The 67357-nt window shown below is 50.2% G+C and overlaps 5 protein-coding genes across 9 annotated transcripts in view; 2 read left to right on the forward strand and 3 right to left on the reverse strand.

Annotated features, from left to right (window-relative positions):
* Positions 1 to 19620, forward strand: part of LOC122175978 (myosin phosphatase Rho interacting protein) — a 57869-nt gene extending 38249 nt beyond the window's left edge. Inside the window, exons 14-24 of one of the 3 annotated variants that reach the window (XM_042864062.1) lie at positions 1773 to 2358; positions 3133 to 3249; positions 6162 to 10028; positions 11847 to 11994; positions 12537 to 12654; positions 13324 to 13483; positions 13769 to 13888; positions 14031 to 14117; positions 14681 to 14843; positions 15236 to 15321; positions 18620 to 19620. In XM_042864062.1, the coding sequence (XP_042719996.1) occupies positions 1773 to 2358; positions 3133 to 3249; positions 6162 to 10028; positions 11847 to 11994; positions 12537 to 12654; positions 13324 to 13483; positions 13769 to 13888; positions 14031 to 14117; positions 14681 to 14843; positions 15236 to 15321; positions 18620 to 18691 (5524 nt within the window). In that variant the 3' untranslated portion in view covers positions 18692 to 19620. Of the gene's footprint in view, positions 1 to 1772; positions 2359 to 3132; positions 3250 to 6161; positions 10029 to 11846; positions 11995 to 12536; positions 12655 to 13323; positions 13484 to 13768; positions 13889 to 14030; positions 14118 to 14680; positions 14844 to 15235; positions 15322 to 16431; positions 16494 to 18619 lie in introns of all 3 variants that reach the window. The other 2 variants (XM_042864060.1, XM_042864063.1) reach the window with 2 other exon arrangements.
* A 3773-nt stretch (positions 19621 to 23393) lies between these two features.
* On the reverse strand, positions 23394 to 25540 carry PLD6 (phospholipase D family member 6). The gene is made up of 2 exons (XM_042864065.1): positions 25147 to 25540; positions 23394 to 24749 (listed from the first exon to the last, which is right to left on the reverse strand). The coding sequence occupies exons 1-2, from the start codon at positions 25538 to 25540 to the stop codon at positions 24511 to 24513; spliced, it is 633 nt and encodes a 210-aa protein (XP_042719999.1). The 3' UTR covers positions 23394 to 24510.
* Positions 25541 to 26575: 1035 nt separating this feature from the next.
* On the reverse strand, positions 26576 to 37840 carry FLCN (folliculin). The gene is made up of 12 exons (XM_042864064.1): positions 37590 to 37840; positions 36591 to 36870; positions 35619 to 35765; positions 34712 to 34933; positions 34085 to 34245; positions 33427 to 33518; positions 32510 to 32700; positions 31255 to 31368; positions 30784 to 30907; positions 30343 to 30474; positions 28772 to 28877; positions 26576 to 27997 (listed from the first exon to the last, which is right to left on the reverse strand). The coding sequence occupies exons 2-12, from the start codon at positions 36837 to 36839 to the stop codon at positions 27796 to 27798; spliced, it is 1740 nt and encodes a 579-aa protein (XP_042719998.1). The 5' UTR covers positions 36840 to 36870; positions 37590 to 37840; the 3' UTR covers positions 26576 to 27795.
* Positions 37841 to 41901: 4061 nt separating this feature from the next.
* Positions 41902 to 52435, reverse strand: COPS3 (COP9 signalosome subunit 3). 3 transcript variants are annotated; one of them, XM_042864470.1, is made up of 12 exons: positions 52347 to 52435; positions 49668 to 49797; positions 48710 to 48822; positions 48556 to 48605; positions 47728 to 47820; positions 46836 to 47015; positions 45495 to 45635; positions 44551 to 44724; positions 43483 to 43569; positions 43186 to 43299; positions 42502 to 42582; positions 41902 to 42247 (listed from the first exon to the last, which is right to left on the reverse strand). In XM_042864470.1, the coding sequence occupies exons 1-12, from the start codon at positions 52399 to 52401 to the stop codon at positions 42194 to 42196; spliced, it is 1272 nt and encodes a 423-aa protein (XP_042720404.1). In that variant the 5' UTR covers positions 52402 to 52435; the 3' UTR covers positions 41902 to 42193. The 3 variants fall into 3 exon arrangements, with proteins under 3 accessions (XP_042720404.1, XP_042720405.1, XP_042720406.1); XM_042864471.1 differs by lacking the exon at positions 52347 to 52435 and adding an exon at positions 52083 to 52174; XM_042864472.1 differs by lacking the exon at positions 46836 to 47015.
* Positions 52436 to 54168: 1733 nt separating this feature from the next.
* On the forward strand, positions 54169 to 60614 carry NT5M (5',3'-nucleotidase, mitochondrial). Its single transcript, XM_042864701.1, has 5 exons — positions 54169 to 54779; positions 56907 to 57007; positions 57394 to 57454; positions 57712 to 57826; positions 58005 to 60614. The coding sequence occupies exons 1-5, from the start codon at positions 54516 to 54518 to the stop codon at positions 58160 to 58162; spliced, it is 699 nt and encodes a 232-aa protein (XP_042720635.1). The 5' UTR covers positions 54169 to 54515; the 3' UTR covers positions 58163 to 60614.
* Positions 60615 to 67357: the final 6743 nt, after the last annotated feature.

Genomic DNA, 67357 nt, shown 5'->3' on the forward strand with positions numbered 1-67357 from the left:
ATGAGTGAGTAGCATCAGTAGCCATAGGGTGCTGCTGGGAAACAAAGTGCTAAATGTGGGGGCTGTCTGCTGAGTTTCCCAGCACTGTGCCCTTTGGGGATCTGTGCAGGAGGAATGGGCTGGCAGGAGGTGGCACCTGTAAGCATGCCGAGGTTCATAGAGTCCTTGGACATCCCGAGCAGGAGGGAACCCGGATCATGGAGTCCAACTCCTGGCTTCTTCCATGTGGTTTTCAGAGCAACGTCCTTTCTGTTCCACAGCAACATCCAAGGGACCTCAGGACTCCCCTTCTTCCTACTGCTCTTCTCCATTTTAAGACTTCATCTCCTTTCTGTTTCACTTATTTAAAATGCAGTTGTAGTCACTGACTGACCGCACGTTGAGCACTTGGCTGGGAGTGTGCTCTGGAGTCGTGCAGCAGCATCCTGTGGGTGTGGAGTGAGTTTTCCATGGTGCCTTCTGGGTTTGTTGAGGAAGGAGTTATCTCCAAGCTAGTCTCAGCCAGTGATTGCCAGAATATCTTGAAACCCAGCTCTGTTGAGCCTGTGGTTTGGTTGTGGATGGAGGTACCTTGGAAGATACTGGCTATGGACACATGCAGTTCTGCTCCAGTCATTGTTTTGAGGAGAGGGGTTTAATCTGTGTGCTGGAGGAGCCCTTCTGTGCTGCTGCCTTTGGGACCAGTGGTGCACATGGGTTTGTGGAGCACTGTGAGCACTGATCTGCCTGCAGTGAAGGGCCCAGACAGGTGCCCTCTGGCTCTGCTCCCTGTGCCCTTCTGGAAAATTCAGCTGGACTGTGCTGGAACCCTGTGGTTGTGCAGGACATGGGGCCCAAGGGTGGTGCTGCAGGAGGCATCTGGGGTTATCCTGGTAGCACAGGGATTGGCAAACACCTGCTGTTCTCTTGGGAGAGGATTCCTCTGCAAGGTTAACACACAGCTATTCTCTTTATTTTAATTTTGATCTGCATGTTCCAAGGCTGGCATGTCTGCCTCTAATGAGCTAGTATTGCATCATGAGCTGCCCGTAGGTTGGAGGTGGTATTGCCCTTCCCTGTTCTCTTTCCCTGCTTGATGAGTATGTCTCCCCTCTCATCCCTCTAACTCAGCACTGAAAGCCATTCCTTGCTTGAGAAACGGCGTTTTAGGGGATGGCCATGGTGTGTTGTGTAACTCTTGCTCTCCTCACTGCACCAACTGCGGCACCCATGGCAGATACGTGCCTTCAGTGTTCACAGTGGCACAGAGAAGTTTTGGGCCCTGTTCACAGGCTGACTCTGCTGAGCTTGAGGAAAACCCGACCCCAGATACCAAAGGCATCTTAGAGTGGCTCTGTGCTTCTCTGCAGTGCTGAAGCCAGGCTGACTTTGTTGGGACTGGTGGCATCCTCTCTGCTAGCCCACGGTGTGGCCATGCTGATTAGTCTGTGCACATGGGCAGGTGCTGGAAGAGCACCTGAAGCCTTTCCCCAGCCCATGAAGGTGGTTTGGGGCCACTGCTGGCCTTGGGGTGGCTGCCAAGGAGGAGTGTGGTTGGGATCGGCCACCCCCTAGGGCCGCTTGCACTGTGGCTTCGCACGCCGGCACAACCTGAAGAAGGGCTGCTGTGCCCGAGAAGTGATGGGAGATGGAGGGGTAGGGGGGCGCACACCTGGCTTTGGCTTGGGCTTTGGCAGCCCCTCTCCACCCAGCTCTTGAAGGCATGCGTGGAAGTGCCTGGCCACCTTGAGCACCCGGTGACGCTTTCTTTTGCTCTCTCTCTGTCCCTGCAGCTCCCTACCAGAGGAGAAAAGCAAAACAAGCTCATCCTTTGAGCCCAGCCCAAAGCCCAGCGAGAAGCAGGACGCGGAGCAAACAGAGCTGGACTCGGAGCAGAAGCGGAGCCGTGCACGGGAGCGCCGGCGAGAAGGAAGATCCAAGACCTTTGACTGGGCTGAGTTCCGCCCCATCCAGCAAGCCTTGGCTCAGGAGCGTGCCAACGCCGCCGACTCCTCCAAGAGTGGCACCGCTGCCTTCTCCAGGGACAGCAGCACCGCCGACACCGACCCAGGAGAGCTGGAGCGGGAGCGGGCCCGGCGGCGCGAGGAGCGGCGCAAACGCTTTGAGATGGTCGACACGGTGGATGGAGCAGGGCCAGAGGAGACACTGAGGATGGAGGTGGATCGGATCCTGCCTGTCCCCTCGGACATCAAACCGCAGAACGTCCACGTGGAGATTGAGCAGCGGTGGCACCAGGTGGAGACCACCCCGCTGCGGGAGGAGAAGCAGATCCCCATCGCTCCCCTGCACCTCGCTCACGCTGAGGACCGGGATGAGGGGCTGGCAAAGCAGCACCTGACCACACTGCTGGAGAAGGAGGTAAAGCAGGAAGCCTGAGCGAGGGTAAAAAAAAGCTGTGTTTATTCCTGCTTTGGGATAACAGTGAGCAGAGATGTGCTGTCAGGGTGCCTTGAGACCTAGATCCATGTTCATCCTCTGTTCCCAGTGCTGCTCTTGCAGGTAGCACCCCATTGCCCTGTCCAGCCTGCATCAAGCGGAGATGCTCCTGGTGTTTGTTACCCTGCCTTCCTCTAATGAGATGAGCACAACTGAGGCATATTAACCAGACTCTACATTTAAGCTCTTAATCCTGTTTGCCTCTACAACTGTAGAGATTTGTGTCTACAGTTATGCCTACAAAATCATAAATGGGCTGGAATTGCAGTGCGTGCCACAAAAGTTCCCTTCTTGTGAGCCTACATCAAACAATCTCAAGATTTTGGGAAAAGAATAGGTGGCTCAGCTCACTTGGAAGAGGTCCACATGTGGGATAACAAAGGTCATTGTTAGTCAGGATTGAGGTGTATTAACTGGAATGAAAGAGGTACAGGCACAGAGTAACCAGGAGCATCGCCAATCTGAACTGGGGTGGGATTTGCCTGGGCCATGCCTGGCACGAGCTGGTGCCGTTCCTCCTTTGCCACATTGAGCTTCATGAATTAAACTCAAACACAATGCAGTTCTTTCAGGGGGAGGGGCTTTGCCTGTTAAAATGAAATCCTGGTTGCAGAGCAGTGCTGTGGGAAGCCCCGTGCTCTGATGGCTGAGCCCGTGCCTGCTCACTGGACTCTGTCTCTGTTTGTGTCCCTCCAGCTGGAGCAGAAACAGAAAGAGGCCCTGGAGCTCCTGGAACAGAACCGACACCTGCAGGACCAGCTGAAAGTGGCACTGGGTCGGGAGCAGAGTGCCCGTGAGGGCTACGTGTTGCAGGTAGGAGAGCTGGGAGGAGAGGGGAACCCATCCTCCCCTGCATCAAAGGGACTCCACTGTGCTTCGGTGCGAGCACACCCCAGTTCGTGGCGATGCACAGCGCTGAACAGGCTCCAAGAGATTTGACCTGCTTGGAAAAGTTGCTGATTCTGTTGATTTAAAAGGTTTGCCTGCTTATGAAAACATCTGGTTTGGTTTGCAGCAGGCAGGAGATAATGCTGCCTGTTGTCTTCCCCAGGAGAAGCTGTAGATAGGATCCCAGCAAAGCCCATCTCTTGTCTACTCTGTACTGTTTGCCTTTGCAACAGCTCTGATCCCCCTTCCTGAGTCCCAGGTGTTCCTGTCACACAGTAGGACAGACATAAGGCTTTCTGAGCATCTCACGGCCCCGTGTTTCTCCTGGCCAGGGAATTTATGTGATTGTTCCATGGCAAGCCCAGCAAATGCAGAGGCATCAGTCATCCTGGACAGAGCGTCAGGATGTCACACCTACAGCCTGGCTGCTGTATTGGAGCACTTTGGTGGTTTCTTCTCTTGCAAGATGCCTTTCCTCAGGAAAGCCTGGAAGGGTTTTGGAATTTTTGGCAGAAGAGGTGGGAGAATCTTCTGGGAAGCCTTTCCTCCCCACCTCCAGACATTGGCTTTTGCCACCTCCTTCTCTGAGAGCATTTACGTTCCAGAGAAGGCATGAAGCCTGCAGGGCACCCCTGCCTCTGCTGATTGGTGATTTGATCTGCTTGCTCCTGGTGAGCCAAAGTGATGCTGTGCTCCCGTGGCAGCAAGCCTGACATCCTTGTTTGTTTCTCAAGGGAGAAATTTCCCCTGAGGAAACTTCAAAGTCAGAGAAGCCAGCCCAGGCATCTTGCCTTTCTGACTGGTGATCTCCATGGGGGAATTATTAATGCATTTGTTCATTTTGGAGCCCCCAAGCTATAGTGCTTGCAGGGAGCAGTGCTGTTTTTACTTGGCAATGTTGGAAGAGAATCTTTGGGGACCAGAAGGAGAAGAGAATGACACAGAGCTAGCAAATAAGTCAGGGCTTGGGAGACAGCCCCATCCTTTTTTGAACAGCAGATTCAGCATCCATAGGGCTGTTTAGTGAGATGGGTCAGAAGCAAGGTTTGTCTGAGGTGCATAGAGGAACTCCTGCAGGGACACATCTTGCAAAACTGAGTGCTGCATCCATCTGCTGTCGTGCTGCTGTGCTGAAGTTGACCCTAGCACGTAGGTACAGGGAGGGGAGGTCTGTAGGGGAGTTGACCCAACCTTTGCCGCACTAAGAAGCGTCCCCAGCTTTGACCTAGGAATTGGGCAGGATGTTTGGAAGGGTCAGGGGTCTCTTCCTTGGGATTTCCCTTTCATTGTGTGGGAGCAGCGGGGTTAAAACCCTGCTGTAGAAGGGAGTAACCCCACCAAACCCTACTGGGGGTGGAAAGACAGAAGCAGGTTATTATTTGAGCTTTTCTGCAGCTCCAAACTGCAGGCAAACATCACAGCCTTTTTTTTTTTGGATGCACTCTCTGAACTTGTTGCTCCCCCATACCTCCATCACCCCCAATTTCCAAGAGGTTCCTGTGCTGACCAGCTGGCTGCCAGCCTGTCCCTCCCGAGCCCCGTGGCAGCCCCACATGGACACAAAGGATGCTGTTCCGTAAGGCAGCCGCTGAGATAAGCACCCCATGCATGTGCTGTGCACTGCAGCCTCTCTGCCCTCCTGTAACAACCCTTCTCTCACTCACAGCATCCTTGGGACATGGTGCCCAAGCGGGGGGGCATGGCAGGGGCTCAGACTGCCCCGTGGTTTCCCCAGCTCTGGTCCCAGTGGGTGAGAGGGGTCACATACTAACCTGTCCCTGGGCGGATGTTCTTGCATGGTTTTTTTGGTGTAAAGCATGAAATTTAACTTAACATAACTGAGTGTCACATCTGTGGGCTTTCCTTACCAGCAACCAGAGTACAGCAGGGCAGGCCAAATTCCTAGGCTTAACGCTGTGCTTTTCTTGCCTCTTCCTGTCTGTGTATTTTTTTTTTAAAGATACATAATTTCTGTCGCCTATTGCATGACTCTCTGTGAGTTTTCTCTTTGCATGCTGCGTTGCTTTGATTTGAATCTCACAAAGGTTGGTTTCTTTTGTTTGACATTCTCATCATACCTGCCCCCCCACCCTCCCTTCACTTGTTGGGCTTTTTATTTTGTCCTTTTTTTGTTCTTTGTTTGGTTTTGTTTTTTTACAGGTAGAGAACTTAGATCCTTCCTAGCCTTAAGCTCTAGCATAACAGCATCTCTCTAATGCACTGAGCAGCCAATAAGTCCTGTCTGGCAGCCCCTGAAATGACATCGCCACGCCGGCTGTCCTGTCTCGCTGCGTTCTGCTGGGAAGTGATGTCATTTGCTGCCACCTCACTTTCTGTCGTTGCTTTTGTTCGGTAGGACTGTGGTACCTGAACTGTGCACTTTTTGTTTCATAGCAAAACGAACCAACACACTAAAAGCAGTTCCTTTCTTCTCGGCCTGTCCCCATCCCTTCCTTCTCACCCGTCCAGTTTTTCTCTTGTCTGTCTGTCTCTGTTTTACTGCTGGTGTTTCTTTTTCATCGTTCTTTTTTGTTCTCTGTCTTTTGGTTCCGTTTGATTTTGGTTGTTCTCCTTTTAGCCTGTGACTGTACAGCTGTTTTGACGTTATGGTCCATGTTTTCTGTTACTGGAAAGCAGTTGTTACTCATTTAAAAAAAAAAAAAAAAAAAAAAAGTTAGACAAAATTGTGCCAGGAACAAATCATCCCAATTGGAGCTTGTGGGGTAGCAGCCAAATGCTGCGAGGAGCTTTTCCATGGCCTGCCTGGCCAGAGGTGTGACACTCAGAAGGGAGAGCCAAGAGTGTTACTAATCTAGTATTTAATCAATTTTTTTAAGACCGAGGTGGCCGCCTCGCCGTCAGGTGCCTGGCAGAGGCTCCACAAAGTCAACCAAGACCTCCAAAACGAGCTGGAAGCGCAATGCCAGCGTCAAGAGCTGATCAATCAGCAGATCCAGTCGCTGAAGCGCAGCTATGCCGAGGCTAAGGACGTCATCCGGCACCACGAAGCTGAGATTCAGAGCCTGCAGGCGAGGCTCAGCAACGCGGCAGCCGAGCTCTCCATCAAGGAGCAGACCCTGGCCAAGCTCAGGAGCGACCTGAGGAGCGAGAAGGAGAAGGCCAAGGAGCAGCTGGAGGAGTGGCAGCATGGCGAGGCTGCGCTCAGCTCCCAGCTGAAGGCCAGTGAGCAGAAGCTAAAGAATGCTGAGGCTCTGCTCCTGGAGAAGACCCAGGAGCTGCGGGACCTGGAAATGCAGCAGGCTCTGCAGAGGGACCACCAGAAGGAGGTGCAGCGGCTGCAGGACAGGATCGCCGAGCTGAGCAGGCAGCTGAATGCCAGCGAGCAGACGCGCATCCTCATGGAGGAGAAGCTGCAGAAGAATTACGAGGCTTTGCTGGAGAGCTGTGAGAGGGAAAAGCAGGTTTTAATACAGAGTCTGAAGGAGGTGGAAGATAAGGCCAACGAGTACGAGAATCAGCTGCAAAATAGCGAGCAGCAAATGGAAATTCTGCAGAAGGAAAAGCTGAGTGCAAAGTTTGAGGGAAGCGAGCTTGTCCACCAGTTGGAGGAGCAGCTGCTGCTGAAGGAGGCCAGCATCCAGAAACTGGGCGAGCACATCAAGGAGCTCGAGAGGGAAAGAGATCAGATAAAATGTCGGTTCCATGAGCTCATGAATCAAGTTGCTGAGTCAGATAATGAGGTTGCAAAGCTGCAAGCCAAGTTGAAAATGGAAGAGACCAACTACCACAATCTGGAGCAGTCGTTTGAGGAGGTGTCAGATCAGTTCCAGGGTGTGCAGAAAGTGCTGAAAGAAAAAGAGGAGGAGCTGAGGCATGTTAAGGAAATGCACTTGAGAATTGTGGAGAAGAAAGATCAAGATCTCAGCGAGGCTTTGGTTAAAATGGTTGCTTTGGATAGCAGTTTAGAGGAGACTAAAGTAAGGCTAAAGGCCAAGGAGGAGGCTTTAAGGAAATTAACCAGCGTAGGTGCGGAGCCGTGTGCTGAGGAGGCAGAAGATGTTGGCTGCCATCTGGAGGCTGACGAAAGTCACCCATCTCAGCTGGGGCAGCCTCTGCCAACTCACAATGCCCTCCCGGTTCTGACCTATGCGCTGAAGGAGGAGGAGGAAGTCCTTGAGACCAGCCAAAGGCAAGCAGAGGAATTTGACTCCCTTTCCAAAGCTGCGGAGCTCCAGGACCAAGAGTTGGCTCAGAAGGCCTTAGCAAAGCCCGATGTAGGAATCATGGGGGCCAAGAGGCAGAGAATCCGTTTCTCAAGCATCCAGTGCCAAAAATATATCCACCCGGACGGATCGGAGAAGAACTGGACCAGCAGTACCTCTTCTGACACCAGCCAGGACAGGTCCTTGTCTGAGGAAAGCATGTCTTCGGAGCCAGCTCCTGGCTATCCATCATCAGCGGCAAGCGACTCCGAGACCTACCTCTCCATCATCCACTCTCTGGAAACCAAGCTGTATATTACAGAGGAAAAACTGAAAGATGTAACCATGAAGCTCGAGAGCCAGCACGGCCATAACCAGGAGACTCTTATTGCCCTGCACCACCAGTGGGCCAGCACAGAGTCTCAGCTGCGGGAGCAGCTCCAGAGCAGCTTATCCCAAGTCAGCGCTCTTGTCTCGCAGCTGGAGAGCGAGAGGCAGGAGAAGCTCAAACTCATAGAAAATCACGTTAGCGAGCTGGGAGGTTTCCAGGTGAAAAACGATCAAGCGCTGGCTTGCTTAGAGAAGTGCAGGGAGCAGCTAAGATCTCTCCCCAAGTCAGATAAGGAGCAAGAGAGCGATTTGTTCCTCGTTACTCTAGCCAGCATGGAAACAACCTTATCGGGTGCAATCCAGGCCTTGGGAGGGGCACCGGCCCCACCGGAGTGTCAGCAGAGTGAGGGCCTCATGGCAGGGTCCCCTGCGTCCAGGGGGGGGGTGCTGGGTGAAGGGGAGCCCGTCTCTGAGGAGCAGCCAGCAGGGACTTTTGGTGCGGGCCAGTTGAAGTGGCTGTCTGAGAGAGTGGCCTTTGAGGCCTCTCTTATCAGCCAGATAGCAGAGTCTCTGAAAAATGCAGGCTCTGAGATATCACAGCTTCTCAGGGAGATCCAGGGGACGGCGGAGGTGGTTCTGATAGAGCCGGCAAGTGCTTCTCACACAGCAGCTGACTTGGCCGGTGTCCTATCTAAGAAGCTGCTGCTGGAAGGGGAGTTCTGGAGCCAGGTGGAGGAGCTGAGAGTGCACCTGAGCAGCAGGCAGGGAGAAGCAGAGGGCCAAACAGAACCAGCAGGTTTGGGCTTTTCTCCGTGTTTTCTTAGTGCTGTAGCAGATGCTACATTGATCAAAGCAGAACTTGGGTTTGTGGCGCAGAAGATGAGGGACTCTTTTCACCAGAGATTAAAAATGATCGAAGAAGACCTCCATAACACCAAAACAGCTCTCCAGCAGCACAAGTGCATGTTGGAGGAAATTCTCAAAGCTTACAGGACTCCTGATTTTGACAGAGTTGTGCATCAGATTTCTGAAGCGCTTGAAATTCAGAAAGATGCTTCAGAAAGAGCCCAGATCTCCTGGGACGGGAGCTGCCTCCAAATGGGACCGTGCCAGGAGGGGGCCAAGGTGCAGGAGGTTCGTGGCCTACCAGGCCATGGCAGTGGTGAAGCTCTTGTTTCCATTCAGGAAGATCTTGCCCAACAACTAAAAGACAAATCCAATGTTCTTAAGGAAATCTCTGTTGCCTTACTTTCTCTGCCTCCTGAGGAGGCCATGAGAGATTGCCAGAAGCTCTTCAAGATATCTCAGAGCCTTTCATATCACTCGTGCATGGGAGACCTGGAGCGCTACTCCTCTTTGTTAGTTCAGGATGCAATAGTTCAGGCTCAGGTTTGTTACGCTGCTTGCAAGGTCCGCCTGGAGTATGAGAGAGAGCTGAAGTCGTACAAAGAGTCCTTGCAGAGCATGGATGCACTGTGCCAGGAGCGTGTGAAGACCGTCTCCCTGCTCCGGGATGAGTACGAAGAGCTGCTGAGGAAGCAGCAGGGTGAGTACAGTGAGGTGATCGCCATGCTGGAGCGGGAGAACGCTGATCTCAAAGCCAAGGTCTCCCAGCTCGAAGGTCAGCGGAGGCTTTTAGAAGAGGAGGAGCACAAACACAGCAAAACTTTGAGCGAGTTGCAGGGCCGCTACGAGGAGGAGATTCGGAATGTGATTGAGCAGCTGAACAGGACGGAGGATGCTCTGAAGGCTGAGAGGACGGAGGGCCTCAACCAGCTGGACGCCATCGTCCGCGACAAGCAGGACATGGAGCGCTACCACCTGGAGCAGATGCAGATGCTGGAGGACAAGTTCCAGGCCAAGATCAAGGAGCTGCAGGCCATTCACGGCGAGGAGCTGCAAGCTCTGCAGGAGCACTACAGCCAGAACCTGCAGCGCCTGCAGCACGCCCTTGACGAATACCAGCAGCAGCACCCAGATGCGGTCCCTGCGGTGGGGCCGGGCGGTGGGGATGGCTGGGGGGCCGGGGAGCCGGGTGGCACCAGGCAGGGACCCAGCAGGGACCTGGACTCCATGCACGGCCTGCGGGAACGCATCCAGGAGCTGGAGGCCCAGATGAACGTGATGAGGGATGAGCTGGAGAACAAGCACCTGGAGGGCAGCGCTTCCATGCTGAGGGAAAAGTACCAGAAAGACTTTGAGAACCTAAAGGTTTTACCGCGTTTCGTGCTTTATGGTATCTCCCTCTGAGCGTACTGGGAGGGTGCATTCAGTCCTAGTGTTTGCCTGGCCTAGGGGCATCCCCTGTGCAGGGCATCACTTCTAAGCAAGCCCCAGAATGCTAAAAAAAGGCCTCTGTAGAGCATGGTGTTTTATCCACGCTTCCTTTCATCTGTGCTGGGGTATTCTAAATGCATTGCTGAGCAGGAGGGGGGAAAGGTACTGGAGGGAGGCTCAGCATCACGGCTGCTGGAGGTGTAGATGGAAGGAGGGTTTCAAAATAGCTCCATGCTATCAGGCTCTCCTTCAGTTTGAGCACTGTAGTGTTTCTCCTCGTGCCCGAGGCACACTGTTTGTTTGTGTCTTCCCTTCAGAAGCATTCCTGAACTCTGTCCTTCCCAGTCTGATCAAATCTCCAGTCTGTCTCTGCTGCCCTCAGAAACATGAGGTGAGGTGGAAACCTGTGCTCTCCTGCTGTACCTTCCCACAGAAGGATGCCAAGTTCTGTAGCAAAGCAATCTCCTCTACAGAGGGAGGTCACTGGTGGTGTGTGCCAGCAATTCGTAACATAACAAACAGTGCACAGTTACTGGAACCCCAGATTTAGGTGCAGAAAGCCCAGAGTGCCTTCCTTTGGATTGGTCCAGCACTCGGGGTTGGTTGTGGAACCAGTCTTGTAGAGATGGTTCTTCTGAGCCAGATGGAGGGTGTAGTGTCAGTAACACTAGGTACTGGTTTGTACGTGTTCTCATGTGCTGGATTTATAGCAATGCATTTACAATACGTGAATTACGGAGTCTCCCACCCTGTGGAGGAGCACCCAACCTTTTCCTCCAGTGTTAAAGGAGTAATGAAGAATCTTGCAAGCCAAGTCCAGACAGCTTCTGGCACTGAGCTGTGAGTTTCAGAAAAGAGAGCTGAAGTGAAAAAGGAAAAACTCCTCCAGACTAAAACATAAAGGGGTGGAAAAAGGCACTCAGCTGAAAGCTGAGGAGGGGAGTGACACAGGTTACGTAGAACTACATAACAGAGTGGTGGTGCATAGAATGTTCATTAGTGTAGGTCAGTAGTTGTTATGTTTTTGTCACTTGGGGAGTGAATTTGTTCCCCCTTAAATCACCCATGGAGTCCCAGTGGCTCCCAGGGGGCAGTTCTACTGTCTTCAGAAATGAAAGAGAAGCCCACGTGGGGCTGGAACCCTCCCCCCCCCTGGGTCTGACATCTGCCCTGGGGAGTTCAGGGCCAGCAGTGTGGGTTTCTGCTGCCCCACTGCCATCATAGTGCCTGGGGTGTAATATTTGCCTCCTACAAGGCCATGAGCAGGATCTGGGCAGGAAATCCACGTGGGATTTGAGCATTCACAGCAGGCTATTCCCAAATCCCCTGAGTGCTGCTCCCTATTTCCTGGCCTAAACTCAATCCTAGTCATTGAATTAGGAAATCATTTCCCATGCAACATTTCAAATGATGCTCACTTGTGAATTAAGGTCCATTGCTGTTATGAGCCATCTGCTTTCCACCCAAAGGTGACCACATATGGAAGCATGGATTGCAGAGGAGAGCAGAAGGGGCGCAGCAAGCTTTTTTGCTGTTTCAGCATGTTTGCGTTCCCTGAATGCTTCTGACCCCAGGCCTATCCCTGCCCTTCCACTGTCAGGGGTTGAGGACAAACCCTGACCTTCTGAGCTCCATCCTCAGCTGGCTGCTGTGTGGATGGGGAGGGAGAAGACCCCAGGATGGCAGCCAGGCGCCCTCCACCCACTGTCATGCTGCTCCCAGTTCAACTCCATCCCCTCATCCCTCTTGCAGGCAACATGTGAGAGGGGCTTTGCAGCCATGGAGGAGACACACCAGAAGAAGATCGAGGACCTGCAGCGGCAGCACCAGCGGGAGCTGGAGAAGCTGCGGGAGGAGAAGGACCGCCTGCTGGCAGAGGAAACAGCTGCCACCATTTCAGGTATGGGGACAGCCGTGTGCTGATGGGGGAGGGTGTTTGCTCCAGGGTGGAGGAGCAGCACAGGGGTGGGACGAAGGCTGGACAGTGATCAGAGGGAGACAAGGAAGCGCTGGTGTTTTGGATGGAGTTCCATCTTCTGGTTCTTCTCCAGGCTTGGTATGCATCTCACTGCCTGTAACAGCGTGTGATCGCTTTTCTGTTCCATCTCAGAAAGGCATTAACCATTCATTGCTGCTCCCACAACAAATTCCTTGTTCGGTGCTGTTGGGAGTTTTAAAGCACTCAGGCTCAGCATCTCTGCATTAGGAGTCCTGCAATTCAGGAAACAATGTGTGAATTGGTCAATTTCTTGGACTTCACTGAACGGTGGAATTTGCAGAGCCCTTTGCCACACTGGGATGAAGGGACTGCAGAGCAGTGGGGTGGCTGGCTGGGCTGACTCTGTTTATTGTTCCTGTAAGAAAACAAACCAAAGAGGCCCTCTCCAACTGTGCTCTTTGGGCACTGCAATGCCAGGCATTAATGCTGTGCCACCCCTGCAGCCATTGAAGCCATGAAGAACGCGCACCGGGAGGAGTTGGAGCGAGAGCTGGAGAAGTCGCAGCGCTCACAGATCAGCAGCGTTAACGCCGACATCGAGGCCCTCCGGAGGCAGTATCTGTAAGGCTGGCTGGGGTGGCTGTCTTTCATGGTGGGGTCAGGCATCTGGGAGGCCCCTGGCTCCTCTGTGATTTTTGGCAATGAGTTGGAGTCAAGTTGGCCTTCACAGGGGCTTCTTCCGTCAGTCCCAGCTGCAACCATAGGTTCTGGGTGCACCCAGGTGCACCATAGGTTCGTGTGTGCAAATGGTTGCCTTTAATTTGGGTGTTTCAGGGGCTCAGTGTCTCCACACGACCCAGTGGCAGCAGCTTTATGGTCACCAAATGTGCAGAGGTGATGCTGCTTTTCTTGCTGCTGTTACATGAGGACAGCTGGGCCACATCTGACCAGGCAGGGCCAAAGTACTGAAGCCAACCAAAATGGTCAAGTAGCTTTGTGAACTCTGATGCATCTACGTTAGGTGTGTGGGGGTGTGCAGGCTTGATAGGTCTCAGCCCCAGTTTTGTAAACTTGCTCACCATTTAACCTCCAGGAAGAAGACCTCCTCTGAGTTGGTGGCCAGGTACCAGTGTGCCAGGGAGGGAAGGGTTGGCTTGCTCTGCACTCCAGGTTTTTCCCGAAGGGAGCACACAGATCCCTGTCCTCAGTCCTTAGGTTGTGCTGGACGGCGGTGGGGTGCTAGAGGAAGAGCAGGAACGCGTGTGCAAATGGTCAACGTCTCTTTGGCAGGGAGGAGCTGCAGTCGGTGCAGCGGGAGCTGGAGGTGCTGTCAGAGCAGTATTCACAGAAGTGCTTGGAGAACGCCCACCTGGCGCAGGCGCTGGAGGCTGAGAGGCAGGCCCTCCGCCAGTGCCAGCGGGAGAACCAGGAGCTCAACGCCCACAACCAGGTGAGGGCAGGGGGAGCCGGGAGGGTGGGGATCGGCATGGTTTGGTTGGACGTGGTGATATTAGAGGCTTTCTCTAGTGTTAATGATTCTATGGTTCCATGTCATCATGGCATCATGTCTTTGCTGCCCCAAGCTGGCTTCCTTGTGTCCAGTTGGGGTTTGTGATAAAAGATGCCCGTGAATGGCTCCATAAGGCAACAGAGAAGGCCCTAAGTGGGGCCAAGGAGATGTCACCATCTCTCTGCTGAGCCCTGGCTCATCCTGCAACATCTCCCCCTCTTCCAGGAGCTGAATAACCGCCTGGCTGCGGAGATCACGCGGTTGCGGACCTTGCTGACCGGGGAGGGCGGAGGAGAGGCTGCTGGGTCGCCTCTCACCCGGGGCAAAGATGCCTACGAGCTGGAGGTGAGCACCTTGCGTTGGGTTACAGCGGGGCTTGGGGTCCCAGTTTCCCCATTTTGTACCAGGCAGTTTGGTTTTGTTGTCTGTGAAGGTCTTGGTGTTGTGGTGTGTGCAGGGTGCTATCACGCTGCTTCTGTCCTTCCAGGTCCTGCTGAGGGTCAAAGAGTCAGAAATCCAGTACCTGAAGCAGGAGATCAGCTCTCTCAAAGACGAGCTGCAGACGGCACTGAGGGTAATGTCGGCTGCAGGACTGCTGCTGCATATCCTAAGGGCTGTGCTTGTCTCCCCTCTGTGTGCTTAGATTCCAGCTTGCTTCCCCCCGGATTTAAAACAGCATTTCATTTTTGCCCTTAATTAAACTGAATACCTGTGTTGGTGTTGTCAACAAAGCCTCCCACAACTGTCAGCCCAGGACTTTTCCTTTCTTCCTTCTTGTGGGAAAACATTTCCCTCGAGTGTTTTTTCCCTGTGCCTGTCATATCAGAGATCTGAAATGGCAAAAATAATCAGTGTTAGAGACCTCCCAACATTGGATCTGGTCCGCTTTGGACCAGATGCTGGACTCTGAGCTTTCTGTGCATCTGGATTCCCGCATATCTGCTTGGTGCAGCTCTGAGCACGTGGCTGGCATCGCTGCCCGAGGCTCTGAAGTGCAGAGCAGGGGACAGAGCTCCTCGCTGGGTGAGCAGGGCTCTGCTCCTCCTCTGGCTGCTGGTGCTGAGCTGCTCCTCATGCATTCCCCTCAGTTCTGGCTGTCTGTCTTACACTCTCGGGTTGTTTTTGTTCCCTTGCCAGGATAAGAAATACGCCAGCGACAAGTACAAAGACATCTACACAGAGCTGAGCATTGTGAAGGCCAAGGCAGACTGTGATATCAGCAGGTTGAAAGAGCAGCTGAAAGCAGCCACAGAAGCTCAGGGAGAGAAATCCCCTGTGAACACCACTGTATCGGGATATGGTCAGTGCTCTTCCAGCCGCTCTGAGCCATCTTTGGGTTCCTGGTTTAGCGCGTGCATCCTGGTGTCTGAACCCTTGTGCAGTACTTGGTCTGAGCACAGGGCTTTGCGTGGTGCTTTTTTTGCCATTTCACGTTGGATCCCACCTCTGCTCCTTGTGGAAACCTCACTGGGGCAGCAAGAAGTGGGCAGCCCAAGCACCCCCTCTCCCCAACCCCCATCCTTCCAGCCTCAGGAGAGGAAGCTAGTGGATCTGAAAGCCCTTCTGCTACCTCCCACCAGGAGAGCCTTGTGTTGAGAGCCTCTTGCCCAGGCCTGGCTTGTTGGGATGCAGAGAAGCCCCCGTTCCTTGTAGGGGACACTGCACTAATGCTGTCATTTTGCTTCTCCCCAGATATTATGAAATCAAAAAGCAACCCTGATTTCTTGAAGAAAGACAGATCCAGTGTTAGCCGGCAACTAAGGAATATCAGGTCAAAGGTGAGCTCACAGCTCTTCCCCTGCAATGCAGGTGGCCAGCGTCACTCTCCGGTGGGGATTTAAGATGAGAAGAAATGGGAAGGAGAAGAAAATGGAGAATTTCCCAGTCACCAGTGCTAACCTGGATGGCAGCTGGGAGAGCACTGAGCTGGCGGATGGGATGTGGTTTGCAGAGCCCACTGCCCTGGAGTGCCCTGATGTGTAGGGATGGAGCTGCTCCTCGCCTGAAACAAAGACAAAGTTCACCTGTTCTTTGATCTTTCACAGGTGGACTGTCCCAGAATTTGCTCCCCATTGTCAGTTGAAGTTTAGGTGGTAGAAAAGCACACAGCATTCCGGGTTTTGCAGGGTTCATCACTGTAAGATTGTGGGTCTTTATGTGGAACAGTGATGTCTGGAAGCTGGGCATATTTAACACACGCTTTCCTTGTGTGTTAACACAGCACAGATGGCCCTGTGTTTTTCTGGCCCTTCTGTATTGCTGTTGGTCCCAGATGCCAATAATTCTGCCTGGTGCTCCTGCTTGGCATGCTGGCTGCCAGCATTGCACGCTGCCTGGTGCTGTGGGACCACAGAGATACGAAGGGCACACAGAGCTGCTCACAAAGCATCCTCACACGTGGGTCAGTCAGCAGGACGATCGACATGGGCACATTGCTTTGCCTCTCTCCCCCCAGGCAGTGGGGGTCTGATGCTGATGTTGGAAGTGGTTGGGACTTGGGGCAGAGTGAGAAGCCAGCAAGCAGAGGCTTCTAGCTTGGGAAGCAGCTGGCATGCAGCTCTGCAAGCAGCAGGTGTCAGCGTGGGGTGTCTGTGCTGCCTCGAGTCAGCAGGGAGCAGCTCGGGGCGCACCCAAACCTGCAAGCTTGCTGTCCCAAGTCCAAGGGTTGGTTCCCCATCACCACTTCAGCTCAGAGTACTTATCTTGCTGTGCTCCCATGTGCTGTTGGTAGGACCCCCGGGGAAGGAGGGCTGTGCCAGGGCACTCTGCCTGCTCGCATCGCTGCGTGGGGGGGGAGGGGGAGGCGGCTGGGCTGCGCGGACGCCAATGCCTGTAGGATTTATGAGCTTTTTGTTTTGTTTTCTTTATTTTGCTTTCTCCTCCAACAGTCCGTTATTGAGCAGGTCTCATGGGATAACTGAAATGAACCCGAGTCCAGGTTCCCTGCCACGTAGGTAATCACACCGGCACCCACCGAGCGGCACAGCTGCCCACTGGAGCGGCCCTCGTTGCATGCACTGCTCACACCTCCATGGCAAATGAGAGCCCTTCTCTTAATGACCCGTTGGTTCATCTGTGGTGAATGATAGTATGGGAGGAGGGGAGGAGCATTTTCTCTGCTCTTCCTGGGGAATATGGCTTTCTCACCTTTCTTTTCCTCCCACCCTCCCCAACACAGCAAACAGCACGGAGTGGATTTGGATGCAGTGGGGCACATTTTCCTGTTGGCTTTGTTGGGAGTGTGGGATGCTGAGTGTGCATGCTTGAGTTGACTGTGCACGCCTCAGACTAAACTTCAACACCACGGGGGTCCCATGGGAGAACCTTTTTGCTGTTAGCCAGGTGGAGGAGTGGATCAGTGCTGCCTGTAGATGCATTTCCCACTGAGGTCTGTAGTATGCAGTAGTGCTCCTGGGCTCAGCTGCAGAGGGGATTTTCAGGCTGCCCCCAGTTTTCTCTGTAGCTGCTGCTGTAGGTTGTTTGGGTGTTTCCTTGTCCAGTGACCTCGCGCTGCTCCCCAGTGTCCACCCACTGTTCATCACCACTTGGCACCACACATCCTACAGGATTCCAGGACCATCTAGCAGAATGGTAGGAAATGAGCATGATCCTAATGGCACAGACACTGAGGAACTGGAGCAGTAGTTAATTTTCCTGGCCCACGGTAAAGACTCAGGTTAGGGAATGATGAAGGGATAGTTGGGGAGCCTCAGGGGCTCTGGTGGAAGATCCCCTATCGCAGGCTTCACCCTGCATTACTCTCCCCTCATCAGTAGCTCACATTTCATTGTGAAATCCCTAAGGGCTGAATTTGCTGGAATCTGTACCGTGAGGCGGAACAGCCTAATGGCTTCTGGTGTCTGGTTCCATATAATTAGAAATCGAATGTGCAAACTGGAATGCATGGGTTGCTGCTCATTTAAACAGCCCAAAGCTGACTTTCTGCAGGAAGGGCATGCTCAGACTTGGGTCCTGAGAGGCTCTGCTGTCAACTGGAAACAAAGAATGCACTGTGTGAATGCAAAGTATTGCGATGCTTCGTTTCCATGCTGCTCCCCGATGCTGTTCTGTATTTGGAGCATGGGGGAGGAATGTTAAAAACAGTGATTATGAGAATGAGCACAGCTTCTTAGCACTGTGTCCTGCCTTGATAAACCCATGTTGGGCAAAACATGGCTCAGAAGTGCAAACTCTGTGATGACCAGGCAGTGCGGTCGAGGAAGTAGAGCAAGAGCCCCCTCTTCGTGGTTACCCATTAGTAGAAGGGTTTCCATGTGGGTCTGTGCCTGCTGGAGCTGCCATGTGCTGCAGAGTGGGTTGGTTGCAAGATGAGTGGTAAGGCTGCTGCAATTCTTGTGTTGTATCACCAGGAAATGGCAGCAGGATGGAGGGAGGGCTGACTGCCAGCCCTGCGTGGCTCCCTGGAGTGACTGCAGGTTAAATCTGTCCTATCAGGGCCAGATTTGTTTGCTGATAGGACTGCACCCCTCATATAACTCCTCTGTATTTCCAAGCTCAAGCAACAGCAGATTGTATTAACAGTGTTGCTGAAAGCTGGCAAGGCAGGGTTTGGTTGAATAGCTGCATTGAATCTGGATGCTGAATCTGCCATCACATCCTGCTGGACCCAAAGAAGTGAGCCCTGCGTCACCCCCTGTGGCAGGAAGGTTAGGGCTGGGGGATGAGAGGTGGCATTGGCACTGGTGACAAAATGCAGTTCTCGGGGCTGCTTGAGCAAAGTGCACAGGTGGAGCAGAGCCTGCCCCGTGCTGCAGCCCTGCAGGTATATGGCAGTGAGTCCTGGTCCCTGCGGGCTGTGGGATCGCGTCCCACCCGGAGCTCACCCCATTTCCAGCAGCATTAACCTCACTCATCTGCTTTGGTCCGTACCCGGTTAACCTGCACTCTCAGCTCTCTCCAGGCACCGTAACCACACCCCACGGCTGCTGTCTCCTCCAGCATGCCCCACTAATCTCTCTGGGATGGCCTCCCCCCCTGCTGCCCACATCCCCCCATCCGCGTGCCCCTTGCCGCCCGCCCCATCCCACCTCTTGTCTGTCTTTTTCTCCCTCCCAGAGCCTGAAGGAAGGCCTGACCGTGCAAGAACGCCTGAAGCTTTTTGAATCCAGGGACTTGAAGAACGACTAGCTCTCCCCGCTCCGCTTCACCACGCGCACCTCTCGGCTTGAGGCAGCACAGCACCAGCACCGTTCGTCCCACGCCGCTCACCGCCGTCCTCGCTGACGTTTGGCCCCACAGCTCCCTCACCACCCCCCTTTTCCCCACTTGTGAGACGCTTCTGAGACTCTTGAGAGGCAGAGGAAGGGATTGGGCTGTGGGTTTTGTGGGTTATTATTATTATTATTATTTTTTTTTTTTTCCCCTCTTCAGCGCTTTGTAGGAGAACCCTTCCTTTACTGTAAACCATTACACTAAGTGTCAGTATTAAGGCTCAGTAGCCTGTGAATAAGCTAGCTCCGTCGTACCAACGGCTTGGTATGCACGCAGGGCTGGGTGGCGGGGGCCATCCCTCTTACTACTGTCACGAGCCCCCAGTGCTCAGAGCACACCGGGAGCTTCATTTGCCGTTGATTGCGTCGACTGCATCACTTGCACCTGCAATAGGGGAAAGCCTGTGGGATGCTGCCGGGGTGCCTGGAGGAGCCACACCTGGCTGGCAGAGGACACAGTGCCCGGGCACCAGCATTGGGTAGGGGCTGCTGTGGGCACCTGGTGCGCAGGGGAGGGGGGGAAGCGTTCCTGGGGCCGAGCTGTGAGGTCACTTCTTGCCTCTCCTAGATCCAGCCCAGCACTGGTTTGTTGTTTTTTTTTTGCTGTTACTCCCTTCCTCTCATTGAGTCCCGTGTACGTTAGGGTCTGTGCGCATGTGAAACTCCCTTTTCCTAGTCCAAGGAAAGTAGAGTAGAAAGTAGAGCCAATATTGACTGAAAATGCACAGTGCTCAATGCATATAATGCTCCTTTTTTATCAGCTTCTTGAACTCAACTCTTCCTGTCAGCAGGGCAGCTCCTATTTTAATTCGTTTATCTTTTCCTGAAATAAAAGTCTGAAAACCAGCCTGTGTTTCAGACCTGCTCAGTCACAGCAGCTTCTGTATGCGGAGCAGGCGGTGCCACGAGGTCCATAGGTGAGTGCAGAGCTCGGTGCTGGCTGCAGGAGCATCTCCACATGCTTCGTGCACCTACACAGCCCCAGCTGTGTGTGGGGTGAATCATTGCCCCATTGCTCCCCAGTCTGACATGGCCGCGTCACTTTGGATTTCGGGAGATTTTTAGGTGGAGCTGAGCTGTTCCTTGACTTCTCTGTGCTCACCTGAGGCAGAAGCAGGTGTGTGCTAATTTGAGTCTCTTTGGGCATGGTGTGTGGCCAGCTGGGAGGTCCATCTGCAAGGATAGAGCTCTCACTGAGTGCTCCAGCAGTGCCACCAGGCATACAGAGATGTTCTGCGCTGCGCCTCCATACCTGGCTGTGTGTGGGAATCCTGGAGATGGCAGCAGGGATCCTCAGCCACTCGGATATGAAGGCTCTTCCCTCTCCAGCAGGTGTCCGCCCTCTCAGATGTTCCGCTGTGCAGCCTCACCCCAACCTGAGCTCACCGTAGTGTTCTCCATCATCCAAGCACTGGAGGAGCCTTGGTAGCCCAAGCCTGGAAGAGGAACTTGGTGATCAGGTGTGTGCACAGGGCCTCTGCCAGCATCTTGTGTGACTGCAGGCTGGGTTTGGTGGCACTGGCTGGCTTGCACGGGCTTTGCTCTGCTCTTGGGATGCTTCCTTGCCCCGTGATCTCCTGGCACATGGAGCGAGGATGGTACATGGCGTCATCACTGTCATCACTGTCACCACTCATCTCTCCCAAGGCTGCACTGGATACAGGAGAATGCCTTCCTCCTCTCAAGAAGCACAGTAGGACTTTGTCCTTCTCAGCCACCTGAGCAGAATGTGCTGATCTCCCTCTTGCTATGTGGACTCCAACCATTCTTATGTTCCCCTGGAAAGCCTTGCTTTACTTTGCTGACTTTGTTATTTTAACCACGAGCACCACAAGGTCCACAGCTTGCTATTTCGCTGCACAGCACGTGGGAGCTGTGCAGGATGGGCACTGACTGATGCCACTGAGCACTGTAACTCCCTAAGAGAGGATGCTGCCTGCTGCACATGTGGTTGTACCCAGCTCTGGCTGTCATGCCTGGTGTCAGAGAACCATCTGCTTTCTTTGCCCAAATGGGAGCTTTCACCCTTATTCCTTAAGGCAGAGAATGGTGGATGTGGTGCAGCTACGTGGGTGCTGCAGGAGGTGTAACCCAGTGCAGGGAGACCAGTGCCAAATGGACTGACCACAGCTTTTGGCTCAGCACACATCATTGTGTTCGTGTGGTTTGTGAAAACAGGTGGCGAAGGGCTAAAAGGTGCTGCAGTGGAGATGGAATTGGGATTTGCTGGGGTTACTGCTACTGGGGAAGCTTGACTTAATGCACAGCTGCTCCAGCCCTTCAGGGAGCTGATGGAAATGCCCTTCCCTGAGTTCTAAAATACCATGAAGCAAATAGGGGATGCTGTACCTTCCTGCAGCAGCACCATCTGCTGGGGGTGAGCATCCCTTAAATGGGAACAAAACAGGAGCACCGCACAGCTGCACAGCAGGAGCAGCCTGGGGCAGGGCCTGGGCCCTCCCCTGGCCTCTCTCCAAAGCTGGTGGCAGCCCTCAGCCTCAGCGAGAGAGAGGGGAAGGGCAGCTCCAACGGACAGTGGGGAATGGGGTGATGACTGCGGAGAGAACAAAGCTGGCCAGAAAGGTGATGGCAGTGATCCGGTGTTGTCCCGCTTCTTCTCTCCTGCTCTGGGCATCATTCATCCTCTTGCCACTGAAGTGACACAGCTGCAGGTGCAGACAGTGCCTGTAAGAGATACTAGGACTTATTTTCATCTTCTGCATAAAATCCTCCTGCCCTCAGCACTGTAGCACAGCTCACAGCTGCTGCATTTCTGTGCTGCCGACGCAGAGCTGTTTGCTGCGACCACTTATGCACACAGCACGGCTTGCTTTGCCTTTCCTCTTCCCCATCCTCTTTTTTAAAAGCAAAAACGCTTTGTTACTCTCTTTTGAACGTAAATAATTTAAAAGCTGTATAGTATTCCAAGTACGCAATGTAAATATTTGTGACTCAGAAATCAGCAGAGGGCTCTCGTTTGTGACAGCGTTACGGTTTTGATGTCACTGGCTGGGTGAGAGCCGTCACCCCCTGCCTGCCTGCCCCGACGGGCTCTGCTTTGCACTGTTAGAAGTAGCTTCTCACGCCTTTTCTGCTGCTCTGCCCTTGAGTTTCGATGATACCTGTCTGAAGAATGCACACAGTCGGTTTGAGAACTGTAACTTTACTGTGCCGTAAACTTCTTTCTACCCTTGAACTGAATGGCTCCACCACGGAGCAGAGCAAAGCGCCGCGTGGGGCAGCGCATGCAGTGCTGCATTTGGGCTGTGTGCAGGTGCTGTGCAAGGCAGCAGGGGTTCTGCCAGGAAGGACAGCTCATCCTGCATGGACACAGCCTGCAGCACATCACTGCCCAAATGCTGAGTGCACCAGCGCACAGTGCTGCACGCAGCCCCACAGCAGGGGATGCAGAAATGCAGTGAGTGAGGACAGGGCAGGGAGGGGAGGCTCACCTCACAGCTGCAACTTTGAGACAACTGAAAGAAGGCAGGGGTGCAGAAGCTGCTGGCAGAAACCTGATAAGCCCATCAAGGTGGTAGCAACTGAAGGCAGCCAGCTGGCCGTGAGCTGGCAAGTAATTAGTGCAATTATAAACAATTGTTTTCTCATTCTTCCTTCTTTACACATTGACAGTGCACAGGATGTGACAAGAACACTAACTCTATGTTCTAAACCAGAGAGAGCAAAGTAAGTTGCAAGATGCTAAAGGTGATGGCAGGTAGGCGATAGATCAGAGCGCACAGCCCTTGACCCTTTCCTGGGACCTGGCGATGTGGATGGCTCCAGATTGTAAAGAATCAGTTATTTGAAGGGATAAGGATTTGGGGAGAGAGAAAGGAATGCTGCAAGTCTTTGGGTGGCATCAGCAGTGGTCAGCACTGGTGGTGCACAGCATAAGCCACTGCCCAAACCGCAGCTGCAGGACTCCTGCGTTGCAACACATGGTGCATCTGCCCTTGTACTGAGAGCTCTGTGCTCCTAATGGAAACGATGAGGGGCTGTGAGCAGGAGCTGAGCACAAGATTACATGCCCAGACGCAGCAGCCGGCCCCCCCCCACTAACCTGCATTTGGCAGCAGCGATGCTGCAGCATGCACACAGCACCTGTGCAGGTGGGGACACTGCTGCTGGCAAACCTGCGGCTGGAGCCCAGCACAGGAGGCCAGGGAGTACAGCCGTGCTGCAGCTCTGGCTGTATGCAGCCCCAAGGGCCTCTCTTGCATCAGATCCATCCAGGAAACGATGCATCGCACGTGATTCCATTCCCTCTGCCAGGGGCTCCCGCTTCTCTGTGTGCACGAGTTCCTCGCCTCTTCCCTCCTCCTCTCTTCCACTCCTGTTTTATTCACTGCTTTTCGAGGAATCTCTGTTCCTGGTAACTGTTCTCTGTAATAGAAACATCACTTTTTTGTCACTGTATTTATTCCTAATACAGCCGTGTGCGTCATGCTAGGTTCCCGTGGATGTAGCTGATCATTTTTATTTTGTAAATATAATTACCTAACTTTACGTAAACGATATCCTAATAAACTATTTTTGCACCACCCTTTGCATGCTGTCAGTGCAGCCTGTATTTGTTCCAACGACGAAACGACGCAAAGAAAGCAGGAGGCAGAGCCTGAACAGGGCGAGCTGTCTGCTTTTATAGTTACATTTCACAAAGAAAACACAACAAGTATGATTTTAACAATAAAATACTTAAAGGAGCATGTATTTAAACCTGCTGAACCAGACTTACTACAGAATAAACCGCCTCAGCTCCTCCCCCAGCTGCTACATCACAGATATAATGCATGGTTTTGTCTCCCCACACCCACGCCAACTCTCTCCAACACAACAAAACAAACCCTCAATCTGATGGTGTTACCCCCACATCCTAAACAATACCCTATGGATCTCCAGGAACTTGTATTGATTTGGATCTCGGAACCAAGCAACCCGCCAGTGCAAAACACTCCAGGTGATGTGGAGTTTGTCTGAGAAGTGGCACGTTAACACTGCGAGGTGCAGCATTTGTAGGGAGCAGTTTAAGCTCTAACTGGATCAGCACACACAGCTGCACTAAAAGTTGCAGGCAATGCTGCAAGTTACACTGCAGCTGCAGTTGCTCTTCAGACGAGGCCAACTGTGCCCACAGAACAGCTTCAGTTCTTTCTGGGGACTCCCTGCACTGCACTGCAGGAAGATGAGCTGGCACTGCTACCTGCTCTCACACATTGACACTGGAACTCTACTAACCTCAAACCAGAGGAAACTCATACCCAAACCAAAACTTCCTATTTCCCAGATTTCCTTTCACAAACTGTCAATAATTCACGCAAACAAAAGAACAACCACAGTGACATCTCCACCTACACAGCCCCCAGTTTTGCTGCAGCCCTCACAATCCTCCTTTCAGGGTACAGCTCCATCCCACAGCACCACGAGCTGGAGAACGCCCAGCTCCCTGCACAAGTCCTGAGCGCAGCTCAAACCTCACCTCCCCCATTGCAGGGCACAGCCACCAGCCTGCCCACAGCACCATTGCTCGTGTCCTCACAGAGCCCATCAGCTGGGTCATCACTGCTCGTTTAGCACACGAGGCACCTGTGGCAGTTTAGGGTGGAGAGCACTTCAGCTCAGGAGGAACTTAACGAAATTACAACCAGATGGGTAATACATCGATGGCTATAGATAATAATAAACCCCCCGAGTGCCACCTGTTCCACGCTCCTCCAGCTCAGGGAAGCCACTTAATCATTTTCTTTGGGAAAAAAACGTGTAGTTGCTAGGGTTGCACTCTTCCCAAATCCTTTCAAACTCATCCAGAAAAGGCTGCACGTACTCCATGTCCTCCATGATCACCACGTTCTCCTGGTTGCTATGGATGGCCTCCATGGTCCAGTTGAGGGAGCCCGTGATGAGCAGCTTCTTGTCCACGATGGCAAACTTGTGGTGCATGAAGGCCACGTCCTGGTTGTGACGCACCTGGATCCCTACAACGACACAAGGACGCGATGGGCAGGGATGGCACCCAGCCCCTCAGCAACACGAGCCACAAAGGCAGCACCCAGAGAAGTGCCACCAAAGGGAAACGATGAGGGGCTGCAAGGAGCTGAGCACAAGATACGTGCCCAGACACAGCAGCCAGCCTGACCTGCATCTGGCAGCAGCAATGCCGCAGCATGCACACGGTGCACTGCAGCTGGGCACAGTGCTGCTGGCAAACCTGCAGCTGGAGCCCAGCACGGGACACCAGGGAGCATGGCCGTGCTACAGCTGTGTGCAGCCCTAAGGGTCCCTCTCGCATCAGATCCATCCAGGAAACGACGCATCGCATTCCCACCAAGCGAGTGCCACCGGCTGGGCCCGGCACCGGGAAACACAGCTCACCCAGCAGCCGCAGCACGCCGATCTGCGAGCCCTTCAGCGCCATGTACTGCGAGTCCGTCACGACGCGGACGCGGACGCCGCGGCGGTGCAGGACGCAGACGGCCCGGCCCAGCTCGGGGCTGGAGAAGGCGAAGAGGCAGAGCTCGAGGGAGCGGCGGGCGGCCAGGAGACGCCGCAGGAGGCGGCTGAGGGAGCAGTCCGAGCGCGGCAGCGGGCACGGGCACGGCGCGGGGCGGCCGTCGCGGCCCTCCGCCTCCGCCAGCAGCTCCTCGGTGCAGCAGGGCCGCGACGGGAAGAAGAGCACCTCGCGCACCGCCCGGCGCCGCCGCCGCGCCGCCAGCAGCCAGGCCAGCCCCAGCCCGATCCCCAGCCCCAGCGCCAGGCCCGCCCGCATCGCCGCGGCCCCGCGCCGAGCCGAGCCTGGCAGCACGCGGCCCGCGCCTGGAAGCGGCCGGCCTGAAGGCGACCGCGAGCGCTCTGGGCGCGTGCCGAGTGACGGCAACAGCAGCAGCCGCGGCCGCGTGCGGAGCTGCGGGAACTCAATGCACAGCACGCACAGCCCGGCCGGCCCGCGCGCGCCTCCGGAGCGCGTCCACGCGCCGCTCCGTTCGCTCGGCAGCGGCCCGCTGGGGTTCGCGGACTCGGGCGGCTGCCGCCTTCCTTCGTCCAGCCGTGCGGGAGCCCACTGGGGAGCGGCCGGGAGCGCCGCCCGCACCTCCCTGCCCGCTGCGATGGAAGCGGCGTGAAGCCTGAGCTTGGGCTCACCTTTCTCTGCACGCAAACACGGCCGTAGGCAGGAACTGAGGGTTACGCGGCTTTAATGCTTGGAGGAACGATGCTTTAGAAACCAGGCGGCTCAGCTGTCAGAACATCTGAACGCCACACGGCTGGCCTGCTGGTGCACAGCTCTGGACTGAACCAGAACAGCTTCGAAGCAGAAAAATTACTTGATCACATGTAAGGTAGCCACGAGAACAAGCACCAACCTTGTACTTGAGATCCTGACTCACTAGTCCATGCTTTTCTATTTGCAGCTGCCATTTTTGTTTCCCTATCAGTGGACTCTATCCCATTTATTACTCAAAGTTTCCTTTCCTGTGGCTTGTGTACCTTTTCTCCCTCATTTCCTTATTGACGATGGGAAAACGCCTTTCTCGGAACCCTGAAATTAAATAACTGGCTGATTAACAGGGTAATGCATTTTTTTTTTTCTAAGTATGTTTGCTGTTTGAATATCCTGTCGTTATGTCCAGCCAAGCATTGTCAATTAACGTAACAGTAGCTCTTGTTCCACTCATGTAACAGACATTAAAGTTAAGAGGCTGTTAAATGCTGCACATTAGATCTGGGGTGCAGGAACTTGTGAATCAACTGCTGCTTCCCCAACCCCAACACACACACACTTAAATCAAGACAAAATGAGGCTTTGTCCATTTTATAAAAATAGCTCTTAATGAGATTTAATGTCTGTCTCCATTTTACAGATGTTCCAGACAAAAGCAACCTGCATATTTTATACAGAACAGAACTGGTTACAAGTTGGAACACCGGCTCTGAGCTCCATTCTTGTCCCAATGAGAGCAGTAGGTCACCTGGGTCAAACCTGCCTCGAGCTGGAAACAAACAGCTGTGGTAATGTCAAGTTTTCCCAAGAATGATCCAGGACAAAAACGCCATGACTTCACAACAGAAACAGTGATTCCTTACAATGCAGTTAAGGAATGTCTGTTTAGGTCATATAAAAACTGCACCAACGTTGTCTTGAACTATTAAGCATTCAAAATGGCTACTATAGAGTTATATAAGAAGGGAGCACCTACAGGTTGGATCTGCTTAACTTAATTAGGTAGCTAGAAAACTATTTCTGAAGACAAAAGAACACACCAGAGGCCTTACCCTGGAGAGGTAATCTTCATGATTTGGAAGGTTTGCAACACAGGCAAAACAAGGTGTTGTACCCTCAGGAGGGGCGAGCAGACTGCATTTTGAGACTTGTAGTATTACAATCCTCCCTCCCAGACAGGATTTCCAAAGCTAATGCTGAAACTGTCTCAAGTCAAGACATAAATAAATAGAAGCGGAGTGACGGGACTCCAACAGGATCCTCCTGACTTTTGCTACAGCAGAAAATAGTCTCTTCATAAATCTGAGTGGTTTTAAATAATTTACACGTGATCCATACCCTGTGACATCACTTATTTTTTGGTTCTTGGTCTCTCAGACATTTAGGAGCTGTATGTGAGATTCAGAGAGGTTAGCTACATCCATTCCAGGAGTTCTGGATGCTGTCACAGGTCTCTGAGTCTTGCCAATGAAATCTAAAACTGATTAAGCACCATAATGCCTTAGGATGACAGCACGGGATTTTAATTACTTCACGCTGATTCTTTGTGTTGCTGTATTTTAGTCTTGAGCGTGCAGGTCTAGGTTTAGAGTTTCAGGACAGACAGCAGCAGTGTTTATTAGCACTTATTAGTCCAGTCTCACAGCAATTAGAAAAGACTCAAGTGACTCTTCAAGTTAGTTTGAGGACCATTAGAATAGCGATGAGGTTTCACTGTCCTCCTAATGCACATGCTGCAGGCTCAGCAGTGGTAACTTGGGGTTCCCTGCAATTATCTGAAGGCAGCAAGTGAGGTTGGGCACCCTTTAGTTCCGAGACTCCGAGGACGTCGGGCTGCGAACTGTTGACATCAGGTGGGACTTGTATGTCTTGCTCAGGCCAGTCATCCAGAACTTCAGAAGCTTGACATTGTCCTCCTCTGCAGCTCCCAGAATGCTCAACAGTTTCTGGGTATCTTCCTTGGGTCTGCTGTCCACTTTGGTGAATTTGAAGAGGACCTTCACTTTACTGCAGGAAAGAGGAACTCCTGTCACCACTACAATTCACTCGTGTGCATCAAACAGGCAGTGAGCGCTAACTGCAACTTCTCTCAGCACCTACTGCAACTCACATTAATAAAAGTCTCAGCACTATTCCACAGAGACTGTTCTCCAGCTTTCAACAAAGGAAGTGGGGGAAGAAGGGCACAAGGGAGATTAGTTAAGGGGAATTAGTCATTTTCATTAGTAATACATGCGCTCCTACTCTTCTTCATTCTTGTTAGAAGTAAAATAATTAGCTCTGACAACTGGGAATCTCCCTGGGAGGCTCATCATGCCCATCTGGCCTTGAGATAACTTCTCAACATGGTGACATTCTGTGAATTATTTCACATGACTGTTTGGTCTTCCTCTCTAACTACCTGCATCTTTGAAACGTGCTGCCTGCAGGCACAGCCATGACATCTGTTTGGCACGTTCCCTGCACTGGAACACAGGGTTCATGGACAGGCTTAGATGTTTGCATTCTTAATCCTCATCATGTGTGTAAGGCTGACAAGTATTGTCACGTAGGTGAACTCCAGATGCAAGAACTGAAGCGTAAAGGTTAAGAACTGCTGAAAGCCAAAGAAGAGAGGATCAAAGCAGAATTCTGACACTCTCATCTCCCATGAGTAAAGCTGACTGCTCTCAAGACTGAAGTAGAAGTTATCTGACTACAAGTTTGCCCTGTGCTGTAGTGTAACCATTCCAGGATTCACGCCAAAGCTGTTTCTCTGACTGCAGCAGGAGCAGTACTTACTTCATCCACTCCTCTTTCAGGCAAACAAGGCACTGATCCACAACATCTACAGAAAGGTTCTGGTTGGTCAGAGCAGCTTCGATCTTGTTCAAGATTGTAGGACCAACTGCAGGATCAGAAAGAAGGGAAATGGTGAGAAACAGGATTTGCAATCTATAGGTGGTAACTGACAGCTTTGCTGGTAATACCAAGGACTGACCCATTTATCCTGAGTACCTGCTGGAATTACAGGTGAATACCTGTTTGTTCCACCTCTTAGTCTGTTACAGAGTCCTGGTTTGCACTCATTTCTCACCAGTACTTTGACCTGGTGCATCAATGCAGTTTCTTTCTATACACAGAAAGCTGAAGCATTAATAACAGCACAGCCAGTTTCAGCACAGAACATTATCTCTGAACTCATCACACCAAATTCCTGCTCAAGTCAGGAAGAAATCTACCTGTTCTAGAAGGTGAAAGAACAGGCCTCCACAGCCTGCCTTCATTTCACATGTTTTTAGAGGCTATAAAAGATCATTCCACTAATAAACCTCTGATCCAAGATGCAACGTTGTATTTTGTACAGGATCCTGGGACATGCACACAGGTTCAGGGGCCCTTGTTTATAAGGCTCACCTTTAAAATGAAGTTACAGTGAGCTCTATCAATAGCTCAGTACATATGCAAAGCTATGAAAAACCTTCATGCTGTTTATTATATACATGCATATGTATAAATAAAAATATACATTAAAAAGCTAACCAACCTGAGGCATTCCTTTCCTGGACAATTTATAGTATTCCCCAGGAGTCTATTTTCCCAGCTCTCTATTGCCTAGTAAGCACGATGCTGTGATTAATAGCCTGTCTTGGACAATTTTTGTCCTGAAGCTCCTAGACATGCCATTATCAGATAGAAAATAGCTATAATTATATACATTGGACCTACAGCAGCTGCTGGAGCTCAGAAATAATTCTGCAGAGGGAGTGAATCTTTGCTTTACACTGTAGCTGAATGTTCAGTGGACAGAGTTAACCACCTGTCTGTGTCTTTTGAGACAGACAACGATGCCAATGCGTTTAAGTTTGGACTTCCAGAAAATAGGAGATGGGTTGGACCTGACCAGAATCACATCGACTTGCAAGTGCTCAAAGTCACTGAACAAAGCAGGTAAAGAAAGGTCTGCCACTTCTGTATCAGTTGTATCAGTCCATCAGGTGGAGTGTGGGGCACGATGAGCAACACCACAGTCCTTACACGTTTAGCAGCTTAAACCAGAGACATTCAAACCGAACTGATGAGTACTTCAGGATAGAAAGTGCCTGTCATAGTTTTCAAAAGAATTTCCCTACAATTGCTACTGAATCCACGTTACAGAATTTGTTTCCCATTCCTGAGGATTAATAAGCAAAACACCGATCTGCTAAACAGACCATGGTAGACATAACCTAAACAGCTGTAAATTCTCAGCCCCTGTCCTAGAGAGGTTTGGCCTTCTACTCTGACTTCCTTAAAGGCCAGCACATGAACGGCATAAAAAATGGTTAAAGATCAGGATTCTTATTTGATTCTTCAGGGTCCAAAGCACCCACCTCGATCTGCTGCAACAGGACTGCCACTGGTGACAACAAACTCATACTTGTTGAGGGACTGCTCATCTTCAAGCAGAGTTGGGTAGAGAGTGGAGCGGGTAGCAGCGCGAACTTCCACGAGGACTGCAAACTCTAGAGCAACAGGAGCCCAAAACAACATTATCTATAATGGCCCAGATTCTAAAGCACAGCTGCAAACTCTGCTCCAAAAACCCACAGTTCTGTCAGCTCACAACACTTGGTCAGTAGGAACAGGACTGTCAGCTGTGGTGCTGTTAGTGCTTACAATAGGGACACGCTTTCAACAACTGATCAGGCAGGGATATGGGGAAGAGAAGTGGTGAAGACTGAAGTTCATGCAGCATTTTTAGACTCTCTGATAATTCTGTCATGAAAAATATCAACATCCCTTTAACAGAATACGAGATGGAGAGTTCTTACCGGATGACAATATGTGGGATGGGATTTGGACATGTGGGCTGAGCCCTAAGAAGTTACACCGATATGCCTCTTCATACTGATCGCTGTAGGGGATGATCCGCACACAACCAACAGGCAGCATGGTCTAAAGAAAGAAGGAAACTTGCTGAGAGAACCAGTGGATATAAATCAGCAAAGCAACTTTCAAGACCAGCCAAGAATCGGAGGACTGCTGATGGAAATATTCTGCTGATCAGAAGGGGAGAGGGGGGATCAGAAATATCACACTCAGCTTGAAAGAAAGACTGTACAGTTGCTATCTATGGACAACCACAAAATCCAAAGGTTGAACTTTCTTCTCCCCTCAAAATCATGCAATTTACAACACATTTTCCAGAAAATGACACATTAGAGGCAGGTTATTATGAAAGCTGGACCTCTCAAACATATGTAAAAACAAGCAGCCAAGAAAAAAAAGGAAAAGGTCTCTACCCGTAGCACATCAAAAGCAGACTGGACAAGATCCATGTCTCGAGCTTTCCAGATGACCTGGTTCCCCATCAGAACATGCCAAGCCAGCATGCGGAATGCTGAAGCCCCAAGAACCTGAAATGAAACCAAACTGCCCTGTTAGAAAACACCCCACAGAGGAAACTGTCTGGAACCAAAGAGCAGGACATGGAAATTTAGCAAACTGTGTGCTGACAGCAGTTCAAAACCTAGTACCAAGATTCAGTATTTCTCTGTCAGGTGCTAAAGGTGTCAGACTCATGCAAAGTAATTTTTACCCCCTCTTACAGTTTCAAGAATAAACAGCAGCAAAGTACCACCTTGCCAACGTGCCAAGCAATGATCTGAGCCAGTATCGAGCCCAGCAAGAGCACAGCTCAATTTCTACACTCTCTCAAATCCTTCAGCTCTCTGGCAAGATGACACGAATCAGCCTGCTTCTTGGCCTAGTCAGTGGTTGTCAAGATAAATACAGGCCTGCTTGGAATGGAACTGAATGACTTCTATTAGGAGATAACTTTCACCCATTTCTCTGATCTGTGTTATGTTCATAACAGCGATTCTGGCATGAAAGATGTAACAATTTTCTTAGATAAGCCTTTGAAGGTGGCTAAAAGTTGCAATATGGTGTATTTTAATAGCTTCTAGCATTCCAAATTAGGAGAAAGGAGGACAAGCAGCAGATAAAGAGATATAGCAGGTAAAAAACATAGGAGCTACTTGTCAAGAGCATCCAGGAAAACAAGCTGGTGTAAAATTAACTGTGGGTCTCAAGCACAAAGCCTTCTTCCTCAGAGTAGCTGGAAGCAATGGTGACAAGCTAAATCCATACAGACTGAACCATTTGTTCTGTTGCTCCCTTTTTTTCTTTCTTTTTTCCTGAAACACTTTTGTTGTAAGCAAACAATGCTTAGCTTTGAACATGCTGCATAACCTCTGCATTTACTGACATTGCTTTTGGGAAGGACAGAAGTGCAGAACTTGAGAGAAATCACATGATCCCATCCACATGACAGATGATTGCAAGAGGCTCAGGACAAACAGAGCGTGACCTCAGAGACAGCCAGAATCTCAGAAATGCAGTTAACACTGTTACTGCTATGTAGGCACTGCCTTGAACAAGAAACAAATGCAAACTGCAGGAAAAACATGTATCCTTGTCAAAATACAGTATTGGAAGAATGAGAAGTTATCAGCTTGTGAATTCAGAATCAAAGTAAACTCATTCCTCTCTCACCTGCCTCATATGCCTGAGAGAGCGGAAGATGGACAGCCTTCTGTGAGCTACATTCCACCTGCTGCAATCCGGCATCAGGGACGTTTCAGGAGAGCATTTAGAGAGCTCCTGCCCTTCTGCAACATCTGGCTGGGAAGAAGGCTTCTCTTCTTCCTCAGACCCATCCCAGCCTTCTGACTCTTCTTGGAGGTCTAGCAAACAAACAGACAAAAACAACCTGAGTTCCCATTAAAATTGCTGCTATCTAGGATTGGGAATTGCCTGAGAAGTGCCTACACAAACTACAGATAACTGTTTTTGGCTGTATGTGGAGAGAGAGCATTTGGAACACAGTAACTGAAAACAACAGCGTTACAGCCTTAAAGTTTTGCAGCTCAGACATAAAATCACCATTGGAAGGTCAACAAGGAACGTTCATCTTTTACAGAACAAAAGGTTGCATCCCCCAACCAGCTGTGCGTCCTCTGTGCTTGCTTTAAGGGCCACTGCCACAGCTTTTGCAGATTCTTTTCTAAATGGAGTAATAAAATCATTAAATATGAGAAGAATTTAAAATTCTTTAATTTTAGAAATTTGGTAGGACAAAAGAGCAAGAAGAAAGCTCCATATTTTGACTGCAAATTCCTCTGGCTATGGAGATTAATTGGGAAGGCCAGCCCAGAGAACAATAATGACAATGATGCAATGTTACTACAAAACAATAAACAACATAAGTGTATGCAGAGAGCCTACAATGCCAAAGGCCTTGATTTCACATTCCTGGCAGTCACAGGAAAGCACATCAGCTGCTGCAGGGCTACCACTAAGGTGAAGTCCAAGACAGACAGTTGCACTTACTATGCTGGCAAAAGATTTTGGTGTTTTACCAGTCACAGCATTCTTAGAGGATCTTCCAGCTCTGGAAACTCTGACCTCACCTGCAAGTTTTTCCATCTGAACAAGGGTGTCTTCAGTTGGAGCTCCCTCCAGAAGTTTTTCTGTGAGTCGGCTGCCACAAGCTTTCAGAAGCCTGGAGACATTGAAAGAACAAGTGGAAGCAGCATTTATTAAGCCTGCTTGCTAAGTGACACAATTTAGAAAGCAATCTGTGTAACAAAATATTCAACCATTAACCAATACGTGTTTCTTACTGACACACCTACGTGTTCCTTCGTCCCAGGTACCAGTGCATCTTACAGCTGCAGCAGCACAAGGCCTTTCAGTGACTGAGCAACACATCTATCCCCATCCAAGTCACATGCCACCACTGCATCCCTCTCTGTGGCATCTTTCCATCTGATGAGCAAACACACCAAGGTCTGGGAGCGTCTTTTCTTGCATTTTTCCTTACTTTCCCTTGTACTTCAGTTTTTCCATAGGAGCTTTACTTCACAGCAACAAGAACTACTTCTGTCCTAAAGCCACTGTGAGGCTTTCTGAGCTTAGCTTCCTCTAATTCAGAGCCTACTTCGCAAAGTCCACCTTGCTGCATCAAGAGAAACAACCCAAACATTCCCACCCTTTAAAAAAAAAAAAAAAAAGGCAACATCTTCTTTGTGAAGGAGGCCTAGAAGCTAGGAACACAAGTGGCATTACCAAGCAAAGGAAGTGTGCAAACATGCCCACAGGTTCTCGTCGTTGGTCAGCGATGTCAAGGAGCGGGCTGCGTTGCCGTTGCGCTGGTGCAGGAAGGGGGTGAATGCTGTGTTCATCCGCTGGGCTCGCTGAGGGCACCCAAACTGCTCTGCTTCAAACACCTGCAGCACAGGAGGAGGACAGTTGACAGCCTGATAGAGTGCTGACAGGAAACTAACATCACCAAAACGCTGTGGAACAGCCACTGGTGAAAGGGGTGCATCAAACACAGTCACTCAGATGCACTGCAAATAATGAGGGAAGGAAAAAACACCTCATTCTTAGGTTGATTAACATTATCACTGAGTAACACATCCGCTCCCAAAACGTTGCCCTTCACTACTTTGGGTACTTAAATCCTAACGGAGCTATCGTGTGCCAGTTTGGAGTCTGAAAATCATCACAGATGGCTTTAAAGGACAAAGAGAGCCTGTCCCCTCTCTCCTATACACCCAGATACACGCTGCCCTTTTATGCCTTAAACACTAACCTGACTGCAGTGAGCAAGAGCAGCTTTTGCACTAAGATGCAAAGAACCTCACAATGCTGTATCAGTGCTGAGCCAAAAGGATTCATTCGCTGACCCACCTTCAGTGCTTTGCCCTGAAGCTCATCGATGATGCCTCTGATTTTTCCCAACAAGAAAGGCCATGAGTTGATGAGGTAAATCCGGTCCATCATGATAGTGATGATGCTGTACCAGCGCTGGAAACCTCGGGCCAGGCTGTCTTTGATAAAGAAGGTGTGGCTGAACACAAAACCATGCTGTTCGTCTCCAAAAAATATAGGCCCTTCACGTCCTGGGCAGACCTGAATGGAAGGGACACACAGACCAAACAAGCTCAGCTGGAGGAGTATGAACTGCAGAACTAAAGCTTGCTGCTATTTAACAGACATTTGATGAATAAAACAAGCTTGTTTTTGTTTTTGTTTTTTTTTTTTTAAGGCTGCTATCCAAAACCTGTGGTCAAGCAGACCTATACAAACATAATGAAGCCTTCAATTTAACTTTATTTCATAGATTTAGCTCAATTCAGCTACAAAATTGTGGAGAAATCACAAGAAATTGCTGATCCTGGCACACAAACACTAGCCTGCAAGGCTCTCCCTCCACTTATATGAGATGCTGAATGTTGGCGGTCTGTAAAGGCCAATTATTTCTCAATACAAAGCAACAGATGCCAGCATTTTTACACAAACAATTTCTCAGTTTATATTAAAAACACACAAACAAGAATCAACCAGCAATAAATGCACAGGAGTGAAAATAACAAAAACTTGTACATCTCAGAAATCAAGAGGAAAGCATCGCCCAGGCTATCAAAGATCACCCTTAAAAATTCCCACCAACCCCAGAACAAACAGACTTCACATCTTTCTTTCCACCTCCATTCCCTCCTTCTTCCAGACCGTACAGTGCAGCAAAGCAGCACGTTGGATTTGAAGCAGTGTGTGAGGCCCTAAACAGGATTTCTTCCTGGACTGCCAGACTTACCTCACAGCTCAGACTGCGGACGCAGGCCTGGCGCACAATGCTGAACAGCTGGGGATGGTTGGGGTGTTGGTGACTGACATACTTGATGGAAGTCTCCTTGTCATGGCTGACAAATCCGGGATGTCCTCCTGCAAGAGAGCGGCAACCCTGAAGACAGAAAAGCAAATCCAAGCATAAATGAACACGCAGATGGCCGAGGTTTCCAACTGCCTCTGCATTTTCCCTTCAAAACGTAGCGTGACATTATTTAAACACACAGATATCAACTCAGGCATTCAGACCGCGAGCAATTTGAGTCAGGATCAGCACTCGAACTCAGATCCTCAAATGGCACTCTGTGCAACATACGCCAGTTTTCCACTCGTTAATTTGACGGTGATGGCTCTGCAAGCACTACACGTCAGTTAACAGCACCTGTATAACCAACTGGCCAACAAAAGCACTGGCCATCACCTAAAGGAAAGCAAATAACTCAGATCAAGTAGCTCAGATCAAGGGCTAATAGTAGCCACACTAAAGAACAACTGAGAACGTAGATTTTCTCTACCATTTTAATAGCTTCGAGAGGTTTATTTTTTTTCATTGCTTTTTTCATTTTTTTTGACATTGCTGCTAAAGATTACTATTATTACTATTAATCAGTGTCAGAACCTGGTCTAATGAAGCAAAAAACCCTCGAAGTCTGAGGGAAGCATTTATCACACGTGAAAATCACAGACATAAGGCTTAAAAAGACCTCAACAAAGGATCTCGCCAAAGTCTATTTGCTTAATAACAGTTCCTTCAATTTCTGCCACCGGTCACTGCAGTTTGTAAGGACTTTTTTAGTACCTCCAGTTACATGAATGTATAGGAGTAGTTCACGTGTGTTTTTCCTTCCTCCTAAACACAGCAATTTGAACCGGAGAATCCAAGAGCCCTTTAGTAAAGCAAAGAAGCACCGATGGTCTGTGTACAGGTATTCATACTTGCCTCACACATGTCTGACTTCTTTGGCCCTGGACTGCTGGAGTCAGCACTAGCACCTTCAGCTGGGCTGTGTGAGCGGATCCTGCTGCTCATCTGGATGCCTCCTTCCTCCTCTTCCGCTTGCTCATTCTGCCCAGAGATATCCCCGCTGCCTGCGCCTTGAGGGAGCGGTGAGTGTAGGACCTCAGTGCAAAAGAGGGTGCGGGGACCGTGGAGCTCACAAAAATGGCAGAGGGCGACAATAGCATTCATAGCGAGAGCTCAGCACATCCGTCAGGGTCTCCTGCAGATGAGCGATAAAATATATATATATATCTAAATATCTACTTGTGACCATAACAGCTGTTAGAACAACTCCTGGGCCTGCTGGATGTCAATGCTGATCTATGTCCTCCCAAGAGCTGCTCAGCCAGAGCGTCCACACAATTCCACCCTGGGGTGTGCTCATATCTCAGGCTTTGACAGGACGGGCCCAGAGCACGACAATCACCCAGCATTTGGACACCTCAGACTTTGCTGGGATGGGACCAGGCAGAACCAATGCTTCTGTGCTCAGCCATCCTTAAAGACCTCCACGCAAATTTGCCTTAGCCAAATTGATGGAATGGCTGAGGTGAGAAGGGACCTCAGAGCTCATCCAGCCCCACCTCTGCCACGGGCTGGCTGCCCTCCCAGCTCGGGCTGCCCAAGGCTCACCCACGGCCTCGGGCACCTCCAGGGATGGGCACCCACTGCTCCGGGAGCGGTGCCAGCGCTTCACTGCCCTCTGAGCAAAGGATTTCTCTCTCGCATCTAACCCAAACCTCCCCTCTTCCAGCCTAAAGCCGTTCCCCCTCGTTCTAGGCCTATAGGCCCGCCAGGCGCTGTGTGCCCAACCCGGCACCCCGGTTGCCCCCCGGCCGGGCCCGGCCCCGGCCCCGCTCAACGCCCGGTTCCCTCAGCCCCAACCCAACCCCAGCTCACCCCCTGCCCACCCCCAGCTCCGCTCCCCTTCCCACTCACCGCGGCTCCGGGCTCCCCGCCCCGGCCCGTCCCGTGGCTGCGGGCAGCTGACACACGCTGACCGCCGGCCCGTACCATCCCACCGGGCCGATGGGGGGTGGCTGGGGAGGAAAGCAGGCAGCTCCGCGCTGCTCAACGGCCGCCGAGGAGTGGGACGAGGATAGAGACAAAGCGGGACGAGGACGCAGCTGCCGGCCGGACGCGGGCGGGCTGCCAACGAAGCTCTCGGTGCCCTCTTCCCCCCCGCAGAAGCGGCAATGACCGCGGCCCGCACCGCCCTGTCACGGGGCTGGGCGCAGCCACTGCTCGGAGCGCAGGGGGGGGGACAAGAGAAGTGCCTGCCGACCCTCCTTCCTTCCCACGCTATGCCCCAAACTACCGCCGGACCGAGCACAGCAGATTCGAACATTCGACATCCCGGGCCCGGACCTTGGCCGCCGCCTGCGCTCTCGGCCGGACGCTGAGGGCAGAGCGGGGTTGCTCTTCCCCCCCCAATTCCCCGCCAAGTGGTGCGGTCCGCGTCGCGGTCACGTGACCGCCAGCCACGGGGAGAGCGGGCAGGAAGGGGCGGGGCGGCCATGCGCCTGCGCAGTGCGCTCAGCCCGGCGCTGAGGGGCGCCGCCTTCTGAGGGCGCTGAACTTGGGAAGCGGGAGGGGAGTAACGTGCATCTGCCTTTAGCGGCAGCTGGAAGCGCACACGGGTAGCTCCGATCCGACAAAGGGAGCAGACACCTCACCTGTCTTAAAAGTAACACTGTGCTACGATGTTGGTCCTCTGTTGAGCAGCTCCAGCGATGCCCCAAGGGCTCAAGGTCTGGAAAAGGACAAAACAGCCCTTCAACCTGGAACCTTTGGTGCTTTCCAGTCTCAAAATAAGCAACTGCTGGATTTCTCCACCAACCTTTTTACACTGGGGATGATCTCTAAGATTCAAGTCCTAAAGGCCCTTGCATTACAACAAAGTCATTCTGCAGAGCACATCTGGTAATACTGCAGGGCAATTGAACCCTGAGAAGCAGCAGCCAGGGCTGCTAACAATACAGCACAGCTCTGGGTACCAGAGCCACGTGTGGACTAAAACTTGACCTTCTGCTGAAGAAAACAATACTCAGCTGGTCAGATCACAACACAAAGATCAGCTCTGAACTGAACTGATAAAAGCCTGCAAATGTCTGATCCAAAGTCCATCTGATCCCAGAGCCAGTGCTGGCCAAAGGCCCGTAGCAGCACTTTCCAAGAAGACAGACTGTGGGCACAAAAATAAAACTGCTTGTTCTACTCGTTGAGAGCTCTGAGAAGCCACCAGAGCAGTTCCTGAGCACAGAGCAGTGCTGGACACGGACACCTAGCAGCCTCCTGCTGCCAGCCACAATCATGTCCCGAGAACCAACAAGAACAAAAGACCCCCCCCAAAAAACCTAGAGAAAAAACGCAAATACAAAAGCCCTACCATCTCATTCTTTCAGGCCAACCATTTAAGACAAACTAAGAATGACTCATTTGTTATCTTTATTTACCAATAGTACATTTAAACAACTTGTCAGGACTAACCTCCTCAGCTGGTGTGGCCATGCAGAAAACATTTCCTAAGTTACACAGATCACCTATGACAACACACACAATGGGTTGCAGTTGCACTGTCTAGTAGAGGTGGGAAGTTGCCTGGAAGGAGGCAACCTGAGTCATGCAGAAGCATGTGGTGCGATGGCAGCACTACAGGTGTGTTAGCAAAGGTCAGTAACTAGGGCTCCCATCTGAAACAAAAACAGAAGGGGTGCTTGTATGCGGATTCTAGCCTTTTTTCTTTGAAAATGAACAAAAAAACTTCCACATAATTTTATTACCAGCTAAGCATGACTGAACTGGACCCCCCTCCGGTGGCTAAGAACTGTAGTTGCAAGTCTAGGGCTCCCTTTAGAGCTGCACTTTCTCTCTTTGCAAATTATGATGCATGAAACTGCGAGTTAGATATCAAAGCATGCACTCAGGATTTTGTGAGCACATCTTCCAGCCATGCACAATGGGAAGAACTAGCCACAGGCTTCTGAGAGTCTGCAGTTCAGAGAAGCATAGCACACAGTGTTCTTACATTTGATCAAGGGTCCTTCCTTGCAATAAATACAAATTAAAACCGGAAAGCTCAAGTGTTCTCAAAGCGTCTCAGCTCACCACAGCCCATGCAATTAGTTCCAAGACTTGAAGGAGCTTCTTCATTAAAAAATGTGACTTAATTTCAACAGTATCTCAAGACACGCAGACGCTAGACCTTATGCATTTAAATCAAACCATTACTTAAAAGCCCTTCCCCAAAGCACTTCTGGGGAATACTTCCTTACAGGTGGGACCTGACTTCAAATTTTCCAACAGCAACTAAGAATGTGCCTCCTTAAAAAACAGATTAAGAAAAATAGGGTAATATATCACTTGAAAATACTACATAGATCTGTCTACCATTCCTTTTGATGTGCAGTACCGATTTATTTTATCTACGTTATGAAAAAAAAAACAGGAAACAGCTGCTGCTATTTACCAGGTGCATCTACTAATTTGCTTGTAATTCCACAGATATAAAGCCATTCACCAGCTCTCAGAATGTCCATGCTTACTAATAGGAACCAGCAATACGAAAGCTCAGCCACTGCAGAGAGAACATTTCTGGTTCTCCTCAGGCTTCATGAAAGCATTCTGCATACATTCTTCTCCTGGCAGGTGAGCCTTTGGCAATGAAACGTGAGCCATCACCATTTGTGTTTACATGGCAGTTTGGGATTAGTCATTTGCAGTACTCTACTGCACACAACTGTAAACATTCCTATAACCCAGCTTTGTGCCTGACCCCACAACAGAGCTCATCAGCCTTTAACACTTCTACAGTACCAGAGCAAAAAGTTGCATAAGCATTTTCAGCACTGAAATCACTGCAGGATTAACTAGGGGAAAAAAAAAAAACATTAAAAATCATATTTAATTACAAGACCAGTAAGGTGAGTTTAGGTGTAAAATTTGCCTTTAAGTATGCAAGTCACTGATAGGAAGCACAAATTCTCAATGGTGAACAACTAACACTATTGACTTATGCTGTGTTCACTACTAAATTGCTACTTTATGCTTTTAAAAACTTCGTTTGCCATCTAGAGAACAACACAGTCGTCTTCTAGAAAGCAAACCACTGCCACAGAGGCTCTGCTAGAATTAAGAGACCAGTTTTAAATGAAAACCCCAACAGAGCTGCATCTGCACCGGAAGCACAAATGGGTTATTTTCAACCACGGGTGACCTCAATACACACAAGTTTAACACAGCAAGAGCCAGAAATGCTTTGCTCCCACTTTGACACCTGACAAAAGCTGGCAGGTTAGCAGCAGCAAGCAGCTCCTATTCAGATGTTTAAGCAGGAAGCAGTAGAGGCTGAGCTTCACACATTCTGCCTTGATGACAGGTGTATGTATGCCTGATAGCATCAGATTTGCACTGATGTGAAGCATCTCAAAGGTGTTTGAACAGTCAGAATCTTCAGATACGTGAGAGCTACAGAAAAATAAAAGTCCCATTGATTTAAGAAGTGAAACCCTTAAAGAATCAAACAAAAATCTTTTTGTGTGAAATACTGAATTAAAACTAGATGTCATTCCAGCAAATTAGTTCCAAATCAAATTGTTTTTTATGAGTTGTATAGAGTTCCATCAAGAAGAATCATATTTAGAGACAAAGAAAGGATCGATAGCATGGCCTTCACTTAGAACTGATTTCCACCACAGAAAAACAGTGCGTGTTGAATATGTTGAATACCTTCATGCTGATTGTATAGGAACAAAAATTTAAACTTCTTTCAGCGTGAACAACTTCATATCCAGCATCTTCCAGAACACCCAGGTCTTCCAATTATCCTTGTTTAGGCCTAGTAAATTTGATCCAAGAGCAAACATTATTAGGAAGTATTTTGTACCAGAAGTTTAAAATCAAAACAGCTCTCATGTATGATTTCCCTAAAGCAACTTCTGCTTTTCAACAGTCACCTACCAAGGACTTGTCAACACCTTTCGAGAAGAACCTGGTTCTTATTTCATCAGTTGAGACAGCAGCCAACTACACTAAGTATATGCAAATTATGATGTAGAGAATTTAACTTAAGCTCCACCCCTCTCCCTCCCACCATACATATATCTGCACTTCGAGCCAAATTTAAATACAAAAGGAACCAGTAATTATCTTGTAAATGAACCAATGCGAGTTTGCATTCTTCCCTGAATAACACTTCCTTTTTTTTTTCCTGCAGAGGAGGAAAAAGGACTGCTACAGAAACACAGCAACATTCAAAACCTTTAAAACAAAAGGTAGATTATTTAATGCATTGACGATGTTAATCTGAAGATAAATAAATCCACAACAGACTTTTAAGTTTCTTTTGAGATTTCCTTTTTCTTTGCGGAGAATATTTCTGAAATTATACAGTACTGAGAGGGTGTTCTTTTATTTTCTCAATGTCCAGGTGAAAAGCAAAGCTCAGTTCTCTCTGCTCTCTTCATGGAACTCCTCAATGCCCCGTTCCAGGTGTGATTCTCTTAAGCTTTTACTTGAAAGCGGAGTAGTGAGCAATATTAATTTCAGGAATAACTGGATGGTTTGGTCCCTGAGTCATCTTCTTGAGAGCCCATACTCTGAAAGACAGAGATTTATTTCTTCAAAAACAGGTCTGAGGAATTACCTTTGAGACAGACTTTTCTTTGAAGTGAACAGGTATGGAAATTAAGTGGATATGAAGTAACATGCACTTCCTTTTTGTTTTAAAGCACCATGTTTCTGCACGTTGCACTGATGTATTACTACTAGCACTAGGAATGCAAGCATTCAGTACAATGTACTCACTACACTCAATTTCTTAAATATTCTGACAAAAGGTTAAGTCAATTACCTTCTGCACAAACTGAGGGTTCACAGTGATCTCTTGATCCATGGCTTTCAGTCGTTCATCAAGCTCTATACATTTCAGCATCTTAAAAAACAAAGAAACAACAACAACAAAACATACTAAGCTGACTGTTTTGTCCAGCTTGTAAAAGATCTGCTGATACTTTGTGGCTGTGCTATGGAGAACTAAAAACCTCTGCCATCACAAAAATTCTATGTCAAAATGCTCTTTGCCTTCATCTCTTAGATGAAAGCCTCACATCACTTTTTATTCCCTTATTTTAATTAATATCTTCCCAACAATCCTTTTTAAAGCCACTGATGGACAGCCCCGTGAGGTCAGTGACCTCAAACTACAGGCATATCACTGTCAACCAAGCCAACCCTTGAACAGTCCTAATCCAGCCAGTTTCAAGAAGTTCACATCATCAACATTAAGCAGCCTGTCTACTGAGATGTCTCAAGCTGACAGAAGATAAAGCAGGAAAGTCATAGCTAATTACTATCAATCTAGAACTTTTAAATGAGAAATAGTAACGATTCATAGCTCTCCATCCCTACATGTAAGTTACCTACGCTGTCTTCTCCCAGCACCTGATTTCAGACTATTCAGTAGGAACTAGCTATTAAAAATAACACTAGTTATTCAGTAGGCATTCCAGAAGCATTAAAATTCTTGCAGATTTACCTCCTGATCAATGTTATGAAGCATAGCTGGATTGTTATACTTCTCAGGATTATCGTGGAAACAGACCATCCCATCCTTCTGATTAATACTTGCAAAGATTTCACCATCTTCTATCTGAAATGAGAGAGTTTAAAATAAAGCATCACCAACAACAGAATTTCAGGTATCTACAACGCCTTGTGGGATTTCATTCAACATGAAACAGAACCATTCTTCTGCCACACACTGCCAAATGAGACAGTCTTACACAGTATCAATATTTAAGTTAGGACTATTTAGTCAAGTTGCAAGTCTTACCATGTGGAGGACGTACTTTTCTGCTTCCTGGGGCCCCGACAGCTGAACTCGACTTGCCATGTCTTGTAATGACAACGTTAAGAACGTCTGTAATTAAGAAAATGCCAAGCCACTGAAATTACACACTAAGATCTTCCCCTGCCAATCCTTCATGGCCCAACAGTCTTATTTTTGAAGTTGGATGGGATGAAACAGGCAGAACGCACAGCTGTTACTTACAAAAGCACTGTGACAGCACAGTCAGCTCTTACTCCAAAGATTCTAGTTTGTTATACTGTGCATGAATGCAGGCCAAACTCACAGAGTCATTACTTCATTTCTGCAATCTCTTTCTGTCCCTTAGGAGTTGTGATCATGTCCAACCTCTTACCCACATTCAAACCTAAATAAGGCAGCTGTCCACCCCTTGAACTTCCATCAAGAATTGCATACATTGCACTACTTCCAAAGTTACTTCTATTGCAGCAAATACTGTTTGAGCTTAAGAAAGAGAGAGCTTCCCCTGATCCCTTTTAAGGATTAATCATCTCTTCGGCCAAGGACCAGATCACTACATTGCTTCTGCATTTCCTTTAACTGACACTTCCAAAATCCATGCTATTCACTCATTCTCATCTAATGAAGTAAACTATGAAGTTCAGGTTTCCTATTTTTGAACAAAGATGGAGTTTTGGGTTATTAGTGTTTATGACCTTTTTGATTACGAACTAAATGACCGTGGGCTAAGCTCTCTCATTCCCTGTAGCAAAACCATTGAATTAGATCAGAGTATTGCCACAGACAGTAAGGTCTGGAAGCTTCTGTGCAAAAAGCAAGCAGGTAAGCAGACATACAGCTGGATACCACCGCCCATGGCTGTGCACAAACCCCTCTGATAGACACTGACTGAACCAACTTTGCACTAATGTTCAAGTAGCTAACTGAATTGGTTTTCTACCTAAAGCATCTGAAAGTCTCAGAATGGTTCTTCACACACACATGAATCTGTTTGTTTCCCTGCGACACGACTATGTTATCATTTTGCACTTGTGTGAATAAATTTCAACCTGCACATCTTACCCATCTTACCTTGGTTAGCCTCTGAATATTCTTTTTGTAGAGAGATGACAAGCATTGCTTAACCAGCCCCATATTGTTATCCCTTGTGAATGTTTCACTGTGTTTGTTCACCAGATTTCGAAGCTCCGAGGGTTTATTGGTAGAATAAACTTGTGCTAATTCATGGTAAGCATTGCTGAGGGGCTGCAATCAGAAAAATGAGAACTCTTCTTAAAGAACATGGTGCTCAACCAGCCTCACAAATTCAAGTCACTACTTCAACATAAGCCATTCAGACAAGAAGAAATTAAAGTAGCTCAAGTGCCTCTTAAAATCTAAGTGATGCCCATGCAGGTCCAGGGCAACAACAGATCCTTGTCCAGTCAACTGTATTAAAGCAGTGTAAGATCTAATCAGCTCTGTTCAAGGACCAGCATACAACAATCTTAGTTATTAAAAAAAAAAAAAAGAAGCAGGAAAAGAGCCTTTGGTTGACTATCAGATGACAAAAGCTGAGTCTAAGCTCAGCAGCATTGCATTCACAGTTTATTCATAATATCTGTTCTAATACCTAAGACACTGTCAGCCCTGATCCCTGTGAATCACAGCATGGACAACACAATCATATATGCATCACATATTCATACTGAATGGCATACTGAATGCCAAGTGAAACTTGTCAACTTTGAGTTCTGAAGTAAAGGTTATCAAGGGATGTGCAATATCAGTGAGGAGAACACTGCTAATTACAAAGTCCTATTCAACTCAAAAGACTTTTTTTTAAACAGAAAAAGATGAAGATCCTTATTTCCCATACGAACAATATTATTTATAATCTTTAGCCACAGTAGACTCGAAAAACAAGAATGTGCAACACTGAACAGTATCACCAAATCAGGGTAGAAAAATGCCAGCAATACGATTTTTATTATCCATGCCCTGTTCTGTGATTTAGCTGCTTTTACAAGACTTACCTTAATGAACCTACCAACTATCTGGGAAGTATATTTTGGTAGCTGTTGAACTTTGCCAAGTAGTATCAAAGAAACTAGAATATACTTTTTATAAGATTCCAACATAATATGACTAACTGCCATGGCTGGAGTAGTTATTGCCTAAGTGAGAGAAAAAGACATGAATCAAGTTTAATATTTCATTGGTAACTTGCAATAGCTACACTATCAACATCTCAGTTTAAAACTGTACGCACAAAGGATGCAGTGACATCTTAGATTCACTTTTGAGCATTACAGCTTAACTTCTATCAAAGGTAATTATCTGAAAACATCCTAAAAAAGTCCTATATGAACTACTCAAAACATCATATATTACAGTAATGCCTAACTTAAAAAACCCCGTTAAGATCAAAGCCCCTTTGTTTGATACGTATCTGAAGTTGTACTGTAAATCACCAGTGGTGCCTGTTACAAGGAATGATTACACAGCCCCTGTGAAAGCTGAATTTACACACATCCTTATAATATCCCTACGAAATCTTTCTATTATGCAACCTCTTATTTAACCACGATGAAAGAGGTTTGTAGAACAGCAAGAAGGGATTTTAGTTCACCCCAATGCTGCTACTCAACAGCTCACCCTTGCTTACAGAAAAGCACTGCACTGGTTTATTTTGCACATTTGACAGAAGGTTTTCTTCGCTGAGTTTTCTGAATTCTGCTATTCTCTCTTCTTTCATAGAAGAAAGTAGAGCAGTCATTATTATAACAGGCATGAAGTGTAACTTCCATAAAAAAATTGGCAAAGGTCAGAAGCAAAGCCACAGTGCTCTCTGAAAATGCACAGTTCTGAGCACCAGCCTGTTTCTGTGTGAGCAGTAATGAGTGAGCACTTGAAAATATTTATAGTGAGATAAATTTAACATCAACCTTTGAGTTGCATAGCTTTATGGTGCATTAGTTGCTTGGCTGGGACTTTCCAAGAAGATAACACTTCTAAATTCAGTTTGTTACTTCACTCTGTGCACCAAGAGTATCATTTAGTCTGGGCTCCTCATGATACAGCTGATAAACAAAAATGAACTCCAAGCAGTTTCTATACACAGTTATAATGCACAGCATACAAAAGCAAACCCAGTGTGAACGCTGAACAGAAGCACAGACCTCTTAATAGAGCTGCATCCTAAAGGTTAAGAACAAAAATAATCAGACTGCTTGTACTTGACACTGGGTGCACAGCTTTCTGTTTGTCCTTTGTGGCAATTTGAAGCTGGCTCACTACCTCAGTGCTATCACACATCCCCACTTTTGCTTTTCAATTCACCACAATTCAGACTGATGAGTTTTAATTAAAGTTACCTGTTCATAGAAGTAGAGTGCTCTTTCAAAGTTCTTTAGCCCAGTGTATATCATCCCACCATAGTAGTAATAACATAAAAAGTGCTTTGCATCGTATGCCCCATTTTCTTTACAAATATCCATCATGTCCACATCTAGATATGGGAGGGCAGGTTTAAAGCATTTTGCTAACAAACAGAGCTACAAGAAAACAAATCAAGTGTTTATAAATTAGCTATTTCAAATATCCACGAAGATGACACTGAAATACGATGCATTTAGTAGTATTTAATATAACCTCACTCCTCTGAGAGTTCAAAAACAGTGTATGTCACAGCAGAGGCATAACACACATCATACATTGTATTGTGGTGTTTGGAAAAGCACAGACTGTGAACTTTTAGAAATCATTTGAATCCTAAAGAAATCAGACCAGCCAATAAAGCAGCCTGAAACTCCAGGCCTTCCAGACTACCGTGCTGGCAGCACTCAATACTGCACTAAACATTCTCATCCAACTCTAAGTCCCAGGAGCCAAGAATGAAGTGCAAATCCAGGCCAAAGACATGGAGACAAGCATGCCTTTTGTCAAACCCGAGCAAACAGTATTTGGCCAGAACACTTACACTGTCTAAGAGAAGCTGTGCACGACTTCCAGCCCAGAGAGAAGGGCTTTCAGAAGTCATGAACAAAATCAAAGACCTGGGGACATGTGCTGAACATTTAGCAGGAAGAGAAGGGAGTTTTATTGCAGTATGCCATATTGCTGACTACTGGAAAAGAATTAAAAAACAAAATCAAAAACCCCAAGGCCACAATTCAAAGCTTCCTTTACGCTGCAATACGTGGATGTGCATTTCTCAAACAGCTGTAGGGAATCTACCAGCTTTCGCTCTCAGAATCAAGACCTTACCTGGCAGAGATCTGCATGTATTGAGGTCAGCTGGTTTGTGTTCATCTGCATCTTGTCTATGGCTTGTCTGAGAATGCTAATTCCTCGCAGGGGCTGTCAGAAATTACATCTCTTTCAGATAATTTCTCATAGATGGCAGCACATTGGATCTTATGTTGACACTTACAAATGAAAAATAACACTAATTGACAGGTTCCATTAAGTAATAATTAACTTGTGGTTCCCTTTTTGTAGGATATTGCAGTCACTCAGAAAATAAGATGAGCCTACGGTATATAAACTCCCCTGACAAACTGAACAAAGTCACCAATTCTGCTTCACAGAGACAAGGAAAGGCTCCTGCTTCACTCAGTCCTGATTTCTCTTACTTCAAGCTAGATTTAACTTACTTTTTCAGGGCATTTTCAGTATCTTATCCCTAAAAACAAACATCCCCTACATTTTAAGGCACTTCATTAAGCACGCTGTGTTAGACTGGTGAGAGGAACACTGAAATCTCTCTGACTCATTGGCTCTGTCAGTTTGGGCAGCTCTCCCCTCCTCACACACCATCTGAATAACACACCTGGTACACCTGACTTCCTGGTTTGTGTGTGAGAGCAAGGTTTTAGCTAATTCCCTCCCCCATATTTTAATGCCTATTTTCCTTAAGGAGGTTTTAAAATCTTCTTTTAGGTTCGTTACTGCTCAGTAGACTTAACATACATAAGGAGCCACACAAAAATACTTCACATGAAATTAGCAGTAAATCTTTATGAAGCAAGTAACGTCCCTCTTAAGAGCCTGGCTTTGTAGGTTCCTTATTTGTATTAGCTGATACTTGCTCACCTGTTTTCTCTCCACAAGGGCATTTGTTAACTGGTGGCACAGGCCAGCAACTAAACAGAGAAAAACAAAATAATTCAGTCAAAAAATAAAATCAACAATACCAAACTATATCAATACACACAAAGTTTTTCTATAAAGTGCTGAATTAACTTACAAGTGTCTGTTGCATATCTGATGTGTTCCCCATTACAAGTACTGATGAAGAGCTGCACCTGTGAGAATAACGTTTCGAAGTCGGGGATGCTGGGCATAGAAAACTTCACAAACCTAAAACAAGACCCCCAAAAAAGTTTAACACACAACAGTAAGAGATTAATTAAAGAAAAAAAGTTTTATCTTCATCAGTCTCTACAGATACAGGCAGCTGCTTGCAAGAAGTGCCAAAGTGGTCATGACAGATGGCATATGATTTCCCCAGGAACTGCACAGCACTTGGAAGTACACTTTTAGTGCACAGTCCTACTATGAGTCTGGTGACAAACCAGTTTGGAACTATGGCCAACAAAGATCACTTTATCTGCTACAATTATAATCACAATAAATTGCTAGCAGTGAAATTTTTATACTAAACCACAGAACTTCTCCAGACACCTGCTTGAATGCGTCAAAGATTTTTCAACTATTAAATGATCAGACTTGTCTGTCTTGCTAAAAGCTCCTTCATTTTCAGCTTCTCTCCATCCCTGCAGGCTCCTCAGTACCCTACAGGCTGCAGCTGCACACTGCTTCAGTTATGATTACACTATCTGAGTGCAATGAGAACTCTGCACATGGCTTCATGCTTACAGCTTGGCTCACTCGTGTCCTGCCAATTAAAAGTTTTTGCTGAACTGATAGGTAAAAACACTCATACAGACATAAACAACACAACTAGATACAGCCTTAAGGAAAACAAACCTCCATTTGGCAGTAATGACAGTGTAAGGCTCCAGATTTTTTTCTGCTGAAAGCAGGAATTTGCTTTAACATTTCTTCTAATAAAAGGCACGTCACCAAAGGAAACTAAGCACTACTCTACAACAGACTGAAGATACTTGTGTCTGGCTCGCAATCCAGCATGTAGCTTGAAATTCTGATGCTAGAATGCTTAATTAAAAGAAAGCCACACTTACAAGACAGCAAGAACTCCTAACGAGTGTTCCTGCACATCCAGGGCACCAAGCACTGTATCCAGATGGGAGAGGTTTTTCGCTAGCAGTTCTCCGCTTTTATTGATCAGCTCACAAAGCTGGGTCATTTGCCCTGAAATGAAAAGCATCCTTGTCAGACCCCACTTAGAAATCACACACACATTCCCACGCTTCATTGCAACTTGAATCCCTATTAAAAAATAACTTAAAAAGTCAGGAAAACGTAGCATCACCCAGCCAATTTCCTGCTCTGCAGTACGTGAGGCATCAGTTCTCAGAAAATAAGTGACAGGTAAACTTCTGACCGCTGGGACAGCAAAGGGAGCACGAGCAGCAGCATCAATCCACCTCACTACAGGGGGCTTCAGGATCCCATAGCAACAACCAGCTCTGCTTGAGCCAAGTCTCCCAGACTCCAGCAAGTTTTTGCAATGCCAAATTCTCTCTAACATGAACAGAATTTACCTCCACCTGTGCCTTCTAGTCGTTAAAAGCAAAAACATATCTACCAAGAACAGCGTCCTCCCCTTTCTGAAATAATAATAAAACCACCCCAATACCAATGCTCCTTAGCATTCCTCAAGTGCCTTATTCACTTCTCTGGGCTGCTCATTATTGATTTCAAAAACCCTGCAACTGAACACCTCCAATAACGGGGTTTTCAAAATCTGTTCTTAACTTTACTTCATATAATTATTACTACAGCATTGTTCTATTCATTGTGAACTATAAACACAGCATGAAATGTGACTACTTTGAATAAGGAAGGTATGGTAAGCCCTCACAAATAAAGCAGTGACTTCCCTCTTTATTATAACAAACTGCTTTCAAAACCCTTTCTTTTTTTCTCCTCCTTCAAAACTACAGGAATTAAAACCACATCTTTCTGAAGCAGAGGATTGTTAAAGTGTTCAATCCTTGTTGATTATAGGAAAAAAAAGCAGAGGTCCTTTCACCCTTTACAGAAGTCTTCATGACCTGAAGAATAGTGCCCCCATTCATAGAGATTTACACCATTCTCAAATTTCTTGGCCTTTTCCTTTGAAAACAAAGACGAAACCGGGGAGCCTTACCAATGAAATGCTAACACTGAAGTAAAAACAGGGATCAAAAGGTCCATAGGTGGGACCACAGACCAGGAACCCCAGACACCCATCCTCATAACATCTCTGCCCATCCAGATTGCAAACTCCCAAGACAAGCATGGAGAGAAACAGGGCCTGTAAAATCTCATTTGGCAATGATATTCAAGCACTGCAAAAGGTCAGTTCTGATGCCCTCCCCAGCAGACAAATCCTCCCATTCTACAGCCTTCATCCAGCATCCTCCCCCCATAAAAACAAACAAACAGGAACCAAAACCACAAAGAAGAAAAAAAAAAAATCCAACAAACCCCAAATATGCTACATATTAACAGCATGCAAGTGGAAGACCCACACAAGGCCTCACTACACGTCCATTTATGTCATCCCCTGCGCAGTTTAGCACTGACAGCCCAGGACTACAAGTACACCTGATTCTCCCACTGCAGTCTGTGGTGCCTGCACTCACTCCTCAAAGACAGCACCTATCCGGGCAGCCCCCAATGGCAGAACTTCCATGAAGGCAGCCAGCTTTCCCCTAGAATAGTGTTCACCTTCAAAACTATATAAGAACTTGCCAGCTAAACTAAACCACACAAAAAATCTTCTGTAGTCTGCTAAGTACCTGCATCTTGCATAGATACAAACTGTCTCCAGCATCTGCTATCCTCAGTAAAAATGCTACAAATTTAGTAAATTAAAACCAAAGCATGACAGAATCTACACTCCACCCAAAAGTAACTGCCAGAGATAAAGCCTGAGGGCTGCAGAAGAAAGCATGAATTTCTGATTGCTTACAGAGTGCAAACATCCACGGAACACTAGGATTTGGGAGGGTCCTCTGGGGACTCCCAAGTTCAATCCCTCTTAAGGCAGGTTCTCTACGGCAGGTTGCACAGGAAGGTGTCCAGTTGGGGTCTGAATACCTCCAGAGGAGACTCCACCACCCCTGGTCAGCCTGTTCCAGTGCTCTGCCACCCTGACACTGAAGAAGTTCTTAGGGAGCATCCCCACAGAAAGTTCAAGAAGTACAAGACACCCACATGTGGGGTAATGAGAAGCTTGGCAATGAAACAGTTTACACAGAAGTATTAAAACACCTTCTGAGTGCTGTGTAATGACAACCACGAGGCAGCCCCAGGCCTCTCCCCTTTTCCCCCGAGGTACATCAGACATCCCAGCAGCACTGACAGCCCCTCAGAGCCCCAAACCGGGAAGGCTGAGCTTTCACCCACAGGAGCCAGCACTTCTGAAACACATTCAAGCCCCACTTCCCTGAAGCCCCCCTATTTCCCATCCCCCTCCCAAGGCTTACGCTCCATTCCAGCCGCTCCTCGCGGGGCCGAAGCCCTCCCGGGACCCCCGACGGGGAAACGAAGGCCTCACCGGAGCCACAAGGAGAGCTCCCGGCACGCTCAGAGAGTCAGAGCTCCGCACCGCAGGGCCCAACCACCGCCCGAGATAAAGCCACGAGAGACCCGGGCCCCGACCCGCTCCCCACGTACACACGGGGCCCGGCGAGCCGCACTGGCCGCCGCTCCCCGCTCGGCCCCACCCGCGGTTCGCACCCGGCGGTCACCTTGGGCCGAGAGCTGCCGGACGCTGTTAACGAACTGCTCCAGCGCCGACGCCATCTTGGCGGCTGGCGGCGCGGCCGCGCGCGCTACGGGAGGGGCGGGGCGGGCGGCTGCGAGGGGGGAGGGAGGGAAGGGGCGGCGCGGGCCGGAGCGGCGGAGGGAAGCGGGAAGGAGGCTCCGCCACGGGCGCCGCCGCCACCGGCCAATCAGCGGCCTCTGCGGGAGTCGCGCGACGCCCGCCGCCGCGCGTCACTTCCGCTGTCTCGCGAGAGCAGAAGCCTCTCTCCCCCGCCCGTCGCGGTTGCCGGGGTAACCGCGGCCCAGCCGGAAGCACCGCCCCCGCGCGCACTCCGGACGCGGGAGGCCATCTTAGCGGGAGAAGTCGTGACTCAGCAGGGCCGCCGGGCGGGCGGGTGACGTTGCGGTGACGTCAGCGGCCCTTCTGTGTCACCGCTCCTCACCGGCGGGCTGCTGTCACGCTCGGTCTGCGCCTGGCACAGGCCTGCTGCGGTGAGGGGCTCGGCGCGGCCCCAGCCCCAACGGCAAGTCCCTTCTGTCGGGGCAGCGTGCGTTGAACACCTGCGGCTCGGATCTGCGCAGTCAGATCTGAGGCTTTGACGGCACGGCTTTGGTCGGAACGGCCCTTAAGGACAGGAGTGGGGCTGTGCCTTTCCTGCCGCGGTGCGGTGGCTCAGCTCGGTGAGCGCTGTCTGATGAGGTGCAAATAGCGCTCCTGAACATCAGGGGACAGATTCGTTCCCCTGGCGCCGGGTAGCAGTGATGTTCATTCGGTTTGTATAAGCTGAGCTGCTGGGGCTGCCAGGCGTCCCGTGAGCAAAACTTTGTGCTTGTCAATGAGAGACAAATACGTGCTTGGAGAAGTGCACTGAAATCCCATTCGTTGTGAGAAGTAAAACGTGTTCTTACCAGCTTGAAACTGCACGTTTTCCCTGTTCAGTTTGATCAGGAATTCTGTCCCTCTGCTCACTCGCTGACCCTTACTGGCTGTGCACAACTCACTGCCCTTTCTACGCAACAAGGACAGCACGCCCCGCTAGAAATTATTCGGAAATCGGAAAACGAAATATTTTGGTTCTGCTAAGCTGAATCATTGCTGTCTGACAAAATCTTTTCATTCCCAACTCAGCAGCTGCCTAATCCTGTTAGTCACACTCTTGATGCCTCCCTGCTCTTTATAGCGGCCAAGCGCTTTCTGGCCGTGGTGATCTCTGGTCCTGTGTCAGAATATGCAGCCCTTCCTGCACGCTGTTTCTATGTCAGTGCTTCGTTCTGACACCTTGAGTCCCTCCTTTGCACGGTCGGATGTTTCCCAGCACTGTCTAAAGAGTTCTTCTGTGTCCAGGTATCTTCTTTTAAACCTTCACATCACACGGAGCTGTCACAGCAGGTGACATCCTGGGCGAAGTCTAACTCTTCCCGCGAATTGGTTCAAAGCACATTAAGGTTTTGCTGCAAAAAAAACACTGCATGCGTTACATCTGCACCCGTGTCTCCTGCACGCACCCCAAAACACGGTGGTAAAGGCAGCAGGGAGTCAGCAACGATGCTACTGCCGACCTCGGGGACCGCAGGACGAGCCGTACCACGGCGGGTGGGCAGCAGCCCGAGCCCCGCAGCCCCCCGGCACCGCGGGGAAGGGGAGGGAGCGCGGCTGCAGCCGGCTTAAAGCGGCTCGGAGGGACGGCCGAGCCGAGCTTTGCAAGGCGCTTGTGCCGCTTTAAGGCGGTGCCGCCGTTCCGGGCTCGCTCAGGCACCGGGAAGAGGAACTGGGTTTTTGCACTGCCGGGTCGGGGCGAGCGCTCCGCAGTGCCCCGGCCCGCGGCTTCCCGGGCCCGCAGCGCTCCGCTCGGTGCTTGCTGCATGGGAGGGATGGGTGGGGAGGAGCTGGGGCGAGGAAGAGCCTCTGCACCCCATTGCCTCCCTCCCGCATCCCCTCCTCACCCCCTTTGCATCCCCACATCCCTTCTGCACCCCTTTTGCTTCCTCTCCTCAGCCCCTCTGCGCCGGATTGCAACCCCCGTGCTTTTCCCTACTGCAGCTGCAAGGGGACTTGCTTGCAAGAGCTGTCTGCTTGCAGAGTGCGTGCTTGAAATAACCTCCTCCTCTTCTCCTTCTCCTCAAAAAAAGGACGCCCCCAGCCCCTCTCTGCCATGATTTTGCTGAGCAGCATCTTGCACCTGCGGCCCCGGCACTGCGGTCCCTTGGCAGGGCTGGGCAGGGGATCCAGCCCCACAGCGGGGTCCCGCAGGGCGCTGCGCGTGCTGGTGGACATGGATGGGGTCCTGGCCGACTTCGAAGGAGGATTCCTCAAGAAGTTCAGGGCCAGGTATCCCGACAAGCCCTACATTGCCCTGGAGGACCGGAGGGGCTTCTGGGTGTCGGAGCAATACGGGCGCCTGGCAGCTGAGCTGAGCGTGAGTCTGTGCGTCCCCCTGTGACCCGTGCAGGGCTGCGGTTCGCTTGTGGGTGCAGGGAGGGTGATGAGTAACACGCAAACTTAGGGACATGTCTGCATGCAGCAGTGCTTTGTGTCCCCGAAATCCAGCACTTTTAATGCACATCTCCTTTCCCTGCGTGTGTGGATGGAGATGGATACAAGGACTACAGTGGTATGGTGCCTGCGAGAAGGGGGGCGTGCATGGGGCTCAGGCTCTCCCATTGGCAAAGTCCTAAGCAGCTTGAAGTGCTGAAGGATTGATGTGTGCTCTGTAGTTGGGGTGGGTGGGAGGGAAATAAGGCATCATCCATGCAGTAATGTGGATGATAAAGATGAAACAGACGTACTGCAGGATGACACTTTTTAGTTTTCTGAATCTCAACTTGTTTGAATGTATTAAATGAGATAAGGTCATGTCTGCACAGTCATAAAACCTCCATATCTTGGGCTGAAATAGCAGATCTCCTAGAGACCAGCCCTGGGGCAGCTCTGCTTCCGTCTTGCTCCCAGATCAGGGCTAAGAAGAGCAGAAGCTGCTCTGTGGCTGCAGGAGCATGGCATGTTCCAGCCCCCCTTCATTGGTGAGCACCATCAGAGGAGACTGGGAAACAGGATGAAAAGAGCCCAAACAAATGGAGAACAGCAGCATATAGCGCATAGAGCATGGAAGGGTGGGGAGTTCTGGGTGAAATTGTTCATGGGGAGAGAGAAGCAGCAGAAAATTGGGGTGGAAGTTTTCAGAAGGGCCCATCCTGCTTGGTGCAAGGTGGGATCTCCAGGTTGGGGAACTTCTTCTGCACTGCCATGCTGCAGGGAGCTACTCTGGCTGTAAGAGCTGAGTGGTTTTTTTCATCAACGTGGGCTCAGTTCTTCCCCCATCAAGCTTGATTGCAAAATGCTTTTTGACATAAGTGGAAGCAGAATAGCTGTGGAAGTCATTGCTGTAAGAAAACACTTCAGTGCAGTTTGAATTGCTTTGCTGCATCAGGCCACATCTCTCAGATGTCTCTTGTGCAGCTACATTCAGTTCCCTAGAAATAAAACATTGCCCACCAATGTGAGGCAGAGCAACTGGAGTCTGAATGTCTGCCTGGACCATTGGCGAGCTGCTAGGCTGTTGGTTTTAGTTCAGGAATTTAAGTTCCTTTTCTCCCTGTTTCCCCTCCCCAAATATAGCAGCGGAAGTGCTCAGAGTCAAGACCAATCTTTCAGGGCAGGGCTCACGTCTTCTCCCAGCTGCTCAGCTGCATTTTAACTCTGGGACATGGCTGCTTCCTGTGCATGCGCTCATGCTGTTCCCAGGCTCTCCTCCACAAGGCCCCCATGTCTGCAAAATAATTGCTTTTCTTGGCAGCTGCCAGGCTGCTTCCTATTTGAGGGAGCTCTGGATGCTGTTCCTCAGAGCTGTGCAGCAGGCTCTGCTTTTCCCAAGGCTTCATTCCTTGTGGTGTCTCTTTGCTCCGCTCTCCCTTTGGACCAGACCAGTACAACATGGCTGCAGATCTGGATGTTATGTCTTTCAAAAACCATTGCCTGGTGTTGTTCTGTTTGCCTGGGCATCTCTGAGGAAGACTATATGCATTCATTCTGGCATATACTTCTTCCTAGAATACACTGTCTCCTATGAGAACAGCCTGGCTGATATTTTAAGTGATCTAATGGAGATAAATAGGGCAGAGAGCATCTTGACTTGAACTGCATCACACTGGAGCACAGGAACCTGCCCACTTCAGATGGGTCCACATGGCACTGCTCCTCCAGACACAGATCTGAAGTTCAGTTTGGTGCTGAATATTCTGTGCTTTGAAGCAGCTTTCTCCCCACACGTCGGGCTGCACAGGCAAAACTAAGCCTCCAACCTAAACTGTACAGGGCAGATGCAGGTCACCAAGAGGGGACCAGAGCCAACTCTACCCCATCTAGCTGTAGATGTCCCTGTTAATTGCAGGGGATTTGGGCTGGATGACTGTTAAGGGTCTTTTTCAACTCAAACCATTCTATAACTATGATCTTTCTCACTGCTTCCATCCATGGAAAATGTGCTCATGCAGAGGAAGGAGCACCAAGAAGTCCTGTGCAGTTACAGCTCTCTTCCTTCTCGCAGGAGAAAGCTATCAGCATCTGGGAATCCAAGAACTTCTTCATTGAGCTGGACCCACTCCCTGGCGCTGTGGAAGCTGTGAAGCAAATGTCAAATTTGGCAGAGTGAGCAGGAACCTTCTGTGGTATTTGGGGTTGGTGGGGGAGCAGCACTGGCTTTGCAGGCTGATCTGCCTCCTGGCAGCAGTGCTCAGTGCAGTGTCAGTGTTGGGAGTGCTGGGCATGGGAGGAAGAAGCAGAAGGCTTGCTGCAAATCAGCCACGTGCATCCCTTTCTCTTCAGCTCTCTGCTCCCAGCAAGGGAAACAAGAAGGATAATGTCCTTGTGAGTGAGGGTGCACATCCTGAGAGTGGGATCTTATGGGTTGACAGCTTAAATCCCCCTGGTCTGTGTGTGGGGGCTGCTTTGATGCCAGGCTGGGCGTGCAGGGACAGCTCGGGGGGGCAGGCTTTGGCCGCCTAGTGACACTGTCCCTCTTTCTCTCTTGGCAGCACTGACGTGTTCATCTGCACAAGCCCTATCAAGAAGTACCGTTATTGCCCTTATGAGAAGGTGAGCAGGGCTGAAGTTTGGCTCCCCCAGCTGTGATCCAGCCGTGACATTTCCTGCTCCATCAGAATTATTCCCAAGCACCTCTGTAGTGCTTTCTGTGCTCTGCCAAATGCATGCACTTGGCCTTAACATTACATATGATGCCAGAACCTGCCTACATGTAAAAAAGCTTGTTCTCCAGCAGCATCCTTCCCACTGCTGAACCATTTGTGGAGGTGCCAGGGCTGCCCATGCTCACCACTTCCTTTGCCTTGCAGTATGCCTGGGTGGAGAAGCACTTTGGCCCCGAGTTTCTGGAGCAGATTGTTCTGACACGGGATAAGACAGTGGTTTCTGCTGACCTGCTCATCGATGACAGACCTGATATAACTGGTAAGGGCGCTATGGGGCAGCAGGACTGAGCATGTATGGGTGGAATCAGAAGTGATGAGTGCTTGTTCCTGCCCTGCTGATGATGCTCTTGTTAGGGGGATGTGTCTGCAGGCTGCAATGTGCAAGGAGTGCCTCGCAGTGGGAGAACTCATCAATCTGACCTCTCCTTGCTTTGCAGGGGCCGAGGTGAACCCCAGCTGGGAGCACGTACTCTTCACTGCCTGCCACAACAAGCATCTGCAGCTGGAGCCCCCCAGGCGCCGGTTGCAGTCCTGGTCTGATGACTGGAGAGCCATTTTGGACAGCAAACGGCTGCCACTGGGCCACGTGGCCTAAACCCTTGCCTCTATCCTGGCCTCCATCCCAGCTGCCTGCTCATCTCCTCATGGAGGCAGACACCATGGGCAGGTAGACAGACAGATGGTCAGACACGTATGGGTTGGGAAAGGAAGGGGAGCTTGGACTTCAGCCTGGCTGCCCTCTGTGCCATGTTGGACCCCCAGTGTCATCTTCCCCCTCTGGCACAGCGCAGCCATCCCTCTGTCCCTCCGTGGTGGAGTCATGCCATGATGGATTTGTCCTCCTGCTGCCATGAATGATCTGCATCCATCCCATCACTGAGGAGCTGTTGCAGCTGCGAGAAACTCTGGTGCTGATTCAGGAAAGAAGGAGCAGACATTTCATTAGCCAGGAGCTGTAAGAAACTCAGCGAGCCTTCACTGGTGGTGATCCATGGATTTCAAAGCCAGGGGCTGTGCATGTGATGGCTACATGCTCCGTGCCCCATCGCTTTCCTCCTCATCATGTCCAGAATGAGCCTGACAGGAGAGCTCTGGGTGTGCATCCATCCAGAAATGGATCAGCCCTGGGTGGTACCAACTGCTGGGCTTGGGCAGTGGGACAGTCAATGCACCAAGCATCCTAAAGCCATTGGTGCAGAGCTGCATGGGAAAACATAAAACATGAGGTGGTGGAGAAGGTATAGCATCACAGAGAAGGTGGCAGAGCACCATGGGGCTGGGCAGGGAGCAGGGTGAGGCCATCATGCTGCTGCCTGCTTGGGATGTGGCACCTCCCAGCTCCCTGAGCCTGCCCCATCCCCCAAACAACAGCAACCTTGCACGTGGCTGCTGCTGCTTCTCCTGGCTCTGTGGGAAGAGATGTCATGATGCAGATCTCTCTGGTTGTGCAGCTGTCACTGCATGCTGCAGGGTCTGCCCACACCATTTGAGATCCCACCACTGTTCCCTCTGTCCTGCCCAAGGACTTGCTGACCACAGGGGTGAAGTTCTCCGCTGAGATGTGTGGTCATGGTTGGTCATCCTGTGTGCTGCTTGCCTTGCACCTTTATCTTTCTTCTCCTCTCATCCCCATCAGCACAAAGCAATCTGAGCCCAGAGCCACATAGCCAACAAACAACAAATTTCAGCAGCAGCAGTCTGTCCCACCGCGTGTGGGACCTGGAGGGGCTCTTGAAGTCGATGCTTCAAATCTGTGCCTTCCCAAGCTGCTGTAGGACCAGGAGTGAAACCCGAATTGCCTCGGGTCTTTCCAAAAGCAGCCCTGTCTGTTGGGATGGGGTCATTGTGTCAAGTCTGCATGGTTTGTGAGTGATATCCACAATGATTTTATTTGAGTTTTTCCTGTTCAAACCACTGTGTGCTTCAGGCATGGTTTGGGCTGTGCCGCCACCTGAGGTGCAGCTCTGCTAAGCATCATGCACAGCATTGTATAGGCTGCAAGTTGATTTTTTGCCCACTGATACCGTGAGCTGCCCAAGCTCTCCGGAGTGCCCTCCCAGCCCATCCTTGAGCTGAAATAAGCTGGCACATTACTGTGGTTGCCCAAATCCAACCATGGGACAGATCCCAGGGACATAGCTTTCCGGACCCAGCATCCCCTTGGTGGGATGTGTGATGCTGGAGAGGCCACAGGGGTTCACAGCAAATGAAGGCAGAGCTAGAGTGTCTCCTGTGTCAGGCTCCACCTGCACACACAGAAATCCCATGTGGATTGCTGTCCTACTGCATCCACCTTGTTCAGGGCTGTGATGCAGTTCTGAAAGGAGCATTGTGCTCCTTTCAGTGCTCAGATGGGCTATGCAGAGCTTTTATTTTCAAACACCCATCCATAAAACAGAGGCTGCTGAGGAGCACTGCAATAGACATCAAGTTTTGTTGGCATCTGGCTTCCCAAAAAGCAGAGTTTGGGTTTTGCAGTTTCCCACCTGTGGTTCTGCCTTTGGCATAGGAATGGGAGCATTCTCCAGGTAGCACATGCCTCATCCTGGGCTCCCCTCCAGGCACAGAGGAAGCAAACATTGGTGCTGGGAATTGTTTTTTTCCCTATATTTTCACTGCCCCATGCAGCTTTAAGGACAGTTTGATTTTTCTCTTCCAGTTCAGACCACTGGGTTAGATGGTTGGAAGCACTCAGAGATTACGTTTGTGGTTCACTGGTGAGTCCAATCCTGCCACAGCTTGAATCCTGCCTAGATGCAATGGCAAGGAAAAATGTGGTACAGCTCATACCTGAGATGTGCATTTCTGAGCCCAAGGGGTAGCACGGGTCGGACCCTCTCCCCCCGATACTGGGGGAAGAATGGAACATTTGCACCAGGACTGGGTTGTGCATTCCCTGTGTGTCCCTGGCACTTGCAGGGTTAACCAAAGAGCTTAGATTTGGGGCTTTTCCTCTCTGTTGAGCATGAAAGTGGCTACGAAGAGATGCATGTTCCCATTGCCGCACCGCGAAGGAGACGCACAATAAACCTCTCTGTGCCACAGCCTCAGCCTCTCTCTGTGGGCTCAATGGGCTCAGGGGGCATGCGGCTGCTGTGGGGGCCTGGGGAGAACCCATGATGGGATTGGGACACCCAGGGGCATCTATTTGCTCCTGGTGAGTTTGGGCAGCGCAGCCTGGACCAGGTGTGCGTCCCTCAAAAGCCACTATGGGGCCAAAAATCTTGCTGGAGTTTGGACAACAGCTCCTGATTTGTGGGGCAGCCTGCAAAGCCCCATTGTGAGCACTGGACCCTGATATCAGCCCTCAGCCCACACAAAGGATGCTGGAAGCAATGAAAGCGCCTCTTACATGTCAGCACTAAGGGCTGATTTTGACATTGCTCAAAAGCTACGGGCAGCGAGGCCAATCCCATTACCTGGGTGCAGGCACCCCTCGTAAAGTCACCGCCCCCATTCCAACCCATTTCAGCACAGCAGGACCTGATGAGATCGGAGCAAGCGATGCTCCCGCTGAGTTATTCATCAACTTGCTCTCACGTTGGCCAAAGCCCAAATACCTTGAAGCGGGGGAGCGGGGCTGCAGGGTTGGGGTCGAGCCCAGTGATGCCGCACAGGGGGCAGCCCTGACGCAAAGCCTGCGGGTGGTGGGGGCCAACAGCAGGGAAGGAATGGAGGGCTGAGTCACCCGAGTATGCAGGCAGGGAGTGAGCAGAGCAGGGGATGGCTCAGCCCTCGACGGCAGCCGGACGGAGCTTTGGCTGCTGTGCCCCACTTTGGTGTGCAGAGCTGAGCGGTTCGTGCCTGGCATTGGTGCTCAGGGTCAGGGCCTGCAGTGCGGTGCTGCCCTGTACGCTATGGGCAGAATGGCAGTGGGGATGCAAGAGAAATATCCACTAGAGGGGACTGTGTGATCGTGTGTGGGAGCGTGCGGCTGCCAGCCCAGCCTCAGAGCGAGATCTGGTTCCTTTGCACAGCACCCTGCTCGTCTCATTCCTGCATCCCAGCCTTGTACACCACTCTCGCATCCTATCCCTGCATCCCATCCCTAGATCCAAAACCACTGCCCCTCAGTGAAATGGAGGAGAGAATCAGAGGGCAAATTCATGAAAAACTCGTGGATCTGAAGAACTAGGGGGTCTATAGGGTTCACATGGAAAGTGTTGCTGGAAAATATGTGGGCTGTGGGCCCCTGGCAGCACAGAGCATCCCTCATCATCCTCTTCCTCCTGCTCCGTGCCTCTGGCTTGGCTCTGCCCTGCTTCCCCTTGGCCCCCCGGTTCTCCCCATGATCCCAATGTGGGATTTTTCATCGCAAATCCCGCAAACATCCCTTAATTCACTTCTCCCCCCCATTCATCTCAAAGTAAAGCCCCTTTTGGGGGACAGGCCGGTGGGTGGTGAGGGTGTGGGACACCAGAGAGTGTTCTGATGGCTTCCTCTCACCCCTCAGCACCAGGACACATGTTCCCTCCTGCTAGGATTAATGCTTTTTGCTCCTGTTTGTACACAAGACCTTGAGTAACGCAGTCCCCGGAGGTGCAAGGCTCCCCGTGCCCTGGCAGTGCGTGGAGGCTGGGAGCTCTCAGCGATGGCTGCAGCGCTTCCTGCGTCCTTCGGGGCTCCGTGCACGTTAACCCTGTCCTCCTGGCAAAGGCCCCACGAAATGTTTGTCTGTGCTGACAAACACTCTGAAGGAACACGCTGTATAGGGCCTCCACCCCTCCCCAGGGCTGGAGCTCACGGTTGTTTCCTCGGCACGAGGCCGCCACGCTGCCAACCCATAACCTGCCGCAGCATCCATAAGTGGCTCTTCTCTGGGGCTTGGGGTCCTGGAGCAGGAGCGTGGCCAGCGGAATGGTTTGGCCCCATTCAACTCCATAAGTCCCCAACACAGGAAAACGATGGGGAAATGGATGTGTTTCTATCTGGCACATGCGTGGGTACCAACCAGGATGGAGCCGGCAAACTGCACGCATGTGATGCTGCAGAGTAAAACACAGAAAACATGTGGCTGCCAGGGCAGCAGCAGGACCTGCTCCCATGGTGGTGGCAGCTGGTGTGTGTAGGACAGTTTGGTCCATTCCCTCCATCCCTCCCCGCAGCATCCCAGTTTGGTGGGACAATGCTGGGGACCACCTGAGTGTCTCCGCTGTCACAGGGTGCTGGGCTGCAGCCCTGCTCATCCGTCCTGTGTTCCTGGTTGCTCAGAGGGCTTCAGAAGCACACAAGTATTTAGGTTTGTCTGTTCACAAGGAGCCATGAGTGCTTTCGCATCTCTCCCCCTATCCTCACAGCCCCCACCATGACCCAGCCCCCACCCAGCCCAGCTGCTTTCCGCATCCACCCACCACATCCAACCTGTGTTGGCACAGCACCCGTGTTGCACATGCAGCATTGTTTCCCCAAAACCCAGGAGAGCAGCAGCAGCCCCACGCAGCCTGCACAGCCATCAGAGCAAACCAGATCCATCCTGCCCAGTGCCGGCTGCTTCGTTACCAGCTAGCTAATTCTTGCTTCTTCTTCTACCCAAGCATTGGCAGGAGGGAGGGGAGAACAAAACAGCCCTCGGGGGGAAGTTACCTTATTAATTAACGAGGCTGAGAGCTTTGCAGAGATTGTGCAGAAGAAGAGAAAAAAAAAAAAAATCAGGAAAACTGGGCAAAACCAGAAAGGCTTGAGTTCAATTGTCAGCCCAATTAACCTAGATCCGTGCCCTCCCTCTGGATGAATAGCTCATTATTATGTAATTGCTTAGGCCCGGCTCTTGGTGGAGAGAAATTAAAGTCAGACACTTAAGGAGGCAACCCGGTGTGGAGACAGGACGCAGGAAGGCACTAAAGCAAAGGGAAAGAAAGCGAAGGCACAGCGAGCTGCTGCTGCTGCAGGGAGAGCTTGAAGGGCCGTGGTGAAGCCTGGACTGTTTGCACCATTCAGGGCACCAAATGTTGTGCTGGAATGGGGATAACCTCGAAAGGCACTGCTGGTGCTGCTGTTCCATGTGCCACCCTTTGGAGCATGACTCTCTTGTGCAGGAGTTCTGAAACAGGCTCCAGATATTCTTGCAAGTGCCCCAGCATTAAATTAAAGAGGAGTTAGGTTAAATTAAAATGGCCACTTCTCTTCCTAGTGGATAAAATGGGAACCATACACCGAACTGTGTACCAGCACAAATTAATGTTTGTGAAGCTCTGGAAAAGTGCTAAGTGCTATCAGCAGTATTATTACTATTTGTTCCTGTGGCAGCGCTTTCTCTTCCTTGTCCCAGAGGGGTTTTCCCCCATTCTGTGCAGATATATCAGTGCTGGGAAAGAAGAATCAGTGCCTGTGTGTTGAAGCTGGGCTGTTGGTGCTGGTGGGAGGGTGGAGTTGCTGGGGAGTGGGCTGCTCTGTGCAGAGATGGGGGCCATTGCCATGCCCAGCTATGAATGAGCTGCTGGATCCCTCTGCTCAATTAACCCAACAAGGCAGCACTGTTACCAACATCCCTGCTGCTCTTTGATACCAGATGGTCTTCCAGTGCCAGCTTGAAGCTCAAGGTGGAAAGGAGCCACCAGAGAGAAAACCAGGCACCAAAGTGGGTGATGAGCTGGAGCTGAATGTGCAGGAAAGCAGCACCTGCACTGTGCTACCACAGGGTGCTGAGGGCACCCTCTGCATAGTCACAAATCACCCACAACAAAGCAGCAGAGCAGCAGGGCTGATAACCTCTGCTGAGCTCCAGACTGAAGGTTTTGCCTTGTATCCTCCATTTTCCCTCTCTGTAGCAAATGCACAGCACTGGGAAGGCATCAGGGGCACACAAGTAGCCCTGACCCTTGGGCACCACAAGCCAGGGCTCATTGGTTTTGCTGAGGTTGTTTGGGCCAAACAAAAAGTAGCAAAAAAACAAACAAACCCCAAAACCCTGCAAGTGTGCAACGAACAATTTGTGCGTGGTTCAAATTATCTGTGACTGTTGACCCAAGATTAAATCTAGTGTGTAACTGGTGGTTATATACAGTCACATGCACGGGCAATGGAACCCTGTGTTCTCCAAACACGCTGCACCCTGTGGCTGCCGACTGCTGGCCGCTCACGTTTCCTCTCCCAGGCACCCTGTGGGCTTTGCATCATCCTTTTTAATTCCATCCTTACAAAGCATTTTTTGTCCGACCGGTATCTCGAGCCGGGAACAAAACAAAGCAAGCGGTGCCGTAAGCAGGCAGCCCAGGGCAGGCTGATTTCCCATGAAGTTTCGCCTTGGCGCTGAGCTCTGATATCTTGGAGCAGGGCTGGGCTCACACCACAGCAGGAAAATTGCCTCTCCATCAGCAGTTCTGGAGTGCGTAGAAATAGCCTTTTGACTTCTGCCTTTGGGTGTAATTGGGGTAAAAATGAGCACTGGGCTCAGAGAATATTATCCAAGGGTGATGGGCAGGCTGATGGGCTCACCCAACCCCCATATGTGCTGCAAGGCTTGGTGCACCTTCCCCACATTTGGGGCAGAAGGAGATGGGGGTTCCACCACCCAGCTCTGGGGACAGGCAGGGATAATTCACAGCAGAACCAGTGTTGTCCTCCTGCAGTAACTCTCTGGATGGTGAAATCCTATTAAGAAGAGCGTGACCTCGGTGCAGGCTGCTCGTGTGTCCCACCACAGAAGTTTCATCACCAAAGACTCATTGTGCTGGGGGCCAGCCCTGTCCCAGGCTGTCCCACGGGGATGCTGGTGATGCTGGAGGCAGGTTTGGGAGGTGACAGCCCCATCCTGGATGTCTGGTCCCCCACAGAGCTCTTACAGGGTGACCCCACATGCCCCCTCCTGCCACGGGAGCTCCTAGCTCCTTGCTGGTTGGAACTGGTGCTGAGCTTTCACTTGTTTTGCCAAGGTGGTTCTGCATCACTTTGCAGTGAGAATACAGAAACGGCTGGAGGGGAAAATCCACAGTGTGGTAAACAGAGCCAAGCAAGGCAGACCTCTCACCCAGGAGGACAGGGAGGAGGAGCAGCCCGGGGGCTCCAGGGCTGGATTTCAACACCCTGCTGAAGACATGGCACAGCTCTTCAGCCGTCTGCACCGCAATCCTCCTGCAGCAGGGGTGGCTGCTTGGTCTGAGCCCCAGTATGCAGGAAGGGAGGAAGTGAGTGGCGGCCCAGCGTTGGCATGATGTGATGGAGTGCAAGTGGCTTTTGGACTTTTATTTCCCTCCTACATTGCTTTCAGGGATTTCTGGGGGTGTTCCAGGCTCTGGTAGCTTGTTTACAGCCCCTCTACTTGCCCTAAGTGCTCAAGTGCTTTCTTTTAGCACAGTACCATTGCCATGCATTGCTTTTGTGTCACACACTGACCATCCAGCTCCCACCATGTCCCTCTTGGGTTGGAGAAGAGGAGCAGTTTCCTCCCAACTCACCAAACTAGAGGCAAATACTTGTGCTTTAAAATATTGTGCCTGTTCTTTGCCTGGAGGAGGAAGGGTGACAACATTTGCAGCTTGTCGTCCACCCTGTGAATGCCACTGCTGTCTGCAGAGGACATCTGTCTGTCCTCAGGGGATGTCTGTCTGTCCACAGGACTCTGTCCCTCTTACAGGGTAGGGTCATGTTGGGACAGCCACGCTGGTGAGCCGCTGCAGTGCTGGCTCTGTCCTCCAGCATAAATCACAGTGGCTGTAAATCCCTGCCAGGCTTCAGGGACCCATCTCCTGGGACGGCCAGGGGTCAGCTGCCTGGCAGCAAAAACTAAGGCCTTGTTTTGAGGCTGGTGAAGATGTGACCCAGAGACACAAACAAGAGCTGGGCATGTGGCACCTTGGTGAGGCACTGAGCTGCAGGGTTAGAGCCTGAAGCCTTGGCTTTCAGCTAGATGAGGTCCCAGCACGAAGCACACGGAAAAGAGATGGCGTATAAAGGACAAGAAACAAGGGATGACAGACAGGGGACAAGGGACAGAGCGGAAGGGGGAAAGGAGGAGGGACAAGGCATAAGGCATAGGGGATAAGTGACAAGGAATAAGGGATGAGAGACTAAGTAGTTCATTGGAAACACAGGGAAGGAATGAGCAGCGCAAAGGTTAAAACTATTGCCACTACAGTGCATGTCGCTGTGCTATGGAGTAAAGGGTGTAAAAGGAATGCTCACAGAGTAAATGGAATGGGCATGGGCTGCCCCAGGCTCCCCTGGCTCATGACTCCCATCCCCTGCTCTTATCAGCCTGCAGCCAGGGGCACCTGTCCTCACCCACCCCAGCAGAGCTTCCCCTGCAGAAGGATGTGGGGACATTTTGGACATCGGCTTCACTGCTGCGGCACAGCTGGTTGAGAACAGGCTTTGTTTTCCCAGCCAGCTCCTAAAGCCTCTTCTGCTGAGATCACCTGTGTATCTGGATTTCCTTTGAAAAGCTGTGTTTCCCTGCCAAGACAGCTGTGGAAAGCCTGCAATGGGGCAGGAGGAATTTGTCACTCCACCAGATTAAACAGCACCTGCATACCTCTTGGCATGCCAGAGGGAACTCGGCTCACGCGGGCACATTGTGTGACTCCAGGTTGTTATCAGGGCTGTGCCCGGTGCTGGGAATTGGGGGTCAGATCTTAGTATGGCCGGTGCTTTCTGAGCACACAGCCCTGGCACAGCTTGGGTGAGTTCTGAGCAGTGCCCGCTCCACAATCGCTCGTACGGGAAGGGAAAGCAGCCGGCTATTTTCCTGCCCGTGGGTGGCTGATAAGCAGTGAGCTGCCTGGGGCTTCGTGGGGGCAGGCAGGGGGTGACAGCAAGGTGCCCCGTCCCCACAGATTATGAGGGATTTGCTTTT

Source organism: Lagopus leucura, unplaced genomic scaffold, assembly GCF_019238085.1.
Source record: "Lagopus leucura isolate 7727_CA_CO unplaced genomic scaffold, USGS_WTPT01 Super-Scaffold_760, whole genome shotgun sequence".
NCBI classification, from domain to species: Eukaryota; Metazoa; Chordata; class Aves; order Galliformes; family Phasianidae; genus Lagopus; species Lagopus leucura.

What these genes read in the sequence shown, in the direction of transcription:
- NT5M (XM_042864701.1), top strand. Translation starts at nt 54,516, where the DNA reads ATGATTTTGCTGAGCAGCATCTTGCACCTGCGGCCCCGGCACTGCGGT. An exon ending in CAAATGTCAAATTTGGCAGA is followed by an intron (nt 57,008 to 57,393) that starts GTGAGCAGGAAC and finishes CTCTCTTGGCAG; the next exon opens with CACTGACGTGTTCATCTGCA. An exon ending in GTTATTGCCCTTATGAGAAG is followed by an intron (nt 57,455 to 57,711) that starts GTGAGCAGGGCT and finishes TTTGCCTTGCAG; the next exon opens with TATGCCTGGGTGGAGAAGCA.
- FLCN (XM_042864064.1), bottom strand. Translation starts at nt 36,839, where the DNA reads ATGAATGCTATTGTCGCCCTCTGCCATTTTTGTGAGCTCCACGGTCCC. An exon ending in TCCGCAGTCTGAGCTGTGAG is followed by an intron (nt 34,934 to 35,618) that starts GTAAGTCTGGCA and finishes CCTTCCATTCAG; the next exon opens with GTCTGCCCAGGACGTGAAGG. An exon ending in CTCTCAGGCATATGAGGCAG is followed by an intron (nt 31,369 to 32,509) that starts GTGAGAGAGGAA and finishes GTTTCATTTCAG; the next exon opens with GTTCTTGGGGCTTCAGCATT.
- COPS3 (XM_042864470.1), bottom strand. Translation starts at nt 52,401, where the DNA reads ATGGCGTCGGCGCTGGAGCAGTTCGTTAACAGCGTCCGGCAGCTCTCG. An exon ending in CAGATATGCAACAGACACTT is followed by an intron (nt 48,606 to 48,709) that starts GTAAGTTAATTC and finishes TTCTCTGTTTAG; the next exon opens with TTGCTGGCCTGTGCCACCAG. An exon ending in CCCTTGTGGAGAGAAAACAG is followed by an intron (nt 47,821 to 48,555) that starts GTGAGCAAGTAT and finishes AATTTCTGACAG; the next exon opens with CCCCTGCGAGGAATTAGCAT.
- PLD6 (XM_042864065.1), bottom strand. Translation starts at nt 25,540, where the DNA reads ATGCGGGCGGGCCTGGCGCTGGGGCTGGGGATCGGGCTGGGGCTGGCC. An exon ending in CGGCGTGCTGCGGCTGCTGG is followed by an intron (nt 24,750 to 25,146) that starts GTGAGCTGTGTT and finishes GTGTCGTTGTAG; the next exon opens with GGATCCAGGTGCGTCACAAC.